Source organism: Harpegnathos saltator, unplaced genomic scaffold, assembly GCF_003227715.2.
Source record: "Harpegnathos saltator strain DR-91 unplaced genomic scaffold, Hsal_v8.6 scaffold168, whole genome shotgun sequence".
Classification (NCBI taxonomy): Eukaryota; Metazoa; Arthropoda; class Insecta; order Hymenoptera; family Formicidae; genus Harpegnathos; species Harpegnathos saltator.
The window spans coordinates 611,404-683,492 of record NW_020229948.1 but is presented as its reverse complement, the minus strand read 5'-3'; the positions used below and the strand labels follow the sequence as shown (position 1 = coordinate 683,492).

The 72,089-nt window shown below is 44.8% G+C and overlaps 1 protein-coding gene and 2 long non-coding RNA genes across 3 annotated transcripts; 1 reads left to right on the top strand and 2 right to left on the bottom strand.

The window, feature by feature from the left end:
* Positions 1–7,972: 7,972 nt before the first annotated feature.
* Positions 7,973–11,332, bottom strand: LOC112588183 (uncharacterized). Its single transcript, XM_025297067.1, has one exon. The coding sequence runs from the start codon at positions 11,330–11,332 to the stop codon at positions 7,973–7,975; it is 3,360 nt and encodes a 1,119-aa protein (XP_025152852.1).
* A 32,297-nt stretch (positions 11,333–43,629) lies between these two features.
* Positions 43,630–44,498, bottom strand: LOC112588182 (uncharacterized). Its single transcript, XR_003112614.1, has 2 exons — positions 43,940–44,498; positions 43,630–43,865 (listed from the first exon to the last, which is right to left on the bottom strand). It is a non-coding gene; the product is annotated as an uncharacterized LOC112588182 (long non-coding RNA).
* Positions 44,499–68,705: 24,207 nt separating this feature from the next.
* Positions 68,706–69,857, top strand: LOC112588180 (uncharacterized). Its single transcript, XR_003112612.1, has 2 exons — positions 68,706–69,501; positions 69,775–69,857. It is a non-coding gene; the product is annotated as an uncharacterized LOC112588180 (long non-coding RNA).
* Positions 69,858–72,089: the final 2,232 nt, after the last annotated feature.

Sequence of the window (72,089 nt, the reverse complement as noted above, 5' to 3'; positions counted from 1 at the left end):
GTGCGCGCGCGAACTCTCGTAGTCGAACGAATGACTAGAGCGTTTTCCGTCCGATTGTTCGAGTGGTTGTACAAGGAACGCTACGCCGACACGTACATCCGATCGATCTGGTCGCTCCTGTCAAAACTCAGCGAACCTGACGATATCGTACCATTGAGCGATTTGACGTCTGTACGAACGCGCGTCAACGCGCGACATGAGACAACGGCCGTTGCTTCCACGGCGAGTGGTAAATCGCGCAAAAGCGACGGTCGATTAACGTTCACTACGCACGAATACGAGCTTATGTTACGCCAGTGCGAAATTGAGATCAATTCACCGGGGTCGTTTGTCGATCACGCATCTATGATTCGTCGTAGCCTATTTCTCTATGTATTCTACATGCTGGCTCGTACGGGCAAACGCCTGTCCGACGTGGCCGCGATCGCGGTCGCGCAATTGCGACAATTGCGCGATCGCGATATTTGCGTTATAGCGATACGAAAGACCGGCAAGCTCGGTCGGATCGAGATACCGGAGTTGTTGTTGACGTCCGCTCGCGATCGAACGAGCGCCGAGTGCGATGCGCGCGGATGTTTGGGCACGTTCGTGCGATGGGCGGAGGATCGACGGATTGACGTGCCGTTCGATGTGCGCGCTAGACGTCGCGAGCTCGATCGCGAGCTCGATCGTATGTACGTCTCGGCTACTGGGCGTGCGAAACCACGCGGTTTGAGCTTTCACGCGTTACGTCGCATATACGCCGATTACCGATATCTGCACGGGGCGTCGATCGAGAAATTGCGCGAAAATCTCGATCATCGCGATCACCGACAAACAAATCGTTATGTAAACACTTGTCTCTACGAAATAGACAACACCGCGGTGGTTTAAGATACGTGCGGAGATTCGTTGTCGCCCGTGTCACATCTCGTTCGATCGTACGTCGAGGAAAGAACAAGAAGGGGATGACGGTGCCAAAAAAACGCGTCACTTGTCTCTCTCTCTCTCTCGCTCAATCGTTGTCGACCGTGTCTCGCGCTGGACGCAGCAGAGGAACTTTGTCTACAACGCGCAATGGCGGAAGCGCGAAATGTCCAGGACGATTCGTTTATACGCGAACTATTTGGTTTCGACGAACCAGCGATTGCGAATCACGTCATTGTACCGGTGGCGGCGGTGCAAAATGACCCAGTCGCGTCGGTAAATGCGAGTGACGTCGGTGCCAATAGTACGACGATACAAATTCCGAGCGAGTTTGCCGACGCGTCAATGTCGCCATAATCTCAAAAATCCCGACGAACGGACACCGCGACGTTGAAGCGCGGCGGTGGCAAACGACTCAGTTTACTGCGCGGTGTCGTAATAGCGAGAAGCGTTCGAAAAATCCGATCGCGATGGCGGCGACGATGACGACGACGACGACGATCATCTGTCATCCGAAGAGTCGAGCGGACACGATCGACCGTCGCGATTGACGCGCAGCACCGCTACGGTTCGACCGCGCAGGATGACCGCGCGATCGACCTACTTTGTGTCGCCGATCGCGTTGAAAAAACTAGGTGAAATCAGTGCATTTTGGAAGGAGCGACTCGCGGGACACAAATTGTCCGGCAATGTGCGCAAATTTATCGGTCAACGCGCGAAAAACGCATCGCGCGTCTTGCAAGAGGCGCGCACTTTAACAATCGTCGAGTTTAACAAACGCGACGCTCACGAGCCCACCAGCATGTGCGAGCACATTCAACTGATGCGACAGATGTATTATCGAAAGGTGCGACTCTTGACTCGAGCAATGGTCGCGCTTCGCACCAGTTCGATAACTCGCGAGAATTTGATTCAGTTGCTGGCTCCGAGTTTCACGGGTGATCGTTTCGGTGCGGAAGCCACTATTATGCAAAAGACCGCGATCAATCGAACGATTCGCTGCGCGCTAAACACGCTTCGCGTCAAGAACCAGAGTATCAATACCACGCACAATATGGCCGATCGTACGCGCATCTCCGCTACCGCCCGCTGGTACATGCGCGTGATATGCGACTTGCTGTTTGCTCGACTGATACGCGATACTCAGCTTCATCAATTGGGCAACGGTCAGATTCAGCGATTGTTACCGTCGCACTTCGCCACGAGTTCGCTGACGGAGTTACGCCCGTCGTTCGAGCCGATCGAGTCTGTGCAGTCGAACGCTGTCGCGCATGACTTTCCTCGAGAACTGCTCGGCCGACGATTCGTCGTCAAGACGACGCAAGGGTTCGCTCAGTCGAGGCGAAAAGATTTACGCCAACGGCGAGCTGCCGTACGGCCTGAACAATCTGCACCAGGCGGTGCGCATCAATTGCTTCATGTCACTGCAGAATCCGCGCGAGTGTCTCGTGTTATTGAACGCGAAGGTGTTTGAGGCGATTGTCAAGATACTGGCGTATTCCATGATATCGATAATACGCCGTACCGGAACACCCGTCACGGCGGGATTTATTCTGCAGGCGCGACATATCGTCACCTCGGTCGAGCAATTGTACAATGTGCGTATGCATCTGAACGACGAACGAGACAAGGATGACAAGAGCGTGGCTTCTCTGACCGTGCAAGAGGCCGATACGTGACGTTCACGAGATTACGTCACATGCACGATTTGGTGAATCGCCAGTTGAACGACAATCTGGTCAGTTTAACCGGTGCGCAGGAGGCGTTTGATCGCGCGACCGGTCAACGCGATTCCCGCACCTGTCGCGCGCGATAATTCATCCAATTGTGCAGCCGCCCCTCGCCGCCATACAACCGAAACGATGCACGGAGGAGCACTGTCGTCGACAAGCGTGGCGGAGGATCGCTTCTGCGTGTCGTCTGTGACGTCGTCAGCAGCGCCGGTGCTGAGCGACAATGCGACGAGTGCGCTGCGCTATTTGGTGACACGTAAGCGCAATCTCGCTCATCGCACCACCGAGTCGACGCGTTAACGACGCGTCGACAATCGTGGTTGTGTTACGTCCCGGTCGGCCGCGGCTGCGATGCTAGGCTGCAGGTGCTCGGGCCTGGACGCGGGGCTAGATCGCAGTTTTTGGGTCAAACGAATCGCGTGATTCTCCCCAGGGATACGCGCGATCTGGCGGGCACGACACGATGTTCCGCGGAGTATACAGCAATTGGCACTCACCAGTTCCTTTAATCCAATGTAATGATCTGGCACACCTGTATCATGGAGTTGCGCACGTGCCCACGAAGTTGTTCGAGGGTCGGAGTTTTCTCGTTACAGGTGCGGAGGGTGTGAGGCGGGGTAGATGCTCCGTAGTAGTAGTGGAGGATCTCTGCACGCAGTCGACGGTAGAAAGCAGGCCTCGGGTCTCGTGGCGAGAATCCGCGTCGAATGATCGGTAGTCGCGGATGGGTCACAATCGATCTTGCTAACACTATATGATTTGCGAGCGGTAGCTTTCGGGTGCTCTGGCACGGGCGACTGAGGAGATTCTGGAGAGCGAGGGGGTTCAGTGGAGCGCGGATGCCCCTTGTCGGGAGCGGAGTTGGTGGGTTCGACACCTAGATAAGGGTGGTACGCTTGTCCATGTTTTAGTTGGTATTCCAATTTTTTGATGAATTTTTTACGACCACCCCGGCGTACAGGGCGCATTTGGAATCATTCCTGTGACTCCGGCCAGCCGCATTCGTGTGGTTAATTCGGAGGTCCCTATTCTGTCAGGCGGTGCGATCGAGTCGCATCCTATGCGCCTTCGAGTAACTAGTAGACGGTGCGATCGAGCCGCAACCTGTGCGTCTACGGATGGGCGGTGCGATCGAGCCGCAGCCTATACGCCCCTATTCTAGTGATGCGAATACCTTGAAGAATCGGCGGCCAGTTATCAGCTAGGCGATTCCAATGCGTTAGCGGTCGGGGATGGGAGGAGATGGGAGAGTGAATCTAACCTTGAATCGGCTAACAAGAATATATTTTAACTAAAACGAATACACGAAAATATTCTAAGTTAGATTTAGTGAAAATATTCTAAGTTAGATTTAGTAAAAATATTCTAAGTTAAAACTCACGAAAATATTCTAAGTTAAAACTCACGAAAATGTTCTAAGTTAGATTTAGTACTTATATTAGACCCTAGGAGGAATGGAGGAAGCACTGCACCAGATCACTGCACGACTGAGACTGACTCTCGGGCGCTACGCGGTCCCTGAGCTGCGGCTTTCCCGAGCCGCCGAATTTTCCTCTGGAGTGGGAAGGTAGTGGGGTTTGGAAATTAGAACTTAGAAAATTTCGGTGCGGAGGGACTTAGAAAAATTCTCGGCCGAGGGACTTAGAAAAGTTTTGGGTTGAGGGACTTAGAAAAATTTAGGGTCGAAGGACTTAGAAAATTTTATGTTCGAGGGACTTAGAAAAATTTGTATTGGGTGAGTGCAAAAGTTCGTGCGGAGTTTCAATAGATGGAGTTATAAGCGTCGTAAAGTGTTGTCATTAATACTTCCATCTACATATTATATAACGTTGGAAAGGTGACGTCTTCAGCTGTTATTAAAAAAAAAATCATTTGTTTTCATACAAACTGCTTCGAGAAATATCACTTTAAAAATGACTATCGATAAGGTGCATTTACGGCATGTTATGCTTTACGAGTTTCGGAAGGGAATAAACGTTGCCGCAGCCGTAAAAAACATTCAGGATGTTTATCAGGATGAAGCACCAGCTAAACGAACTGTGGAAAAATGGTTTGCTAAATTTCGGCGCGGAGAATTTAACCTTGAAGACGAGCCACGCTCTGGTCAACCTTCTGACATTGATGACAATGTTTTGCGTATTTTAGTGCTCAATAATCCGCGAATTTCAACAGAAGAAGTTGCTACAGCACTAAACGTTGACCGATCAACCGCTTTTCGGCGTTTAAAACAGATGGGATTCGATTTGAAGCTCGATATATGAGTGCCCCATTTGCTGACCGAGAAGAACAAAATCAAGCGAATTTCTGCAGCCGTTTCTTTACTCGGGCGGCTCAATAACGAGTCGTTTTTGGATCGACTAGTGACGGGCGATGAGAAATGGGTCCTCTACAACAATGTTCAGCGCAAACGGACATGGAAACAATCAGGTGAGCATGGTGACGCAATGCCAAAGGCCAGTTTGCACCCGATGAAGGTGATGCTCTCTGTTTGGTGGGATTACAAGGGCATAATCTATTTCGAGCTTCTCCCCGCTGGCGAAACGATTGATTCGGACAAGTACTGTCGCCAATTAACCAATCTGAATCGAGAAATAAAAGAGAAACGTCCGATTTTGTCAAATCGCAAGGGAGTCGTCTTTCATCACAACACCAGACCACACGTTTCGAAAAAGACGCTGCGCAAACTGAAGAGCCTGAAATGGGATGTCTTAACGCATCCATCGTATTCTCCTGATATCGCACCATCTGACTATCACTTGTTCCGGTCATTGCAAAATTATTTAAATGGAAAAAACTTTGACTCTTTGGAGGCCTTAAAAAACGGCGTCTCTTCGTTCTTCGAATCTAAACCGCGCAGTTTTTATGATCGAGGCATCCGTATGCTGCCAGAACGTTGGGAAAAGATTATAGAAAACGATGGAAAATATATCATTGATTGAATAAAGATTTTTGTTTGCCTAATCACTGTGTGACTTTTACTCACAAACTCCGCACGAACTTTTGCACTCACCTAATAGTTAGGGGACTTAGAGAAATTTTAGGTTCGAAGGACTTAGAAAAATTTTAGGTGATTCCAGGGAGAGGAGAGAGAGAAAATAAAGAAGAGAGAAAAAAAAATTTTTGTGTGGTGCTTCCTCTTACAATTGGTAGTGCGGATGTGACACCTCCCCCCTTATCAGAAAATGTCGGTCGTCATTGAACCGACGTTTTCTGGAGATATGTATATATGTACTTATTCTAAATGTCGCTTTAGTGTCTGGTTTGGCGTATTTCGCTCAGATAGTTATTTAGTTCGCTGTAACTTTTTGTTGGGGCACTTGCAATTCGCGCTTCACTTTCACTGTTAGTGTCACGTGCGTTGTTGGCTGCCTCGGTTTTGGGATGTACTAATACTTCCAAGGCTGCTTCTTCTTCTCTGGGCTGTTCGTTCTGCTGGGTCTTCCCGCGTCCTCCAAGGTGGATCAGCAGGTGGGTGAGTGAGCTCCAGATTGCGCCTAATAGGTGGAGACTCCATCCGTATATCGAATGGAGTGCGTAGCCTCTTATAATGGAGTCGACTACCAATTTGGCTAGTCGGGTCAGGAGTATGATACTTAGGATGCCTGCGCTTGCTGAACCGAATGTGATGAAGCCTTTCCATAGGCGTGCTCCTGCGCTCTCGGCGATTTTTTCCAGAGATTCTTCGTCTAGCATATTATACAGGGAGATGGTTCCGGCTGGGACCTTTCTTCCCATGGCTCCTTGTGCTAAGGTGCTGATGATTGCAGGTTTCTCCACTGGGAACATTATGTGGTTCCTGAGTCGGTCTAGGTCGTCGGCGGAGTATATTCCGCTGGTCGCCAGGTTGGAAGGGTTTATGTACTTCCAGGTAGGCTTGGTAAGAGGTCGGATTACGGGAGGTGCGATTGATTCCACTGGTCGTGGCATCATTTTATACCAGGCCTCCTCGATATTGTACATCGGAGGTAACAACTCGTTGCATTCCCTCGGCGTGCCGGATTTGGTAAGGATGCGTGAGCGCGGTGTCAGGAAATATGAGGCGTTGTTGTAAGTTACTGGAAGTTCGTTGTAGCAACGTTCTGCTTGGCGGATTTTGCACGTGACTAGGATACATTTAATTATATATATGACTTCTCCGGAGGTCACTGCCGTGTATCCGTGGCTTTTCATTAGGCGGTGCGCCATTTCGTCCGGGGCGATGCTAGATAAGGATAGTGCGTTTTCTAGGATTTGCCTTTCCAGCACGCATTTCTGTATCATGATGTCCTTGTAGAGTTTCGTCAGTTGGTTTTTCATGTGACGTTCGATGTAGACAAATTTGGAGTTCACGTAGGCGAACATGTCTAGGTTGTCTATTGCGATGTTGGATTTTTCCTTGAAAGTCCGTCCTCTCGAGGTTTCGAGAATAAAGACTTTTGGGTGTTCTGTGTACATGATTTTGTACCCGCAGAGGTTTGATTCTGAGGTTTTGGCGAGGGCGAATGTTGCATCGTTTTTAGTAACTGTGTAGATGGTGGGTCCATCTCCTTGTCCGGGTGAAGGGGATAGTTTGTGCGCGAAGCCTTCGTAAAGTATATCGTATCTGTCGAAATTACAATTATCCTTGCGTGTGGATTTCCAGTATGTAGTGGTCCCGTCGGCGTCGAGGCATTCCCGGCTGGTGGCTTTGCAGCGGATTCCCGAAGGTAGTATGACTTCGTTGGCCATTATTTTGATGGGGACCAGGAAGTCTCGTAAGGTTATCCGGACGCTAGCTTGGACAATGGCGCTTTCCCACGTTCCGAATGGGTCAGTATAGGCGGCTCCTTGACAGGCGCCGTCGTTTTGTAATGATCCAGCGAGGGTCAGACTCCGTGACGTAGTTGAGTTCCTTTTTAAACCGTCAATTAGGATGTCGTTTCCCAAAATGATAGCTCCTGTTTCCTGGGACTTCCTGCAGGCTTCTTCGGAGATTTCTCTTATATAGCTCCGTTTTCCTCCGGGGACAGTGGATACATGGGACCACATTCCACAGCGGTAGATTATGCGGTCGACTTCTAGGCGGCATTGGATGGCCTCGGTGTGGGTGAAGTCGTTGAACTGCATTAGCTGTAGATAGACCTCTTCTTTCTTAGGTTCGACGTCGTCAACGTGGCATTCGGCAATGTCGGTTAATGAGAGCGATGTAATGTTTAATCCTTCTCCTCCACAGTCGTATCCCAGGAGGGAGGTTGCAGGCTCGGTTCCGAAGGCAGCGAAGAGGGCGAGGGCTGTCAGGAGGTGCATCCTGGTGCGAGGCTCGTGGTGTACTGATGTGTGCCCTTCGTCGCGTCGTTCTGCCTTGTGTCCTGCTGTTAGCAGTGGGGGTTGCTGGCCTGTGGTCGGAGAGGGGGGCCTTTGGCCTTATCTAGACGCAACTTATTACTATGGACGATTTTCGTCTGGTTTTCGCTTATACTAATGCGTATGTTATTATTTCGTAATACTTCTAGTACTCGGTATGGGCCCGAGTATTGGTCTCCTAGCTTACCCTTGCTGGGTTCTTTTAGTAAGTACACGCAGCTTCCTACTCTGAAATTCTGAGGGTTTAAGTTTCGATCATAGTAGCGTTTGCTACGGGCCTTGGCTCCGCAGAGATTCTCGCGAGCGAGTTCCTGTGTGGTTTTTAGGCGATTGAACAGCGTAGTTAAGTAATCCTTGTATGTTTCGCTTAAGTTATCCTCGATAGGTGGGTCGCTAGACGGTGTTCGCACGCTTTTCCCGAAGACTAGCTCGTGTGGCCTATAGGAGGTCCCTTCGTGCACGCTTGAGTTATACGAGAACATTGCGAGATTAAGGAATTCGTCCCATTCGTGTTGCGTATTGGTGTATTGCTTCAGATACTCCCACAAGACGTGGTGGCTGCGTTCTATGGACCCGTTTGATTGTGGGTGGTACGCGGTAGTCTTGCACTGGTTGATCTTAAATTTTCGGGCTACGGCCTTGATGAGGCTGTTAATGAAGTGAGAGCCTTGGTCGGTTAGAACTGCTTTTGGTGCGCCGTATAGGCAGATGAAATCGTTCATGAACGCGTCTGCTACGTCTAACGCGGAGGCTTGTCTCAGCGCGATGGCGGTGGAGTGTTTGGTTAGTAGGTCTTGTATTGTGAGGATGTAGGAATTGCCGGAGGAAGTAGTGGGGAGTGGGCCCATGATATCCATCGAGATTTTCTCGAACGCTTCCCTTGGAGTGTCCGTGATGACCATGGGCTGCTTTGTTTTTACTCTTACTAGTTTCTTTAATTGGCAACTTCTGCAGTTGCGGATGAATTCCTGTATTTCTTCCTTCAAATTGGGCCATTGATATTTTTCCTTGATGCGCAAGTACGTCTTTGTCACTCCTTTGTGTCCTCCGATCATGCTGGAATGGCATTCCTCTAGAATCCTTCTCCTGTCTCCCGGGGGTGGTACCTGAATTTGGTTGTTGCATAGGAGGATTTTGGTCGGGTCGCCCTCAAATGTTTGTTGCAGCAGGTTGCGGATGGTGTCGGAAGGTACGTTTTCTAAGTCGCCCTTGCATAGTGACACGGAGTTGAGTTGAAGCTCTTGACAGACATCTCGTAGGGATTGTATGGCCTCGCGAAGGATCTCTATGTCTAGTTGCGTGATTTTACGCTCTTTGATCACCAGGGATATGATTTTTGGTTCCTTCTCCGTCGTTACACTCGCTCTTCCCAGCGTTTGGCTGTGTAACGCAGGTAGCAAGTCATGTTCCTGGAGCAGTCTAGCTCCTTTATCGCAGGGGTCGCCCTTTTGGGTGACGAATACGGCCTTGTGGTCTTTTCGCAATAGGAAATTGTCTTTGATCTCGGTTATATTTTCGTTACGCAGTACGTATGGTTCATTTACTTGATCGAATATCTCGGTTTCTGGGCTGGGCGTGCTGTCTGTTGTACTGCTGTCATCGGTGTCGGTTTCTGAGTCGTCGGGGTGATCGTCGTGGTGATCGTCGGGGTCGTGTGCGTCTGGTGGTTGGTCTTGCGAATTCTCTTCTTGTCGTTGTGGGTCGGGTCGCGGGGAAAAGATAGATTCATCGGAACTGGAGACGTCAAGTTCAGGGGCGAGGGGGAATAGGCGTATTTCGGCGGGGTTCCTGGACAAGGCGTCTGCGTTAGCATTAACTTTACCTGCTTTGTATGTGAGTTCGTACTCGTATTCGAGAAGTTTTAATCGCCAACGGACTAATCTCGAGCTCGGATCTTTCACAGAATGCAGCCACACTAGTGGTCTGTGGTCCGTGACCAGGTTGAATTTGCGACCGTAGAGGTAGGGACGGAAATGTTGTACACAGTACACTATGGCTAAGAGTTCCTTCTCGATTGTCGAGTAATTTTGTTCCGCTGCGTTTAGGAGTCGAGAGGCGTACGCGATGGGGAGATCTTTGCCTATCTGTCCCTGACTGATTATACCGCCTATCGCATATCCGGATGCATCCGTGGTGACGACGAACGGTCTAGTAAAGTCCGGGTATTGTAAGATCGGCTCCGTGCATAACGAGTTGCGGAGCGAGACAAATGCGTGTTCTTGTAGCTCGTTCCACGTGAATTTGGCGTCTTTTTTTAACAGGGATGTTAGTGGTCTAGCTATTTTGGAGAAATTTTGTATGAAGCGCCGGTAGTAACCGGCTAGGCCTAAGAATTGTTTTATGTTTTTCGCGTTTCTTGGCCGTGGGAAGTCTTTAACCGCGATAATTTTCTTAGGGTCGGGCTTTACCCCGTTTTCCCCTATTACGTGTCCGAGATAGGATACCTCCTTTCGCAGGAACTCGCATTTGTCCGGTTGTAGATGAAGATTCGCGACGCGTAAGCGTTGTGCTAGCTTCGCAAATTTGGCTGAGTGCTCTTCAAGTGAGCTCGCGTATATAACAATGTCGTCGAGGTAGACGAACAGTTCGGTTCCTTGCAGGCCGGTCAGAACTTGATCCATGAGGCGTTGAAAGGTAGCTGGCACGTTTTTCAGACCGAATGGCATTCTATTGAATTGATAGTGCCCATGGGGCGTGGAAAAGGCTGTTTTTGGCGCATCGTCCTCATGCATCGCGATCTGATGGAAGCCTGAAGCGAGGTCAAATATACTGAAATATTTCGCGCTGCCGAGTTGGTCGAGTATTTCGGTTATGTTGGGGAGCGGATACGCGTCTCCCACGGTTTTTTCGTTTAGCGCTCTATAGTCTATTACCATTCGCCAACGCTTGTTACCTTGGGTGTCGGCCTTTTTGGGCACAATCCACAAGGGGGAGTTGTATGATGAGTTCGAAGGTTTGATAACCTTGTTTTTTAGCAAATCTTGAATTTGTTTATCAATTTCCTCCTTGTGTATTGGCGGATATCTATACTGTTTGGTGTTAATTGGAGTGTTGTCGGTGGTAGTTATTCGATGTTTGGTCGCTGAGGTACATTGTAGTTGTTCGTCGGGTAGGTGGAACAAGTCGCTGAATTCGTTCAGTAGTTCTTTGACGTTTTTTACTTCGGGCTCGTTCAAATGGTCGAGGCGCAGCAGGTTTAGGAGCCTCGAGCATCGAGTGTCTCTTTGTTTATACGTGTCTGTTGCATCATCGACCGCTGTGCTTGAGAGCATGTGTTGTGTGTCGCGAGGTTCGCCTGGAAGGCCTAGGCGTTCGGGCGTATTCGCTTGGGAGACAAAGGGCTGTTTTGTTTTGTGGCGACGCGCAGGCATGTCAGTCCCTAGGGTAGGCGTGCGTGCGCGTTGGATCCCTTTATCTCTGGCCGGGGAGCCCCCGAGTTCCGGTTGACGCGACATCGAGGAGTCTCCGGTTAATATCTCTACTTCCTCTAGTTCGACCGTAGGAATAGGGAGTTTGCATTCAGTTTCTCCGGCGTTTACGATTCCTACATACGCTAAACCGTTTCGATTTGACACGACGGCGTCTCCTAGGAACACGTCGTCGCGAATTGTAATTCGAGGGATATACCCTTCCCTAGGGCTTGGGTTTAGGATTTTAGCGGCAATACCCCGCGCGTTCTCGCCGGTACGGTAACCAACGTATTATTCGAAAGAGGAATGGGCACTCCTTGCCACGTGAGAATTTGGTTTTTGAAGTCGATGGACCCCGCGTCCTTTAGGAAGGCGGATCCTAGGATCATAGGAGAATTGCCTATTTTCGACCCCGGATTTGGAAAGAGCGGGAAATTTTAGAATAGGATATGGTATGATCGATAAGATCAAATGTCATGTTTTGAGGTCATTTCAAAGTCAAAAGGAACTTGTACGTGTATTCATGCGAAAATCGTATCTGTATACGGGGATTTCTAAATTATCTTCTACACTTAGCATTACCCAGAGACAACGACGTGGACGTGGTAGAATTCTGCCTCTTTCGGGGTGCTTGTTTAGAGTGAGTCCCCTTGCCTCTCACTATGCATACTTTGCTATTGTTAATCTAGCTATTCAAAAGGTTTTCGAAAGTTGCACCGTTAGCATTTATGCAATAATTGAGCCTTCTTTGGAAATGGGCCACTGTGCTGAGCAAGACATTTCGTGGAATTGCTTCACAAGCTCGTCTTATGCGATTTTCCATATCTTCTCTTGTTGTTGGTTCTTCTTTGAAAACAACTTCTTTCAAATAGCCCCAGAGATAAAAATCGAGTGACGTCAAATCAGGAGAACGAGGAGGCCATACAATCGGACCCTCTCGACCAATCCATCGGTTCGGGTACCTTTCATCTAAAAACCTCCTGACTATACGTGCAAAATGCGGTGGTGCACCATCCTATTGGAAGAACATCCTTCGCCTGGTTTCCAAGTCTACGTTCTCCAACAAATGAGGCAATTGGTCTGTGAGCAAATCGAGGTACGTATTTGCATTCACAGTACGTTCGAAAAAGAATGGACCGACCAAGTATCCATTAACAATCCCGCACCAGACATTGAGGCTCCAGCGGTGTTGATTGTCAATCGCTCTATGCCAGTGCGGATTGGTATCGGACCAATAATGGCAATTATGCCGGTTCAACTCCCCTGTGTTCTTGAACGTCGCTTCATCGGAAAACATCACAAATCTAAAAAAATTAGGGTCCCGATCGATCTGCTGTAAGGCCCACCGGCAGAACTCGAGGCGTCGATCAAAATCGGCAGGTAATAATGTTTGGGTCAAAGTGATATGATAAGTATGGTACTTCCGAGCCTTCAAAATCCGCAAGATTGTGGACTTCGGTATTCCTGTGGATACCTCCAGTCTACGGCTCGAAATATGAGGATCGAGATAGACCGATGCCAAAATAGTCAGCACTCGAACGTCATTCTCGTCATATTCGTGATGACGACGTTGACGTGTCATTTGCCCAGTACGTGCCCTCGTGGTCAAATTTCTAATCGTCACGTTACACGGATGTCGTCTCCTCGGAAAGCGCTTGATCTTATCGATCATACCATATCCTATTCTAAAATTTCCCGCTCTTTCCAAATCCGGGGTCGAAAATAGGCAATTCCATTTAAAAAATGTTATTTGACCTTCAAATAACCCCTAAGGTCAAAGTCAAGGTCAAATTCAAGGATATGGTCATACGTCCCCCTCCTTGTCCAACAACTTTTGTATGAAACTTTTTTCATTATTTCGCTCACCGGTCGAGTTATTCTCCATTAAAGGTTAAAATGGTCCACCCTGTATATATAGATACATACTCGATACCGATTATCCAGTGCATAAATAGAGAGCGAGAGGACAGACGCGCAAAAAAAAACATCGAGAAATTGCTCAACGTCGCAATGAACAACGACACCGCGATAGATGTGGACGATGGATCCGCGATCAACGGCGAGCACATCGAGCATCATCACGAGAGCGACGAAAAGGATGACGGTTTGATCGGTGTGTCGTTTGTCGATATCGTGCCGTGCAATCTGTACGACAGAAGCAACTTTTTGGATTCGCGCGTGGATGCCACCATATCGCGCGACAACCTGCGGCTGTTTCTACGCTGTTACGGATTCCTCATGTACGACAAGTCGCAGAAATTGGCGATATTTCGCTCGAATCGAGCGGATTCGCGAGTGCCACTGGTTGCCGACGAGTTGGACGAATGTCGCAGTCTGGCGCAATTCAAGGTTTCGGTGCACGAGCATTTGGCACGCGTCAGAAACATGCTGGCCGATCCGATGGTGATCGGCGCGATCGCACCAGACACCGAGGACTCAGTCAGACGCAACCAATTGTACATTCTGGATGTGGCGCGACAATCGCTCGAGTACGTCTTTGCGTTCATTCGTGATTCCGACCAGCTTCGTCGCAATCACAACGTCAACGAGTATTGTCGCGCCTCGGTCTTTGCGCCGAATCGTCGCGCAATCGAGGAGGCGCAAACAGCCTGGCACGATAGCGAGGAGTGCGATTTCGATCGCTGTCTGTCGATCGTGTTGCGCGAAGCCATCGTTACCACGGGTCTGGACACGCAGTCGGCTCTCTTGTTCGTGATGCGCGCCTCTCTGTTGCTCACGTATCTGGTGATGAACTTTATGATACGCAAGGACAGACAATCGGTGAGCATTCGTGTGAATATACCGGCGGACGCGCCAGACGCGAAAACGATGGACGACTTTTGGCGATGCTACCATCAGCTGACGGTGGACAAACTTGTGCCCACGATAATGGTGACTATCACGCGAATGTACGTGTCGTCGTGCGTCTCCTGGCCGATGCGCATTCGCGACGAAAGCGCGATCGCAGTGGCGGATGTCCGAGCGAGGCTCATTGTCAAATTACAGCGCGACTTTGCACATCGCGACACCGCGAGAATGCTCGGTTGGTTGCGCGTCATGGCTCATGGTCGTCGTCACTCAAACAACGCGGCCAAATGCTCAGTATCGCGCCGACGCGAGAACGACGATGACGCTACTGACGCTGATGTTGCCAAAGATGACGATAACTAACGACTGTACGTGCGATTCGACACGATAATGGATCTCTTTGATCCATTGAGCGCGTATGTGGAGTCGCCACCGCAGCAGCAGCAGCAGCAGCAGCAGCAGGGTCCTATCGCGGGAAGCGACAATGCGGCGACCGTCGCGCCGACAGTGCGCATTCGCGGTGTGAGTGAACAACTGAACAAGCAGTGGCTCGAATACGAACGCGAATCGACCATGTGCGTCGCCGCGATCGCGGAGAGCCTGTCTCGCCGTGGATCCGGTTCGAATAATAATAATGGTAGCGGCGGCATCGAGTATCCGGCAAACGATCGTTTCGTCACCGTGGAAGATTTTATGAGTGGACGCGGAACCGGATATCGCGATCGCGACGACGATCCCGAGACCGTCGTGAAATCGATCGAAGCGTCCAAGGATGAGATTGAGTTGCTGAATCTGGACATTGCTCGCGCCCTGATGTTCGCCGTGGTGTCTCTCGCGCGATATATTCCGCAGTGGCCACAACGTCAACATCCGTCAAGATCATCGCGCGTTTCATCGATCGACGACGCGACGACAAACGACGAGGAGGAGAAGGAGGATCTCGCGGTCGCGGAGGAAGAGGCGCAGAGAGCTCTGCTCGCGCAAGCGATGAGCTATCTGTTTCGAGCCAAACTTATGGGCAATCAGGTGCGCGAATTGTTCGCCTACTTGTTTGATCTGTGGCACACCCAGATCGGCATTGTCACGCTCGAGCGCCTGAGCGAAATGCTGTTTACGTTGTATCGCATGTTTAACGTGTCTTCAAATCAACCGAACTTTGACGAGACCACCGTCGTCGCGACGACTCACGATTCCAACGAGTCGAGTGCGAATAATGCATCGTCGTAAGAGTCTTCTTTTTTTTTGTTCATCCGATCAACGCCAACAACGATATCTCAAATATGGCCAGTCTGTGGCGACACAGTCTATGCGATGCTCGGTGGCTTCGCAAATCGCGACAACGCAGCGTCGGTCGCGACGCGAACCGATCGCTTGCGCGTCGTCGTGTTCGGCACGTCCGGCAGCGGCAGATCGAGCGTGGTCCGCGATCTGTTACTGCTGGCCGAATCGAGCGCGGGAACTGCGCGGAAAGCGCCACGACATTATCGCAACGCGCTGTCCGCGCTCGTTTCCGCAACGTCCGTTTCCTCGCTCGATTCGGTCGTTACCGTGGAATCGCGGTATTTGTCGTGTCGCACACGAAGTGTGCGTGGTGCATCAGTCGTCGGACTCTGTGAAGACGAACGACATTTGCGGCGACGAATCGTCACTCGCTCGACGACGGCGGCCGATCGATCGATCCACCGTGATCGAGGGATTCGCGTATGTCAACAATATGCTCGGTGCGGGCGAGTCGATCTGGTTGATGCAGAACGCACTGGCGAGAGACGCGCGCTTTGAGAACGCGATACGTCGTTGGCGCAGACAACGACAGTTTCGTCTCGACGAGGAGTGTTCCGCGTGCGTGCGCGCCCACGTAGGCTACGAGCTGTACGGCACCCCGGACGACCTGTGGTCACGCACCAGTCCCGATCGCGAACGACGCGCGAGAGCGCTCGCGGCAGTGTACGCTGTCGATGCCGATGTGATAATCGTATCGTACGATCCCTCGAGCGAGGAATCGTTGCGCTGCGCGCTACGCACGCTGAATGTCCTGACAAAGCTCGGCGATCCGAGTTGTCGCGGAAAACGCGAAAGGTCGAGTCGTCTACGATCCGTCGTGCTGATTGAGCACGATCATCGTGAACCCGCGACGAGACGATGTTATTACGTGCGAGACGCCAGCGACTCGTTGGACGATCGGGCAACCATCACGGCGAATGGTGTAGTATCGCTGTCGAATTCGAGCAGATCGTTGCGCCATTTTTACGAGTCGACGATAGATCTGACCGACGCTGCGTTCACGCGCAATGATTCGCCGGCGCTACGAGACACCGCGGCGGTGTCGTCATCGTCGTGCTTCTTCGTCCGTATCGATCCGAGCGCAAACAATCACGCGTTGCTACGAAGAGTTCTGTCCGTGGCGATGGAGCCGGTGCTTCAATCGCACTTTATCGCGCTTCGATCGCTAACACCGCCGAGACAACATCAGTCACGCGATGACACCGGTGAACCTCGCGACATGTACGACGTGTGCGCCGTCGCAGACAATTCGATCAACGATCTGATATCGCTCAAGCGCGGAACGATTGAGCGTCGGCAGCACGAGTGCGACGACGTCGAGATCAATAGACGCGGATTATTGGCTAGAATGTGGCGATATTTGCGAAAGCGTGACAGCGTGACAGCGTGACAGCGATCTGTATCTCTCTCTCTCTTTAATGTAACACAATTGTGACATTAAACACTCTGTAATAATTGTGTCTTTCTTTATTTGCTCGCGTATAAGCATTTACATTGTCATGTGGCGAATAATTTGGTTGTTTGTAGCGTCGCTGCTGTAGTGGTGCGTCTTATTTCGCTATCAAGCGTTTCGCAACAATTATCACAACGATGAAGACGCGTGGGATTCGCAGGGATTGCAATTGATTGCGCGTTTGCGCGAAACAACGCGTCGACACGGCACCACTGACGTGACATCGCGCGGCGAGCGATCCAAGCGCGACATTGATCGTCCGATCGACTGTTCGTCGGTGGTACGGTATTGCACGAGCGACGCCGATTGCGCGTTGCTCTGTCGTTCGTATCGCGGCGCGATTCTTCGTTGCGATTTGACAAATCACGTGTGCGAATCGGTGGTGGACGATTCGTCGCCACCGAGCAATCGCGACGAAAACGATCGATCCGACCGATGCGACCTCTCGCGCGGCGAATACTCGATGCTGATCGGCCACTCGAGTCTGGGCATCGCGACATGGCAATGCGTAAAATTGTACGCCGGTTTCGAGGACGGTAAATTTTGCGAAAACGGCAAATTTGAACGCAATGCTGCGCGAACCGTCGTATCGCGACTATTTGTGTCCGCACGGCACCACACTGATGATCAAAAGCACGGCAGATCCGTATGACGCACGATTACCGCACTGCATAACCGAAGGCACCGAACACTTTTACACGAACGACATGACAATTCCACCGACTAATGGTGGCGATACTCTGTGGTGGCGCAACGAATCGTCAGGATCGAGATAACATCATACACACGCCGCCGGCTCCTCAGCTCTTTATAATCGACCGACTCGATTCATTCGCCACGGTATCCGCTCGACACTGCGCCTCAGAATGTCGGAACTTGACACCATAGCGACCGATTGACACCTTGACACAGAATCGACCGACGACGTGGCGGTGTTTGTCGCCGCGACCGCATGGCTCATCGAAATGGCTGACGTGCTGGATGTGATCAATCAGGGTGAGTGATTAAGCGAGCGAGCTCGATTTACGACAATAAACGCGACAAATGAGAGAGCAAGAACAAACGAAATAACAAGTCGGTGGATTGATCCATAGATTTGGAAGCGACGTGTCTGCCGTGCCACGCCGTCACGAACGGCGCAGCATCGTCCTCGCGGCGTCAATGCGATGCCATTTACAACAACGGACGATTTGACCGCCAGCGTACCGTATCGGCCAGATGCTTGAGGCTTAATCGACAACTACAATAACGCGGTGATCTTCCGATCGAACAAAACGCAACCGGCAATTTTCCGATCGATCAAAGCGCGACCGGCAACAAGTCGATTGTTGCACCGTCTACGGAGGAAGCGAGCGTTCGCATACGAGCCATAAAAACCGATCTATCGATCGTGACGCACCCATGCGAATGTTGGATCTGTCGCGAACTGTTCTTCTTCACGGCGTCCGAAAGCGCGGCGATCGATAATCTTCAGCTCGAAATCGCTCCAAGCGTTCGTGGCAACGAGGATGCCACGACGACGTGGAAGGATCATGGCATAATCGCTCACAACAACGACGATCGACCGTTCGCTCCGACATCGAGGCAAATTCGCGCGCTTCGGCGCAGCTTCGCGCGACATACGCTGCCGTACCTCTGCGACATCGACAGATGATGAGTGTTGACGAATCTAATCGCATTATTCCCCCCAAAAAAACAAAAAGTTGAAATAAATGCAAACAAAATCAGCAAATACATGTACTGTTTTTTTCTATATTTATCATCCTTTCGCCATATACAATCGGACAAATTACGATATAAGTGAGAAATCGCACATCCGTCGACATGATCGTGTCAAACGGCGCTCTCGTGTGTCTCTTGGTAGCGATCTCGATCTGGTACCATGTTGCGCGAATCGCACTCTCGCGACTGATCGCGAAACGAGACTCTGCGCGCGGTGTATTCACGCCGAAAATGCTGGAAACGTACATACGTTCGTCGCTGTCACCGGACAACAGAGGCACCGCTGGCAATCGCGAGGTCGTCGTTGGTGCATCAAGTGTACGATTTTGCGCAACGACAAATCGCGCTGTTGCGCACCGACGGCAGCACGACAACGATCGAGTGACGATTTGCTATACCGGACACAGCGCATTATCACGTACGATTTGCAACGGCGAGCGCGATAAACGCCCGATATCGCGAATGGCTTCTTCGATCCTCGGATCGACCGCTCCAATTAACGGAGAATTGCGCATATCGAGGATCGATCGGATACCACGGCATCGATCGGCGCGTTGAATCGCGACTACGATCGGGTGCTATCGAACATTGTTCGCGCACGGGGAGGCGCTCGTATGCTCGTGTCTGTCGACGAATCGTCCAACGTCGCGACGTTGCGATTCTTCGACACGCCGCACAATGATTACATTCGTTTGCGACTTCCGGACCGATCGCGCTGTCGCATCGAAAGGTCCGATCGCGACGGTTCGGCGCGACTAACATTCGGACAAGTCGACGATGGCGCTTCGCCGTGCTCCGACGCCGCGACTGTACACTATGGCGATTACTTGACGCTGTACGCGCGAAGCAAGCACCCGCCGTTGCGCGATTCCGACGAGTACAAACGAGTGATACCGTTTATGCGCTGGGTGTGCGTCGATTCGAACGACCAGACACCGGCGATCGTGGTGACAAATTCCCGCGCGTAAACACGCTCGGCTCCAATTTCTCTTTCTCATATACATACATACATGCATACATACGCACACGCCCTACTGTCAGTTATTGTCGCTTGCTGCGCTTCGATTGCGAGTCGGCCGTTTGCTGCGGCGTATCGGTCGCATCCATCGTTTTTGGGCCCTGCAATTGTCGTTTACCTCGCAGCACCACCGAGGACTTTGTTATCGCGTCGGTCGCGATCGATCCGGTCCGCGCGGAATCGAGCGGCGACGACGCATCGTTCTCGCCGCAATCATCGTTTTCGCGCTTCGATCGCTGCGTCGTGGCGGCGCGCGCGGTTTCGACTCGCGCGGAAAGTCGCGCCGTCGAATCTTCGCGCCTATTGTCAGTATCGCCGCTGCTGTCGCAACTCGTCGCGTCGCTCATAATAGCTCGTTGCGAACGCTCGACCCCCTCGGCCACTTGCTCGGCCCCGAGCATCAGTGCGTTCGCGTGAGAACGCCCAATCTCACGAATGCTATCCGCGTCGATGAACATCAGAGTGGCCAGTGTAACGGCGCGCAGACTCTTGAGCGAATAAATTCAATCGCTCGCTCGTCGCAACGCTCTGATACGTATTGTACGCCACCGTCAGCGATTGACCCATCAACATTTCGTACACTCGGCGATCTAGCTCGTGTCATTGCGTGTACCGTATCATACCGAACATCGTGGAGACTACGCGTTGACGATCGTACGGCTCGATGGCGTCGCGCCATCGAGTCTGATCGAACAGCAATTCGTACAATCGCGTTACCTCGGGATTGCGTCCGATCTGTCGGATGAGCGTTTGCAGCTTGTCAAACACTATCGGCGACAAATTCCATATGTCTATCATAAGTTCGCGAGCGCAATCCAACATCGAGTGCAACCACGCGACCTCTTGCTTGAGCGTCATGTCATCTTACGACAACGACACGAACGTTAACTAGCGTGATGACCCATCCGCGACAGAGTCGCACAATTTTTCGCTCGACCGCGACGTTGATTCTTCGATCTCGTTAGACAGTCCGGTCGTCTCGTCGAACAACGCACCGTCCTCGTCATCGTCGTCGTGTCCACCCACGCCGAACAGCGAAGCTAGCAGATCCATCGTCACGGATAATGACGACGTAGAGAGAGGAAGAAGACACAGCGGCTCGAGTCAAATCGAGCGAAATTCGACGACGAGCGTTGAGTTGCCACAATCGCGCCACGGTTCGGTGCGCAAACGACGTCGTTACACACTGTTCAACGGTTCGATACGATGTCTGCGCTGTTGCCTGCCGATTAAAACGCGTCTGTCCTGCATGTATTATCGCGCAACGAGCACTCGAATCGTCTTGAGTCGCAACATACAGTGGGTCTCACTGCGCATCTCACCTCGCCCTCGAGTCGCGTCATCTGCCGCTCTGTCATCTTCGAGCAATGCCATTAACAACGCGTCGAATGACGATGTTCAACCGAGCGAAGAAACGAGAAGCGAGACTACGGAGGATTCCGTGCGAGACGACGATTCGATCGTGCGAGTATCGCTCAGTATAGGTCTGTGACGTGAGAAAAAAAATGAACGAGGCGGCACTCATCGACGCCGCAAACGCCAACACAGTCGTATTTCACTCGAGACGCATGCTGTGCCTGGATCGTCGTGTGAGCGAAGCTCTGATACGAGCGCACGAACGTATCGTCGCGCCCGTGGTCCCGGCCAACAACGGCATCTCGTGGATCGTCACTCGCGTCACTCACCATAAATCTGTATCGTTTCGAGACTGTAGTCAGTGATGATGGCGAGAACGAGAGAACGAAGAAGAGCATCGATTCGAGCGAGCGTAACGACGAGTATTCAAACACCGCGTTGTTGCTACGATTGATCTCGGTTATTATGCAAAATGTGCAGCAACGAAATCTCAATCAAAACACGTGAGCGGAAAATCACGCTCATCCGCAAACACCGGCGACCACGATGAGCACCGTGAGACTCAACAATTGTCGTACGTGTCGTTGAATTGCAGCTGCAATCAACGCAAAACGATCGAGGTGTGTTGCGTGTTGCTGATCGATCGCGACTGGCCGGTGTTTCAGCGGCTCTTTTCGAACGCCGTAATTCTTCACTCGTGGACAGCAACTCACAAAGCGCGCGACGAATCGATGGCCGAACGTGTCGACGATTCGCCGCCATTGACGAGTTCGGTCGTTGAAACGCATCGTATTCTGGTGCACGGTTACATCGAAAAGAGAACTCTAATGGCCGGTAAAGTACTGCATGATTTTGCGTGGTTGCCCAAACTCGTGTTTGCTAGTTGCAAGAGCACGCTCTACATCGGCTCCAACGGCACCAATATGACGCACGCGTCTCGCTTGCACCGAGAGGATTCGTGTTTGTTCAGACGCAAATTAGCATTTATTGCAAATTTTACGCTTTATCACGCGTATCATGAGAGCGATCGATTGTTCGACACTCGGCAGTTTGGCCCGCGACATCGACTCATGCGTGCACTATTGTTCGTGTTGGCTCTCGTGAATGTGGAAATGTTCACCGCGAACGGCGGAAACAATGTCAACTTGGCACTCAATATGCAAAGTTTGGGAAAGGCGTACAACGACGCCGGGTTACACGTATTCTCGGAGAACAGCATTCAACATGTCAAACGAATGCGATGTGACAATGGCGAGACTGCTCAATTTCGCACAAATGGCCACTTGGTGAATCGGTGCCTCGGTCGCGTTTCGGAACTAGGTGTGAACGCTGTACAACTCGCAAGATTGCTCTCGCCGTATCATCGATAGCGCTCGGCGTGATGCAACAATAAGCTCGCGCTCCATCGCGAGTCTACGCGCGCGACGGTGTTCGATTGAACGTCTGTGTGTGAGAAAAAAACCATTATCGGTGACAACGCAAAATTATGAATGTCGATCGAGATTCGCTCGGTCGATTCGTACGACGAGAAAAGCTCGACGGTCGATCAAGGAGCAAATCATCATCGAGACGACGACGACCCGTTGAAATATTGCGCTGTTCTCGCGTAGGTTACGACAAAGCGGCATCGTTGGACACGTTGGTACCAACGGTTCGATTCGAGGACGAAATTGATACTCGACAATGACGGAAACAAATGCGCAGCAGCAGTGGCCGTGGCAAAGATTTCAATAGCGACGATGCCGATTCGTCCGGTGGTAAAAAGCGAAAAAGCGCAAAATCACGCTCAAGATCGCGTACGCGCTCGAGATCACGATCAAAATCGCAACCGCTTACGCGGTCGAGATCACGATTGCGATCAAATTCGAGATTACCGAATAGCGATGGAGTGATTGATAAAAATCGCAAAAATGTAAAATACATGTTTTCCGATGTCACTGCGAAAACAAGCAGTACCGACACTACAGTAGCAGTCGGTAAAAATGATACGCCTATCCCAGCGTCACCAATAAGCAAAATTGTCAACCCAAAGACGCCACGAAAAATTGCCGATATATTGGAATATGCGATCGAAACAACCATTGATCGATAATAGTGAAATGTCACGATTGTTACGATAATGCGCACTAGGTTATTTTGCGTATTTGTTTCGATGTTGTCAAGAGAGAATGACGATAAATAAACAAAAAAAAGATAATGTTGATTCAAAGAACTATTATATTTTTATTGTGAAGACCATTCTTACATCGTCTCCATATAAATAATTCGCGCATTTGTGCGAGTAGAACGTGAATGTCAAGAGCTCGACGCTCGCACGATACTCGCACGTTCGCACGATGCTCAACGCTCGCACGATGTTCGGACGTTCGCAAGATGTTCGCACGTTGCTCGCGCGTTCGCACGATGTTCGCACGATGCTCGCACATTTGCACAATGTTCGCACGTTCGCACGATGCTCGCGCGTTCGACGCGGGGTTCGAGCAATTGTACAGTAGTAACGTCCCCCCCGTACGTAGTACGGAGCAGTAGCGTTCCTGGTCCTATTGTACCTCTGACTGCTCCGTACTACGTACTATACAATAGTACCGGCCGCGCGACGGAACACCTCGTTATATACATTTTACCCCTTCCACGTTGTACATTTTGCACAATAGTGGGAGCGTGCTAAACGTTATTTTATTAGTCAATTAATGATAGTCGTCGTTTTCATCTTCCAAGTCGAAAAAACGACAACGCCGTGTTGTGGCAGACATCGTCAATCGCTGAAGTAGTCGAGACGGATAACAGATGCAATTGTCCTGACTCACGTAGCAGGTGCGATCTTGCGCGTAATTTCGCAGCAGCAAATGATGATCCGTTGGCCCATTTGGCGCAAAAATATCAAGATAGATTGCCAGATCGAAGTTACTAGGTACTGTTTGTTTCGGAACGGTCAAATTCAGATATTTCGCCAAATTGGCCAAATCGGTGTGATTAGAGGACGTTAGACTGTCATGCGATACGGCCGTTAGCAGCACATTGGACAAGCGAGCGTGCGAGCGAGCATACTCGCGAGCGGTATTTAGCGTCAAACCACCGTCGATCAAACCTCCGCGAAAATACTTCATCGCCAGGGCGGCGTGATTCGCAGCGAATATCGGCCATGTTGCGGTTGAAACGTGCCACGGATTCTTCAGTCTCAAACCGCGCGCCAGCATCGAATAATACACGGCGTTGAGCGTCGTGATCGAGATCACGCAGCGATAAACGCGTCCATATTTGCAACGATTGGTCAGTAGTCGTCGCATTTGCAAATCGTTCATCGTCTGCACCGTGCTCAATGGCGCGAACAAACTCAACGGTGCCGCGAGCACCACTCGGCCGAGCAGCATAGTGTTCTCGTACGACTCGCGCAGCACGTCGTACAACGACGGTTCGTTGCTGTTGGTGATCGCTCGCATTTGACTCGCGGTCGCAACTTGTTGCACATAATGAGCCAACACGAGCCAAATTGTCCTGACGAAACGATCGACGGTATGTGACATTTCGTTCCACATCACCGAGTACACGCGATCGTTTTGCTCGTCGGCCGATTCGATCTCTACGTCGTCGTTATTGTTACTATTGTTGTAGTTGTTGCGTTCGATCCTTCGTCTATTGGTTGTCGAGCTGATAGACGATGACGTTGCACCGCTGTTGCTTCCTCGTAAACGATCGATACTGCTGCGCAATCGGACCGATGAAAACAATCGGCACGGTTCGTGAGGATCCACGCGGCGCGAGCTATTGAACTCTGATGCAGGGTGCATCGCGCGTTGCGGCACGTCTATGTAGTTGACAATTTCGTACATTCGCGGAAATACCAAAGTCCAGAACGAACGCCATGGAATGCCGAACCAGACGTTGCGCAGATACGTTTCATCGGTGAACAGCGGCAGAGTCTCCGATCGAACATTCGCAACGCGATTCTGATCCATCGCCAGAGAGAGCAGCAATTCGTTCAACCAGATTTCGTAATCGCGCAAATGATCGAGCATCAGGCGCAATCGAGTCGATGCGGTGTCGTCAGTGTTGTCTTCTCCTTGCGAATTGGTTCGTTGTTCGGTGCCGAGAAATCGGTCCGATCTTCGGTGCGATGCCGTCGTGATCGTTGTCGCGCGAGTTGCTCGATGACGACACTGATGCGTCCGCGTCCAAATTCGCCATTGTGGCGGAAATAGTGCGCTTTTGTGATCTCGAACAACGCGAAGAGTAGTTCGCGATGGAATTGTTATTACCGCCACTGGTGGACGGTTCGTTGTTATTGTCCATTCGTCGGATTCGCGACATAACGCCGTCGTCTAAACCTCACGAATGCGCGATCGAGTATCTAATATCCCATCGTCCAGCGCGCTCTAATATACCCCAGACATATAGAAATCTCGGGGGACCACGATCGTGCTTTTTTTCATCCGATCCGAACCGGTCGTATTGTGCGCGATGATACAAACGGCAAAGTGCGGGCGAAAAAAATATTCGTCTCCGGCGACGTACTAACGACCGATTGCGCACAATCGCAACCATTGTACGTTATCGCGCAAAACCTCGTGCAGATTGCTGCGCGTCACTGCATCGATTGTGTTTCCGTGTTCGTAATTGGCCACGAGTTCGGATACGATCAGCACCGTCAAATTCATAGCGATCGTCGTTACGTCGCGATCGCGACCACCCTCTTCACTGTGCGCCGCGGTAATTTCGAGCGTGCTGTACGATGAACCGATCGCCGCAAAGGTGCGATTGAGCGCGACCTCGCACGTACCTATATCGTGCAGATCGATGCCCCGAGGTCTCAACGCGTCGTCCCTTTGGCGATTCGACTTTTTCGTCATTCGCGCGATCACCGGGAGCGACTTTTCGCACAATGGCCATACGTACAATTTGTCGCGACCGAGCAGTAGTATCGCCACGCCCGTTTCTACGGATGACAGCGCGAGCGATCGATCGGCTCGATATCGATTCAATCGCACATTCGCCAAGTAAATGCCGCAACTGCTGACGGTGCGATCTCGCTCGCACCACAAATGTTCTCGCGCGTGGGCGCGCGTCGCCGCGGTACCGTACAGACGCACGATAGCGTCCAGTGACACAGTAATCGCGAATGTCCAGGCGTGCCACGGGCAGTTGGACGCTACGCAGCAACAGTTGTTTATCACGCAGTGCACGATGCGCGCTGCGAACGCATCTTCCGCGAGACGAGAGTCGAACTGCGCGAAACCAGTGTGAAATTGCACAAATCTCGGAGCCTCGAACAGTCGCATGCTCGTTTCCGGTGAATTGTGCTGTTCGAACGAATTAAGGGTGCGCTCGACCCACCATGTGTTGATCACTCCGAGCCGTCCGATCTCATAGAGCATCACCGTCGAGTGCCACTCGCAGCAAGAGTATCACCGGTGGTTCCCCGCGCGCGTTCGGACGGTTCCCCGAAATCGCCTTATCGAGTCGTCGGCCAGCTCGTACATACAGGACCACCCTGTATAAGAACGCAAGATTTTGGCCAAGCTGACGCTTTATCTCGCTTGGTGGAAAAATTTCGCAGGGATAATCTCAACAAACTTCAAGTAGCTAGTATTCGTGCAGTAGGAGATGAAGTTCGCCAAATATAAGCTACTCAATTGATTACTTCGGCAATGATCTCAGTCTGAAACTACAGTCGGTTACGAATTCTGACTCGGATCTACGAATTGTTTTACAAACCATCCAGAATAAATGGCCTTCGGCTCCCAGCTCAGCAATTGTGAACACTATAGGAACTACTGTGAAAATCTCACTATTGTAGATGATACACTTTTGATGGGTAACAGAGTGATTATCCCATTTAGCATGCAGTCGCAGATTTTAACATTTCCCCACAAGGATTATCCAGGAATCCGGAGAATAAGACAATTCACTCGAGAATATGTATACTGGCCGAAAATATCCTCCGAAAATTACCAGTCACGGTTCCTATCAACCCTTGGCCCGTCCTTTCTAAACCATTAGAATGTCTACATTTAGATTATGCATAACTAATCGACGAACAATATATCTCCTGATATTTGTAGACGCCTTCTAAATGTATCGACGTAGCGCAGGCATCCACCATCTCCGCTACTCGCACAATTGAACTATACCGCGAAATGTTTTCCAGATACGGTTCCCCTGGAGTTCATATGAGCGACCATGGTACACAATTCACTGCAACCATATTTACTAACTTTTGCAGGGAAATGCACATCTTGGATCCATTCTCCGCAATGAATTATCCCCAATTTAACGGCCAAGCAGAACGTATGGTGGTACAGTCAAAAGAGCTATCACTAAGAAACCACTGGATTGTAAAATGGAACTTCAAGATTTCTTATATAGTTATCGCTACACACATTCAACTTCAACTCTTGATGGGAAATCTGCAGCAAAATTATTCTTAGGAAGACGTACCAGCTCACCGTTCTCCAAATTATTTCCAACAATATCGAAATTTACTTCCGCCTCATCACCATTTCTCAACGAAAAGCGACTCAACATGCAGAAGTAATTTGCACAACACCATGGAGCCCAACCTAGAAGCCTACCCCGAGGAGATCGTGTAATCGTAGTGTTCCATAACAAACGTGAACAAGACTACATTACCAATGTCTTGTCTCGATTACGATATTCGATACAATTTGATAATGGTAATATCATCGTGCGCCATATCAATGACATTTGAAGGAGAAGAGGTACATCCAAAACTCCATTTCGAACGATTGAATATTTTTAAACCTAAAGATTCAACATCAATTTTGCTAACCAATGAACAACATATGGAAACTCTTTTGTCCTCCGATATTTGTAGAAATTTTCCAGAAGCTGTTATCGCTCAGACCTCGCCAAAAGCCTTCATAGGACACAGCCTCGAAGACTAATAATGGATCCCAAGACTAAATCTTATACCTAGCAAACATTCTCTTAGGGCAGGAGATGTTGGGGACGCATAAGACACGTTATGGAATGCGTATCCATGCAGTGGCCGAATGGTAGGGAGACATCAGTCCACCCACGAGCGAGCAACTGTGCCGAGCGTACGGTGCCGATATCAGTTATACGTATATATATATAGGATATTACGTTTATAAATACAAGAGTTTTATCCTTATCGAACTTCTCGTGCTCTTATTCAGACAACTTCTCCGCCATTGCAGCTAGGATCTAACAAACTGTTTCTCACCACTAAACATTACCGAAGCCGTCTAAAGTGTCGAAAATCAATGTCATAATGACGTAATTATGATTGACATATCGGCGCGGGATATCCCGTCGTTAATGTCGATATGAGAAGTCAATAAAGCTTCGGCGTAGAATCATTTATATTTTGATGAAATATACGAGTTTTCACTATTAGCCTTAATCTAGCAGGTACATCTCACGCCCAGCTCACCTTCAGCTCAGCAGAACTAGGGTTCGATCAGGTAGCTCCAAAAAACGTTTGCTAACAGCAAATACCACAACAAACTCTTGCAGTCTGTTTGGAAGCCTCTACAGTCTCAAATATTTTAATCTTCTCAGTTAACTAGTTACTAAGCAAACTCCTATAAAGATTTCGGTAACTTTTCTATTTCTTAAAATTCCTGCATTATTGGTCATTAAATATTACCAAAGGAGTCCGCGAATAAACGATATATTTTTGCTTACAAAGTCTGCGTAGTATATCTCGGCGCTAAGGCGTTGAGACAATGTGAAATTTGAACGAAATTCCACTATAGGGAGTTTATCTTTTATTCAAGTCTGCGAGATATTGCCATTGACCTCAATTTAGTAGGTATATCTGGTGCCGCTTTCAATTTAGCAGAGCATAGAGTAGGGATGGTTCGACTCGAAAACTTCAAAATATGGCGGCTAAGAGTGATTCCACATCACCTTGTAGCCTATTTGGAAACTTACATTCTCAAAAATATTAATCTTCTATAAAAAGTAATAAGTTGAGAAGATAAACAATTCCTATAAAATTTTCAGTATTCCACTGTTTCCGAAGATCGCAATATTTCTTGCCATCAAACATTACCGAAAGCGTCTAAAGTGTCGAAAATCAACGTCATAATGATATCTACTTCTTTACGATATCTACGTTGAATATCTTGGAGCACATGCGTTGAGTTGATGCAAGGGCTCAACGGAGCTGCGCCGTAGTCATTTATATTTTAATGTAGTCCAGGAATCTTCAACATTGGCCTTAAGCCAGAAGGTACATCTGACGTCACTTTCAGCTCGGCAGGACGGTGATTCAACTGGATAGCTCAAAAAAAGCGTTTACTTACAGCAAACACCCATAGACTTTGCAGCCTGTTTGGAAGCCTCTATAGTTTCAAAGATATTAATCTTCTCATGAAAGTAATTAAGATTACTCCTATAAAGATTTAGGTAACTCTCCTGTTTTTTAAGATTTCAATGTTATTGGTCACTAGCGAAAAGAAAAAATATAGAGAGACTCTTTCGAGTGTTTCAAAGTTTTCTTCTGAACGGGGTATATAGAAGTATCTACTGGAGTATAGCAGTGCTGCTGATAAGTGATAGGACGGTCTCCCCCCTGATGGGATCTTACTGTGGTGGCGGAGCACAGGCGATCCAATGATCCACACTGGACCTCCGGTCCAACCAGAGGGAGGACCGTGTATGGAGGGTCGCTTGCTAAGAGCATCCCAACGAGTAGATAAGACCGTTCCGGTCATTCTGAACGGATCGGCCATTTTTTATGTGTAGGTGGATGATCCCATCTCTGATGGCATTGCACGCCAGTGTTCCGGCAGCCAAAGAGGGTGGACCTCCTCCTCGTTTGTGGGCGGATTCCGTCCCCGATAGCATTGCACGCCGGTGCTCCGGCAGCCAAAGAGGACGGAGCCACACTCGGGTCTGCATACCGTGGGGAAACACCATGGTACCCGGGTGTGGCGGAGGTGTTCCGGGCCGCTCAGACGTATTCCGAGGTCGTGGCCGGAGCACCCCGGGAATAGTGCCCGGGGGACGGCGATCGCAACATCCCATTCTCAAAGCCGTGTCTCCGGGCGGCGTAATCTGTGCTGGCTGCCGTGGGGGAGTGGTCCTCGGTGGGTTGCGACCGTGGGCTTACCTCCTTCCATGGGGCCCCCCGCGTGACGGCGACCCTCACGGTGCCCGGGTGGTTGGAGGCCCGGGACCCCCGAAACCGGTCCGGCTCCCAGCAATGGGAGTCGGGGCGGGTGTAGAGGGCCGGAACTCAGTGCCGGGGGTGACCATCCGCCGGCCCGTAGTATATACTGACTCCCCGGGGGAACTCGAGGACACTACCCGATCATATTTCAAGTGGTGCGGCATGCCCGGTCGGCGGAGCCGTGAGAGGTTGTAGGTAAAAACCGAAAAATAGCCGACTCAAAAAAGGAAAAACAAAGGAGGGAGTGGGATGAATGCTCAGAGACCTTTTCGTGTGTCTCATGGGCCTCAAACAGCGCGAATGGCACACGCGAGTAGATGATGGTGAAGATGGTGCTGCAGGAGCCGCAAGACCCGGCGGATTTATTTGAGTCGGAAATCAAGTGGGAGGAATGATCTCAGTATCTGGACCAGCAAAAAGAGGAATGGGGTAAGAACTGGAGCCTTGGCGCTCGCCAAATTAAGAGGCTCCAGGAATTCCTAGACCGATGTAAGGAGTATATTGCGGAGCTGGTATGTAATACCAAGAAACTCCGCAAGGGTAGTGCCACACACATCAAAGAAGTTCATAGGAACCAAGGGGCCCTCCGCCGTATGGAGATGAGGACCCTGGCAGCCGAGGTGACTGTTCGGGAGATGGAGGTCACAGAGGAGAAGCTTCGATCCTCCCTGGAGGCCTCGGAACAGGAGCGAACCAGTTAGCCGAACGGCTAAAGGTCGCTCTTCCCGGGGCGACGGTAAGTCGCCCCGAAATGAAGGGGGAGTTTCGACTCGTCGGATTCGACGAGTCGGTCTCCTCCGACGAGGTTAGGACAGCCCGCGCGACATGCGCGGGGTGCGCGGCGGGGGCCGTCTAGTTAGGTCCTTTGAGATGGGGAACCAGGGGGAGGGGCGCAGCCTGAGTGCGCCTCCTGTTGACCACAGCGGTCGCGGCGGCCAGAAAAGGAGAAATAACACTGGAGTGATCGGCTATTCGCGTCGAAATGCTGGTGGCCCGGTCGCCCCAATGTTACAAATGCTGGAGTCTCGGCCACATCCGGGCAAGCTGCTCCACGTTGGTTGACCGGAGCGGCTTGTGTTTCCGGTGTGGCCGGAACGGACACACCGTGCAGCTGTGCAGAGAGCATCCTAGCTAAGCAGTAGCTAGAGCAAAGAGCCTGGGCGCGACGCCAGCCACAGAATGGCCGAATTGGCCTGTTGGCTGGCGTCGCGTAGCGTTGGGGGCGGCAACCGGCGCAGAGGACGCCGACGTAGGGGCCGTCCCCCCAACACTGGGATGGAGGTGGATGCTGCCGGGGAGGCGGCGGAAGCGGGCGCGGATGCGCGCCCGCAGGTAGGGTTGGCGGCGGCCGCCGGGGGAAGGGCTTCGGTTCCCCCATACACCTGGCGGCCACCCGATCAACTCGGCACTAAACCACCGTGATCAAACACGGGGGATCTGGTAGAGCAGGGTAGCTTGGTCAGGAACGGCTCCTGCTCCCCCAGCCCCCACCTCTAACATGGAGGTGGGGAAGGAGGGGGGCAGATGCCCTCTCCTCCCTCGCCGGCCTTGTTGACCGGCCGGCACAAGGCCGGGCTAATATCAGCCCGGACTGGCGCCGCGTACCGCAGTCTTGCGGTGCACGGTGCCAGGCGGTGGACCCAATGGGCCATGGGGTGGGACGGCCGGAGAATCGGCAGGATTTGAGTTAGTTCCTTCGGCCGTCCCAGCCAACCCCTAGGAAGGCATCCCGGTGGAGTTTTAGCCGGTAGAAGTCCGGCATAACCCTATCCCCCCCGAGGGGGTGAGGATACCCATGAGAGTTTCCTCGTCGATAAAAAAGTGGTAGGACGGTCAACCCGGATACCTACCCTCCAGTATCATCAGTAAAAGCTCTCGAAAAGAACTTCAAGAGAATCTTCTGCCCTCAAAAAAACCTAGGCCGCTTCTGTACCGTATCTCGGCATACTGAGCTTAGCGGAAATGGAAAAGCTGGATGAGTCATTGCTGGAAATGGCCACCCCCGTCCTCTAGCCTTGTAAATATCGTGGAAGTGACCATCCCACTATCGATGGGAGATGACAGCAATATTAGGGGCAAGGAACATCCCTCACCCTCAGCAAATTTGGAGGACGTCGGTACGCACAGCAGGCTAAGGAGGGAGGCCATCCTGGATGAAGTGATCAACGCGAAAAAGTGGTGGATGTTGTCAGCACATACAGGATCGTGATGTGCTCAGGCGGAAGCTCAGGCATCGGCGGGGGAACGAGTGACGACTCGGGCTCACTATGCGAACTGGCCCTTGGTCAAGTCGAGCCTCTGTGCAAGTCACCAGTCTCGCACCCAAATATCTCCACCAGCAGTGACCCAACTGGTGAAAGCGACAATGTCCGGCCTAGTAGCTAGGCATCGGATGACTACGGAGCTGTCCTGGTCACGCTGTACGGTAACATCGCTGATGGCGTGGAAGCCCTGTAGGATATGGCCATGAACGAAGGCACAACGATAGGGCTTTGCTCCTTTAGAGGTCCAGTTCTGTAGGATGCCATGTTAACACTTGAATTCCCATTCCATCGCAGGGGAACAAGAATATCCAGTCACGTTTCGTTCAGCATAAGAAGAGCAAAATCCACGAAGTTCGACAAAGACCATTCGCGGATAATAGATACCCGCCGAACTACGTCACCCGGACCAAGTCACCTATGAACATAAAATGTACCGTAGTTCTAAACGCTAACGGTGAAGGTTAATCAAATGGCCTTCAGGATTAAGAATAATATTCCGCGCCTCGCAGAGCTGCTTAAGTGCTCACACTAATCGCAAGTGGATATAGGTAGTAGAATACACGGCAACCGAGGGTGGTGTCTGGCCCGACACTCGCTAGGCATGGGCCAGCATCTTCGAAGATCCGAGGCTAACTACACGGGACGAGGACATCCGGTCCATTGTGGTAGGGTTGGTACGCACCATCCAGATGTCGGTAGGGCTAGAAGACTCCATTGTTGAAAGCAGTGGAGACCAGACGTTCCCCGCCGGAATATTGGACGAAGAACGTGAAGTCATGGACGATGCAGCGAGAGAGGGTGCGTTCGTTAGTACAGTGGCCACCTCAGACGGTTGCTCGACCCTCTCTTCTTGCAAAGTCTATGTCACCTGCGCCTACTGCCATCTGATCAGACAGGGGGCAGGGACTCCACATAGGCATCGGCCTCGCGTAACATTGGAATTAGATAGTACCAGGATGTTCTGGCCCGATACTAGACCGGAATAATCAGCCATGGCAGTGACGGCTGGTTGCATACATGCGCACGCATCCATAACAAAGAATAGCGCACCCTGAATGGAAACATAAACAGATTTGAGTGACTTGCGAGTACTCGAGTGGCTCAAATGGCCTATTTGCGCAGTATGTTGTGCGACTCTCCGATCACCGACAGTCACGTGATCCTGGGCATAAGCACTCTTGACCAGGGCTATGAGAGGTATCTATCCGTCGTGCACTACGACAATCAGGAATACGGCCCCGACACTTATTATGTAAACTATGGAACCCACCAACAGCTCCTCGGGGACGAGAGACGAGTAGAGAATTTCCTAGCTTGAGAAGACATGGACATGGAAGGAGCATATATATACCTCCCACATGCTTGGCGCCCACCATTAGAAGGCGATCTTGTTGCCGACAACCTAGCAGCCGAGTTCATCCGCCTTAGCGGGAACATACGGTGAGTGAGTCCAGGCTACACACTAGGAAAGAACCACGGATCCATCATCACAACGGATATTGAGAGAAAGATGGTGGATGCGGTGTCACATTCGAACCTGACACGGACGAACTCTTGGGGTGTTGAACCTGCAAAGTCAATGTCATCAGCGAGGCCTGGTCACCGCGGAGGCCCCGGTCTTTGGACTGATGCCCTAACAGGCCGAGGCGTTGCGCGCGAACTGGCTTGATCTTAACTAAAGGTGACCTTGTATGATATTTCAGACATCGTGAAGCGATATAGCCCACAGAAGTAGATTGGGCTTGGATGGAGCGGGAACCAAGCCCAGCCCAGCTACATATTCCCTTTCGACAGAGTGAGTGTATAGTACCTATGAAGCGACTTTTGTCAGTGTCCTAACTCTGGTGTCGTTCATCGAGAACGTCGGCAGCCTTGCTGTCAATATTGAACCTGATCGAGAGGTTTAGAAGCTGAATAACGGCTCGTTCAGGGTGGTGTCTCTCTCCCTCAGTCCAACCGCCTCGGAGATGTCAGTACTGCGATTTGGGTGTTAAATCCCCTGATGAATCTTCTGATGGGGATAGTGGACACCTCTGGTATGGATAGTTATAGTCCAAAAGGAGAAAGATATGCGAAACGAAGCTGTCGTGCACACCACCAGCTGATGAGACTTAGATGATCCGTGCAGGATGGTCTTCGCCTATCCGACACAGGACCAGACTTGACGGCCAGACCTACACCATCGAGGTAACCGATCGACATGGCAACTTTGATCCTTACCGTTAGCGTATAACGTGAAATTGACCCTAGAGAATTTACTCTACGAGGTCCTCTCACACCCGAAATCCCTGCAAGAATCGTTGTCGTTATGTGGAGAAGACTTTCGACAGGGATCTAAATTGGCTGGAGGTGGATATCCTGGTCACAGGTCTAACCGTAAGGTGGCAACCCACTATGTCGTGGTACATAGTAGGTGGAGGCCTACTGTTCGGAACGAGACCGAACATAGAATAGCTCCGGAGAGCTGGCTGGTAATTTTGGATCGCAGAGCGATGTCCGCCTGCGTCTTTGTCGCTCAAATAAATTCGACGACCGACCGATCGTCTTGGGTGACGTCTGAGGGGTCTCATAAAGCTGCCACAGGCCTTGCAGAAGCAAGCAACACCGTGCGCCGACTGAACCGTGCCCAGGGACGGCGGCGAGAGCAAGATAGAGGAAGGACACGCACGTGCCGATGCCAAGAGGCACATGATGCAGAAACGCAACGGACGCAATAGAACGCAGTAGAAATGCAGAATAGAATAAGCGCAGCTATTTACAAGGCGAAAAACATTCGCCAACGCAAAGTGTCCCGCAGGACACATATCAGTGACGTCAACGGTGCACGGCACCCGGAGCACGTCCAAGTACGTGTAAACGAAACGACCTCCGTCATTTCGGAAGGCCTGCCCTTCCGGACGTAACGGCCTACAGCCAGCCACGGTCCTGAGGACGCGTAGAAAGTGAGCTCTGAGCCCAAGGAAGCGAGAAGCGACGAATTCACTCCGGCGAGAAGTCCAAGGTCCCCTACGGACGCTTGGGAAACAAGGGAGCTCGAAGCTCCGAGGAAACGGTCGAGTCGCTCCTAAATCACGGCAACGCCGTGAGCACGAGATCACAAGGCGAGATTCGAACCATTAACCTCAACCCAGCAGGGTGTATCGACGCCGCCTTCAACTCAGCAGAGTGAGTAGAGCGGTGGTTCGAATCCGAAACGTGAGAACAGACCGCTCTAGGAAATCCTAGAGCGTCAAAAATTGTTTTGTTAAAACTTGATAGAAAACCGTCGGTAACCAGCAGTACGACAATCGCACTAATAAGCAGCACAGGTTTGCTACTGAGAATGGCCAAGCTGAAATAATGCAGCAGGCAAGGCCAAGCAAAGCACGGCGCCGGTTATATAGCCGGGCGGCCGAATCTTGCCTGCGGGCAGTGGAATCGCGGGCCGCGCCGCATAGCGGCCACGGTCGGAACTACCAATCAGGCGCGGGGCGCCGGCGGGAGTCCCGCGCGCTCACTCGCGAGAAACCGGTGTTCCTCGCCGCTTGCGAGAATACCCCGGGAGCTAGGCCGCCCGCCCTGCAGCGCCGATCCGCGAAACGACTTTCCGCATGGTAGCCCATGCCGTACGGAACACCTACTATGTCGAGGATGGGACAAAAAGCAGTTGCGGTGCTCTCGAGTGAGTACTGGACGCCACATGTAGCCTAGAAATTGACGCCGGCGGAGCGTGCCTCACAGCATCGCAGATTATGGGGCTAGAATGGCCGTCACCATCCTATATGCGCTACCCACTACGCCACGCCCGGCAGAAACTCATATATTAGTGCGGAGGTGGACCAATCTTGCCAAATTAGTAGTATTACTGGCAACTAAATATTATCGAAGTCTGAGAATAAATGTCATAATGATCTGTTTCTATTTAGGTCTACTTTGGATATCTTGGTGTTAAGGCGATGAGACAATGTGAAATGTGAACAAAATCCCACTGATTTATCTTTTATTGAAATTTGCAAGTCCTCACCATTAACCTCAACCCAGCAGATATATCTGGCGCCACTTTCAGCTCAACGAAGCATATAGAGCGATAGTTCGAACCAAAAATTTCAAAAGTAGCTGCTAGGAGCAAACCCACATCACCCTGTAGCATGTTTGAAAACCTCTACATTGTCAAAGATTTTAATCTTGTCATGAAAGTGATGAAGACTCCTATAAAGATTTCGGTATTTCCTGTTTTCGAAGATCGCACTTTCTCATCATCAAACATTATCGAAGGCGTCTTAAGTGTCAAAAATCAATATCATAATGACGTAATTATGATTGACATAACGGCGCAGGATATCCCGTCGTTAATGTCGATATGAGAAATCAATAAAGCTTTGGCGTGAAGTTTATATTTTGATGAAGTCTATGAGTTTTCGCCATTAGCCTTAACCCAGCAGGCACATCTCATGCCACCTTCAGCTCGGCAGAGCGGTGGTACGACCGAATAACTCCAAAAAGCGTTTGCTAACAGCAAATACTCACAACAAACTCTTGCAACCTGTTTGGAAGTCTCTACAATATGCTATATTTCTGCTTAGATCTGCATTAGATATCTCGATGTTAAGGCGATGAGACAATGCCAAGTGTGAACTAAATTCCATTGTGATTTACTTTTATTGAAATTTGCGGGATATCACCATTAGCTTCAACCCAGAAGATATTTCTGACGCCACTTTCAACTCAGCAGAGCATATAAAGCAGTGGTTCGCCCCGAAAATTTCAAAAAATAGCTGCTAAGAAGAAACCCATATCACCTTCCAGCCTGTTTGGAAAGCTCTACATTCTCAAAAATATCAATCTTCTTATGAAAATAGTTAAGGAAACTCCTATAAAGATCTCGGTATTTATATATGTACTGTTACCGAAAATCGCACTGTTTACCGCCATCAAACATTACCAAAAGCGTGTAAGGTGTCAAAAATCAACGTCATAATGACGTAATTTTGCATGATATATCAACATGAGATATCCCGTTGTCAATTCATAAAGTCAGTATGACGGATTAATGAAGCTCTGCCGTGGTCATTTATCCTTTGATGAAGTCTACGAGGCCATTGGCCTCGATTCAGCAGATGTATTTGGCGTCATTTTTATCTCAGTAGAGCATATAAATTGAGCCGAAAATTTCAAAAAACGACTGCTGGAAGACCCACATCACTTTGTAGCATGTTTAAAAGCCTCTACATTCTTTCTTTCTTCTTATCGAAGACATTAATGTCCGTGACTACTGAAGCACCTTCACTCCCGGGAAATAGCTTAATAACTATCTCTCCATCTCTTATGAGGTCTCCTTACAAGTCTTTAACTGTGTGCGATATTGTTCCTCACAATGCGGGCAAGCCTGTCCTTCTCCGTCCTAGTGACATGTGTTCGTTTCAGTGTTTCTTGCATGCCCTTATCTACCTGACAATGTCACTGATGTTGGTCTGCCGACACAGGACGTTGTTTTTTTTCCTATCTAGGAACGTGCAAGCCGAGATCATCCTGACCGTTCTCATTTCTGATGTTCGCATCAGCTTTTTAGACTCCGTATCTGCTCTGGTTTCAGCGGCATAGGTCATGATAGGCCTGACATTGGTCTTATACAGTTTGTAAAATAAGAGCGTGCACGGGTTAATGTGTAGAAAAACTTATTTTTAGTGATTTTTAAGTACATGGATTTGTTGTACTCTATGAGAAGAAAAATGCTATACCATTAATAATGAGTCCAGTCATCACCGACATTGATAATTGCCTAGCATCTCCGAGGCATACTTTCCACTAAGTTAACTGCGTGTTCGGTAAAGACCTCCAAATGAGACGAATTTATCGCGTCAGCTGCTTCAAAGTGCACACTCTTTTTCCTCGAAGCTTGTGCTTGAGATATGCCTCACAATACGGCTAAAAAAAAGCTAGGACGATATTTGAAGCCAACTGCCATTTATGCCGTACACACTCTTACTTTACAGGCTGCATATCCGCGCTTTGCATTCTACGCTGATGCCATTATTCCTCTAGATGTTCTTGCGGTGACCAGATATAACCGCGGTTGTATAGATATTCCTCTTAGCGTCTTTGAGATTTCTATGGCTCGTGATCTTGTATCCTAGGTAATCAAACTCCATGATCTGTTCAATCAGTGAATTGTCTGACTAGTTTACATCGAACTGGTTCTCTTATTACCATACTTTTGATCTTAGTTTTGAAGAGCAGCATATTATATTCTTGAGCTTTCGTATTGAAGGCCTGTAAAAACCTTAGCAGATCATCTTCGGTTTCAGCTATGAGTATAACATCGTCCGCGTAGCACAAAATTTTGATGTCATAAATCCCCCCATCCTGTATCCATTTGCTGTTTTTTACTGCATCCGTGATTCTGTCCATGATCGTGTTCAAAAACAGGGAACTGAAGTTGTCTCCTTGTCGAATATCCAGTGCAGTCGAATATCAAGTTGCATTTTTCCCTTATGAATTTTCTATTCACCCTAGTTTTTATGGTATTGCTGCTGTTGAGATTTTCAATAACTTTGATAAAGTTACGAGGGATGTTCTTTTTTCTCAATATATTGATGACATCTGTTGGTCTGATGGACATGCTGTTGGTCTGATTCTGCCAAACGCTTTTGTGAGGTCAATGTAGCAAATATAAACTGGTACGTTATATTCCAAAGATTTTTCTACTATTTGCCGTAAGATGAAAATTCCATCGGTTGTAGACCTGTTTTTTCGGAATCCTTGTTGTGCTTCATATAAGAGGATGTTAAGGCTGATCTCCGTAGCAAGGATACTTGATAGCTTAATTGTGAAGCTTAAGCGCGTTATTCCTCTATAGTTAGAGGAATCCTTTCGGTTTCCTTTTTTGAAAATCGATATGTTTGACGCCCTCTTCCATTATGATAATCCGGCAATTGATAATGTGTTAATGAGTGCTTGGAGTTCTTCATAAAATCCTATTGCTTGTGTTTCAGGTTTGCCGCTATCTAGGATATAGACTGACAAAATGTGTGCGGTTTCCCTTACATGTTCAGTCACTGTGAGTATCCCATCACTATTATATTCTATGTTTATGTTTGCTTCATATCTACCGTAAAAGAGAACACTAACCCCTGATGTTGCTGCCCCATTCTTGTCCTTCCTGTTATAGACTAGGATGTAATTGTCGCATAATTCCTCTGCCCCTTTTCTTGGTTTCGGATAAAGAGCATATATTGATGTAGATGTCTTCCATTTCCTGGATGATTTCTTGCTCTTTGTTGTTAAGTATGTGAACGTTCCGCAGGCTATACATAGTTGGTTCCTCCAGTTCCTTTTCCTTTTTCTTACCATGGTCGTTGTCCGTGTGATTCATCCATGTTCTGAGGCTTTAATTCCAGTGTTGTAAGCATTGTTCGGGAATATTTCAAGTAGGTTGCTAACCTCACCGGATGGATTTTATTATAGACCTTCTCTGGTCTAGATCTGATGTGTTCTACGAAAACAATGGCACCTCTGGTAGGATGTGGCTCTTCACCACGCACATCAGTCTTAAGTAGGCAGAAGCTTCGAACCCATAGGCATTGAGTTTTGCTATACCTACTCCTGGGGGCATGCCTCTTACCACTCCAATTTTCTCTACATTCTCTCTACATTTTCAAGGATATTAATCTTCTCATATAATAATTAAGAAAAAAAGTAATTAAGACTACTATAAAGATTTCGGTATTTCCATTGTTTCCAAAGATCGCACTGTTACTCGCCACCAAACATTACCGAAGGCCGCAAAAATATCGGAAGTCGTCATAAAGATGTAATTCAATGTAATATCAGCGCAGGATATCCCGTTAATGCATCAAGTTGGTATGAGGGATCAATAAAGCTTCGCCGTGGAGTCATTTATCCTTTGATGAAGTCTACGAATCTTCACCATTAGCCTCAACTTAGTATGTACATCTGACGCCACCTTCAACTCAGCAGAGAATATAGAGCAGAGCTTCGACGCGATAACTGCAAGAAGCAGCTGTTAAGGATAAATATCCATACTCCTTGTAATTTGTTTGAAATGTAATGTGAAAGTCTGCACATGTATTTCAAAAGTCTTGTCGTGCAAGTGAATGAATAATCAAGTTCTAGAATAGTCTAACAAATAATTGGTTTCTTCAAGTTCACAAAGAAGTTTTCTTCAAGATATAGGTTGAGGAGGGTTACATATCATGGGATGTGAGCACCACCTTATCCACTCATAATATATTGTCATAATATTTATAAACAATTCCCCATTGTCCCACGTTTTTCTCTGCTTTCCGACAAACTTCTGTTAACTACTGAGCTTGAGATTTTTATCTCCGTAATATATAATCGCAAAGACAAGTAAGTACTACTTGTCTTCGTGAATATTTACCAAGTTTAATAATTCATCAAGTCGAGCCATTCTTTCCTTGTTAGTAGCTCCGTCACATCCTATGGACGTTTTTTTCCGTGATTGTTTCTAAACATTGCCTCCGCAAATGTATCAGTGAGGATACGCATCAAAGTCTCGGTAAGACTATGTTATGTCCTGTGGACTCCGCGTATTCTAAATTCTTTTATAAATAGAGCGAATTGATTTCATGTTGCTCACTATAGTTCAAATGTTATATTCAACGAACATGTTCCGCGACCCTTCGAGCACGATGACGTCACATACTGATTTCTCTTTTTTACTTCCCCCTAGACCGAAGATCTTTAGTTGTTTGTCAGAAAAATCCGCTGAGTCACTTTCCGGACTGACCAGTCGATATCTGATTTTGTTTATCTTCAAAAACTCATAGCTTTCCCACGTCCCTTCACAAAGTATATTACCCAACAACTCTCACTAAACCTAACCTAACGAAACGATACAATCTCTTATTGCTATAGATACCCCATCCTTTACAATAATTATCTTAGAGATACTGCAACGCAACTCTAAAACCCCACCTCCGAAAATGTTATCAACAAAGTCCTATGCCCATATTTGGACATAAACCTTAGAACCCTGACGCAACTTCCAAAACCCTACCCTCTCAACCGAGGTGACGTTTTGAATTAAACGAAAAGGTGAACTCATTCTTCGCCTGATCAGCACCCAAATCCCCAGAGCTACAAGTTCAGTATTCAGTGCGCACACCTTGCATTTTCGCTCGGCTCATTTAATCGCGCTTGCGTCCACCGGACACACCAACTTTACAAGTTCAGACGCCATCCTGAAGCAAAGATTGTCATCCTGACAATCTGAATCAGAAGTCAAGGCCCACTCCAGTTAACTCTTCTTCCGATTCAAGAGTAAATTGCCCCTTTTTGGTTTTCTCGTCCATTGCTTCTTTTCCACTATCTACTACCTTCACTTTTTTCCTCTCTCTCTCTCTCTCTCTCTCTCTCTCTCTCTCTCTCTCTCTCTCTCTCTCTCTCTCTCTCTCTCTCATTTCCTTTTTCTTTCTTTTTTTTCCTCTCGGCTTCTCTCCTTAATTGTAAAACCCGGTTTCAGTGGCTCAACATTTTAAATCTCAGTCTGACATTACCACCGCGGAAATTTGCGCTGATTACGAGGATTTCGAGGTCGTTTCAATAGAATTTGAAAACCAAGACCGCCCAGATTATGTAGGCCGTCATAGCGAACCACTTTCTCGTTCTCCTCTCTTGTTCCTCTCTAAATCTCCCCTTGGAACTCCTCCGATCTCTTACTCTCCGACATCCCTGAGTCCTATAAACAACCGATCCCCTGTAGGCTCTTCTCTCCCTTGGAGTCTTTCTCCAATAGCTTCCCCTGTGAGCTCACCTCTACAAGACGGTACGCGTGGTTTCCACGCAGCCTTACTCCGTGGTCTTATACCCATCTATTCTTCCTCTTCTTCAGAAGCGTCAACACCGTGATCTTCCCCTTCGCCTCGCGCTTCCCTGTTACCGAATCTTCCAGTATCTGAATATCCTTCGGGATAACCGAGAACCGTCGTCCAGACCGCTATCGATATACAGGGTGTCTTAGAACTTTGGGACACGGGCTCCGTAGGGATATAGAGCTAAGTGAGAGGAACAAAAAAGTCCTCTACCATAATATAAAAATCGTAATAGTTTTTTAGTAATAACCACGTAAAGTTTAGCGTTTTCCACGCCCATTGCGGCCTATAGACGCTTCGCGACAAGCTGTATGCGTAGGGGCTGAGCGACGTGGCTCGCGCTGATCATCGCGCGGCGTGAAAGCGCCACGGCGCCATCGCGACAGTCAGCGCGAGACGCGTTATCGCTCAGTTAAAGTTCTGAGTCACCCTGTATATATATATATATTAAAATAACTCACAAATTTCAACGGACAAACTCTTTTGTGAACTTTGGCTTAGATACCAATAAATGACCAATTTGTAGTTATAACGAAATCACAAGTTTCAAATAATTATTTAAAATAAAAAAATCCTTTTCCTCAACTGTCGCTCACGGTCCTATCCCAGGTAAAGAGATTCAGTTCCTTGACCTTAATAAAGGACCATCGACATACGTCCGCGGCAAATAAAGGGGTCATTCCGATTCTTGATTTTGACCAAAAACAAATACGCAAATACGTCGAAGTTTGTGAAAGCAAGCGTCAAGTTACGTTCCTCCTCCAGGCCGTAACAACTATCTACATCCTATTTGAATATCAGGTCTTCCAACTTCAGTTAGCATAGATAGTCAAAACTAGGAGCCGCCTCCAATCCCTCGGGGGCCGCTCCGACCGCCACAGGCTCGGGTCTGGGGAAGGGGGGTACAGGCGTAAGGTTTGCCCCTCACGCGACGGTAAGGGAGGGGAAGGGAAGTAGGTGTCCCGGTTGGGAACAGGCCCCACTCCCCGCCCCCCTCGACATCGAGGGGGGCTAGGAGAGAGGGCGGGTGTCCCCTCTCTCCTGTTAGAAGATCAGGTTGGATAACCTGACCGGGCAACTTGCCCGGTCGGGGCGCCGCGTCCCTTGCTGCATGGAAAAGCATGGCACTTGGGCGAAGGGCTCGATCAGAGCCCCAGGGTCGGGGTGTCAGGGAGGGAATGTCGGCACATGGTTCCCCCGACTCCTTCACTCTAGCCCGCCTGGTAAGCATCCCGGGGGGTTTTAGCCGATATAAGAGTCCGGCATAACCCAAAGGGGCGGGGTAATCCATGAGGATTTCTTCCCTATTAACAAAATAAAAAGATAGTCAAAACTCTTGGTATATCTTTCCCAAGTAGCCCAATTATTATCAAACTGAACAACTGCATTTTGTCGATCCTCGCCTCTCGCTTTCGTCATCTTCAACCTGATGTTGACAAAGTTGTGTTCACTTAATCTAGTTGTGCGAACCTTCCTATTCGATGAACTGGCTCATGATTGAAGAGATAAAGTCTACGTCAATATTTAATAATCCCTATGTCCAATGGATGGATGACTAATCGGCACCGGTAAAGATTTTGCTTCCGCATCTGCAGAGTTCTGAAACATAGCTTTTTATTATTTAATTCGTAGCTTTTTCAGACAAGCGACCATGCATTATCATCCATATTTACAATAAATATCTGCTCTCTCTTCTTTCTCAACGAAACATTTCTCTTTTTATATATGTCTAAGGAATCTCTCCATCTCGTCGCTACATTGGAAGTAATACGATTCGATATAGAAAGAGAAGCCACGTTTACTACAGATATGTCGTACTGAACTGTGAGATCTTATCTGAAAATTAGAATTGTAGACAGTCATTGCTGTCTACAGACAACCGTTCTGATTATAGGTTCTAAATCAATATAAGCATAATTCTCACTGTGTGTGTTTATGAATGATTAATTTTTATAATGATAGAATGTCCAGTTACTTTTAGCTGACGATTTTCATCTATAACTACAGCCAAACGTCGTATATTCGAACACAAATATTCTAACTTTTGTACCGATGCAAATATGAAGCTATCTGCAGTCGATACCGAAGACAGCTTAGAAATATCGGCATCTGATTAAAATGATTGAAGATTTAAAGAGAATTGCAATCATATCTAAATCGGTCTTATCAATCACGAAACTATGTTATTTATTAATTCGTCTTAACCAAAGATTCTCGGCATATACAGGGTGCACGATTTATCTGAAGACATTGAAATATCTCGAGAACTATGCATTGGATAAAAAAAAGTGGTTAATGAAAGTTGTTAGTCTCGAAGGGGGACATCCAATGATATCAAACTCGACCTCCCACCCCACCCCCTGGGGGTCGGGGTTGGGAGCAACTTTGAAATCTTAAATGGAAACTCCCATTTTTTATTGCAGATACGGATTCTACGCCACAAAATACGTAAATTTTGTCCGAAACTTTTTTTTTAATTCGTGATAGATGGCGCTGTAATCGCAAAAAATTATATTTTCCGCTATTCTCCAGAAATGATCATTGGATTGAGAAATAAAAAATACCTGTTCAATATTTTTAAAGAACATAATAAAAGTTATTCCCCCCTCATCCTCTCGGGGTAGGGTGGGTGATAACGTTCAAATCTCAAATGGGGACCCACATTTGGGGACCGCATTGGGACCACATTGCACTGCCTTTTATAATAAGCCGTAGTTCGCCATACACCCACAGTGGCGCGTCGAGCAGTTCCCTTTTCGATTCGGGTTCCCATTTGAGATTTGAACGTTATCACCCACCCTACCCCGAGAGGATGGGGGGGGAATAACTTTTATTATGTTCTTTAAAAATATTGAACAGGTATTTTTTATTTCTCAATCCAATGATCATTTCTGGAGAATAGCGGAAAATATAATTTTTTGCGATTACAGCGCCATCTATCACAAATAAAAAAAAAAGTTTCGGACAAAATTTACGTATTTTGTGGCGTAGAATCCGCATCTGCAATAAAAAATGGGGGTTTCCATTTAAGATTTCAAAGTTGCCCCCAACCCCCACCCGCAGGGGGTGGGGTGGAAGGTCGAGTTTGGTATCATTGGATGTCCCCCTTCGAGACTAACAACTTTCATTAACCACTTTTTTTTATCCAATGCATAGTTCTCGAGATATTTCAATGTCTTCAGATAAATCGTGCACCCTGTATAAGTATTTTATTATATCTAAAACAACGTGGATAGTTTGAAAGTTGGTGATTTGAGATTATGCTGCGACATGTTGTTCGCTACGGACATATCTAGATATAACGTTCGATGGAGCACTTTTGAAAAAGTCACATGAGTCTGTAATCATGCAACAAAACACTGAAAGGTCGCTCAGCTTCCTCATTCGTTGTACATTCTAGCCAGAAGCGTTCAGACGAACACTCTTCTTCTTTACTAAATTGATTAAGAGCTTCATTTGAGTCCTATAAGTATGGTAAAAAGGAAATATAACGACACAGAGTCACTTTTATATTGCAATGTCTAGCGATCCCAAGGAGAGAGCAGAGAAAATCGTTCGCAACTATGCATCTTTAAAATTCTCGCAACCACTCAAACTTAGACACAATATAACTCAACTTAGTTTAAGATTTTGCAATGCCCGCACTGAAAATAGAAAATATATATTAGTAAATCTTCCGTTGCCACTGCTACTGAAGTCGCAAAAATATCGAATCTGATGGGTTTATTAAGAATAATTCTTGTTCTATTTGCATATATCATGGTGTATTATGCAATCATAAAATGAGAAGCGAGCGAACAGGAGATAAAGTGCTTTGTTAAAATATGAAATGTCTTTGAAAAGAAAAATCAATAGGATTGACAGATAAGAATTCTGTCAAGGTTTAGCAAAACTTTTGAATGAATTAAAGATATATTGCCCGCGATCTCCTAAGTACATTTAACCAATATTATGTAGTGTCACTTATGAGTCACTATTATGTCCGTAATAATATTATATGAAATAGGATAAATAAAAGGCAAAGTGGAAGAAAGTAAAAATAAGTAACGCAGCCAGTAGGCACTTTTCACATTCCGACATGTCTTGCCAACTCTCAGCAACTTTTCACATCGTACAAATATACCTTCCGCGCATAATAATTGTTAATATGCCTTCTATGTCCTGACATCAGAATGTCAATTGTTCTGTTTCTCCTAACAATAGATAAAGCTGCCTCTTTTGGTTCTACACTCAACCGCAGATTAAATACATGAGCAGTTTTCCATTTTTTTGGAGCCAGAATCCCATTGGCTTCTGAGAGGATCGTGTGAATTACTAATTTTAATCTTCTTGACGTTGATTAAATCTCATCACAAGACGGCGCATGAAAACCTGTAAAGTACAAAACAAAAGTTCTCTTTAAAAATCTCCCTTAAGACCATTGATGTAAAACTCGAACTGCCTCCTCCCCTAAGCAGCCGCTTTACTACCCTATTGAGTATACGCCACCACAACTTTCGTCTAGTACGAACTAAGCTCTCACTAACATGAGGGAATAATGGGAAAGTTCAGCAGCGCTTGCGGGATGGGCGAAACTACGTAGAACGAGCAGCTTAGCTTAGCAGCGACTTATGTACAAGGAGGCAGAGGCTTCTTTTCCTGCATTTCTATCTCAGAAAAATTCAATTTAACTTAACTTAACCTATACCATTGTATTAGTATACATTGATAAAAAATATATAATGTATACATACGACAATATAAGTTCATATATTGAAGATGTTTTGTCAATGTTGTAACGAGGAGCAAGTATTCCCTTGTCCCAGTTACGACAACAATGTGTCGGCAACAATGACCGGTCGCCGCACGGCCAAAGCTCGCCGCAACCTTCCCTGTACCGCACCGTCCATCAGTGCCGCGGCACTAACAAGGGCTATATAAACCCATGGGGAAACGGATTTCGCCGTACTTGCGCAGGTAAGTAGTACTCATGGAACAATGAAAAACGCTAAATGGATAGAGTACGCTTCTCAAGCGTTTTCGAGAAAAAACGCTTCAAAGTTTTGCGCGGTACATAAGTGCCGCTATAGTAGCGGGGCGACCAAGCAGCGGCGGTGGCAGAACATACTAGGCGAAGCGCTACGGAGCTGCAGGTCGCCTGTTCGTGTCCAGCCTGATTTCCAATTTTTTTTTACTTTTTTTTACAGTAATAAAGTATTGCAGTTAAATATGTAATAATGCGCACGAAATAGGTGGCTTTGTCGGACATTCTGCTTGCAGTATGTTAATAAAAAAAAATATATTTTCGCATGCATATAGGCGGCGCAATTAATTTATACGATATGTACGTAATGTACTAATGTTTCTTTATTTTAAGAGTAAAAAAATACATATAAACTTTAAAGAAATCCATCAATGCAACTAGTTCACGTGTACATTTTAACGTTTTATACCTGCGCCGACCGCAACGGTCGACCCTTGGACAAAATTTGCCATAGGATCAAAGAAACTCTTTGTTCGCTTCGCCTATCCACATGCTTACAATAAGGGAACCGGCTTTTAAGGGTCGGCCGGCGCAGGTATAAAACGTTAAAATGTACACGTGAACTAGTTGCATTGACTGATTTCTTTAAAGTTTGTATATATTTTTTTACTTTTAAAATAAAGAAACATTAGTACATTACGTACATATCGTATAAATTAATTGCGCCGCCTATATGCATGCAAAAATATATTTTTTTTATATTAACATACTGCAAGCAAAATGTCCGACGAAACCACCTATTTCGTGCGCATTATTACATATTTAACTGCAATACTCTATTAGTGCAAAAAAAAGTAAAAAAAATTGGAAATCAGGCGGGACACGAACAGGCGACCCGCAGCTCCGTAGCGCTTCGCCTAGTACGCTCCGCCGCTGCTTGATCGCCCTGCTACTATAGCGGCACTTATGTAGCGCGCAAAACTTTGAAGCGTTTTTTCTCGAAAACGCTTGAGAAGCGCACTCTATCCATTTAGCGTTTTTCATTGTTCCATGAGTACTACTTACCTGCGCAAGTACGGCGAAATCCGTTTCCCCATGGGTTTATATAGCCCTTGTAAGGCGTTAGACGCCGAAATAATACGAGCAATCATCCGCTCGGGAGAAGTCGTGAACGGGGTACGTAAAAGGGGTAATCCTAAATTTCGCATGCGCCGATTTCGCAGAATTCGAAGATAACCCCCCTTATCATTAGAACGTACCCCCGTTCACGCAAATAAAGAGTATACAACCCGCTCTCTCGACGAGATCGGGATACAGTCATCTCGGAGCAAGACAGTATTCGGAACAGAGCTCCTCGAATAGCAGAAGTACCAGCTTAGAAAACCGAGTAGGACCGAAAAGACCAGAGAAACGAGAAGCCAGTTCCGAAAGTACGGCCGGTGAGTAAATTTCCAAATACCGTACCGCATCATCGGGAGAATTTTACAAGACCCGGCGACACGCACTAGACGGACGACTGGCGTCTCACTGATACGATCCGCGTGGATCAGAAATAGTATAAGTTTCTGTTGCGAGAGTCGGCAGCAGTTAGCCACTGTCTCCGCAGATTTCTAAATGCTCGTCCGTCTGCGTCGGCAGCAGTTAGCCGCCACGCAGAATAGAATAAATTTCTGTTGCAAGAGTCGGCAGCAGTTAGCCACCATCTCCGCAAATTTTTAAGTGCTCGTCCGTCTGCGTCGGCAGCAGTTAGCCGCCATGCAGAATAGAATAAGTTTCTGTTGCGAGAGTCGGCAGCAGTTAGCCGCCACGCAGAATAGAATAAGTTTCTGTTGCAAGAGGTCGGCAGCAGTTAGCCACCGTCTCCGCAGATTTCTAAGTGCTCGTCCTTCTGCGTCGGCAGCACTTAGCCGCCACGCAGAAATAGTATAAGTTCTGTTGCAATAGTCAGCAGCAATTAGTTACCGTTCTGCGGGATTGCTAAATATCGTCTCGGCGTTCATTAGTATTGTTGTATCCGACCCACAAGGTTTGTGGCAGCGTCCGTTGTCCGCGAGCCTTAGGCATCTGATGCTGATTTTGGCATCTGAGCGAGGATTGTCCTGACGACGGAAAATCGATAAGAAGTAAACAACAAGAACAGCTGACAGAGAGTCTCTGGCAAGCTGTCATCGAAGATAGACGCGAGAATTCAGAATTATTAAAATAGAGAATTATTCTTGTTTAAAGCGTGAGCGAGTTGTGCTGTAAATATTAAAGCTTCTTAGTCGTTACGCGGGTGTTTTCATTTACCCGAGTGCAAGCGCGAGTGCGAGAATGAGCGCAACAATATTATAATATGCTACTATTCCTCACGACCGGATTGCGACGTTTATAATATTTACTTTCTGATACCGCCAGTCGCGAATCATTGACGAAGTTTATAATATTTACCCGTACCGTAAGGATATCACCGGTTGCGAGTCGTGTGCGACATTTATAATACTCAATTGGTTTTTGTTAAGAGTGCCGGTCGCGAGTTATTGGCGACGTTTATCATATTTACCTGTACCTTATTGATATCATCGGTCGCGAATCTTGTGCGATATTTTGCGACGCGATTTTCGCTCGCCGTCGGCAAACGGCCGTCGGTCCACGCGCCTCGGTCGTTCGCGCTTGCACCAAAGGGGTTGGGCGCCAGGTGCAGCGGCTGCACCGTTCACCAACACGAGACGGTACACTACCCAAGACCGAGACACGCGAATTCGGCGGGACCGGTAGCTCCGCGGTATTTTACAGTCGGTAGACGGGAGGGTTCGATCGGGAGTCCGGGATTTAGTCGGGAAGACACAAGAATCGAGACGCGCTTCGCTTATCTCAGTCTTTATTCTTTCCGGGGACCGGCACGATCCGACCTCTCGAAACGGTACACTCCGCGAGACGCTCTCGCGAATTCGAAATTTGCTCTACGCCGCTAATTACTACGAGACACGGTACGCCCGGGATACCGAAATAGTGAAGCAGGTGGACGGTTTTACAGAGTCGGGAACCTCCCGGCGGCGTGGTCCTTCGCTTTCCTCGTTCCTCTGTTCGCTCCTCCGCAACTCCGCCACCAACGGCAACCCCCTGGGCGCGTGGAACTCCACCAAACTTCTCCTCTCACTCCCGGTAAACGGTATCCTTTTTGGTTCGTTATCGGCACGACACTCCTTTTCGTAGCGATCCAGGCGATACTCCAAGCGATACTTTTTTCGTATTAGCCGATAGCAGACTAACGATCCCCGAGATTCGAGATAGGAGAGAAGAGTGAGCGAAGACGGGAGTTCGCTCTTTTATTCTCCCCAAAAACAGTGTCGCTCCTTTCTTCATTGTTGTGTCTCGCTACGTTTCTCTCCCCGTTCCTCGTTTCATCTCCCAATACGGGAATCCTTCCGCGGATCTTTGTTGTTGATCCGCGGAACGGGTCTCGGTCTCACTCTCGCGCGTTCTCTCTTTCGCTCGCACTCCCGCTGTCGTGTCGCCTAGGCCGGCTTTGTCTAGCCGGCGTTCACGTTTCGAGCACGGGAACGCCGACCGTTTGGTGCGATATCCCTGCAGGCCTGTGGACAACGAAATCGGCAGCGAGAATCTTTCACTACGATACGGAATCGATAATAATATTCGTAAAGAAACGCATTCACCTGGGGTGGCGGTCTGGCTGAAGGGTGTCGTCCTCTTCCCTCCTCCACTGGTCCCTCCGGTCTTAATGGGCGGCGCAGGAGGTCCAGGGGCACAGAGCTCGGGGACGCGGGACCGTTCCACCTGCGCGCTCCTATTACTAACACTAATTAATGCGGGGGAGGGCAAGGCGGCGCTCCCTCCTCCGTAATACTCGCGCGATGCACTGTTCGCCCCCCCCCGCACCCCTGTGTAAGGGCCGAAGGTTCGGCCTGGGACGGGCGCTTTTCCGGCTGCCACGTCACAATTTATAATAGTCACCTGGTTTTTGTTCAAATTACCAGACGCGAGTCGTGTACGACGTGATAATATCTACCTTTATTGAGGTCACCGGACGCGAATCATTACGGAATTTTAAAAGTATGCCGGTCTATTATCGATACTACCAATTGCGGGCGCGATCTGTGCGGCATTCATCCGCTTATATGTTTGTAATTGACCTATCTGCGACATTTATGATAATTATCTCTGAGTAGCAGTATTTCCGTCTACCAGTCATTTGCGGCGCTCATCGTCTGTCTCTTTTATTCCGATATTTCTAGTTACCAGGAACTGCGTGCATCTTATTGTTCCCGCCGGCCAGCGCGGACGACCCTCGTCATTCATGACAGATCTCGAGCACGCTGTCGGTCGCAATTCGTGGCCCGCAAGTGTAAACATTTATCGGTACGAATTCGTATCCTATTCCTGAGCAAGGCCGCTAGCGTAAGCCGTATAAGACAACCGTTTATCTCCGCGAACAATTGTATAGCGAATATCAATGTAAGAAATAAAACAAATAAATCGGCGGTGAAGCCGAGTGATTAAACAGAATAACTTCTCGTCCGGAGAAGTGAAAGAATTGAAAACCCCTCTTCCAACCTCCCTCAGCGAACACCCATTCGTCGGTCCGCAGCGGAAGAGCGCGGAAGATAGCGGGGGCCGATCAGACGAACCGAAACGCGACTGATCCGCGACTCGTCGCCCCCGCGAGGATGGAGCGAGGCGAGGCGAGACGAGCCGAGCGGAGCGTTATAATGTCTGCATTTTTTAATAACATACACATCTCCATGATATAGATTGATGATAGAGTTTTTTAAATGTATATTTAACCCCTCCCTTACCTATATGCATAGATTATTTCAATTTTTGTAAAATTTTAATATTTTTACTCAATATTATATAGGGTGAGGCAATAACTACTATCTTAAATATCTTAAAATATAAAAATAAGAGAAAAGAAATGGATGTCAATTAGGCCGTTTTTTGGATCCTCTTCGATTGGCTTGATACTGTGAGAAATTATTACTGTTGACGTATCTCACAACCCCCTGAAACCCGTTTTTCGATCAATTAGAATCGAAAATAGAGCAGTTTGAAAATTCTCGATTTGCTACACTTTAATTCAGAACTCGTCATATTTCTCTTTATTAATCAATTAAGTTATTAATCATTTTCGGCCATCAAACTTTTTCAAAAATTATGCATACGTATGATGTTGAATATACCAGGTGTGTCGGTAATTCCTTTCCGGTTTTTTCGCTAAAGAAAACACGTTATTTACAATGGATAGTTAAAATATATTTATTCAAAGTATTGGCCATTTGATTCTATACATTTTGCCCATCTCTCAGGCAATTTATGGATGCCATTCCAAAAGAACTGTTTCTACTTTGAGCTAAACCATTCATCGAGCCATTTTTTAACTTCTTCGAAATCGGCGAAGTACTGTTCTGCAAGAGCGTGCCCCATCGATGCGAAAAGGTGGTAGTCGGATGGGGCCAGGTCTGGAGAGTACGACGGATGCAATAAAACTTCCCATCCAAGTGATTTCAACACTTCTTTGACTAGTTTTGCTGTATGAGACGGCGCGTTGTCATGCTGCAAAATCACCTTATCATGTCTTTGAGCGTATTGTGGACGTTTTTTCGATCAATGCACAGTTTTTTTCGATCAATGCACAGTTCAAATTGATCATTTGTTGCTGGTAGCGATCAGTATTAACTGTTTCTCCAGGTTTCAACAGTTCATAATATACGATACCAACCTGGTCCCACCAGACACAGAGCATGGTCTTGCGACCAAAGCGATTTGGCCTTGCAGTCGATGGGCCGCCTTCGCCAGGTGATAACCATGATTTTTTTTGCTTGGAATTTTCGAAATAAATTCATTTTTCATCACCCGTTACTATTCGATGCAGAAATGACTTCCTTTCATACCTTTGAAGCAGCATTTCACTGACGATTTTTCGATTTTCCAATTGCCTGTCATTCAATTCATGTGGCACCCATCTTCCCATCTTTTGGATCTTTCCCATCGCTTGTAATCGTTCACAAATTGCTACTCGGCTCACATTCAACTTTTCTGCCAATTGTTTTTGAGTTTGTGTTGGGTCTTCATCCAATAACTCCTGCAATTCCGCATCTTCAAACGTTTTCGGCCTACCAGGACGTTTTTTGTCTTGAACGTTGAAATCACCACATTTGAATTGTCGAAACCACGTTTCACATGTTCTTATGGTTGGAGTATGCTCACCGTAAATCTCTACCAGCAAACGATGACTTTCAGCGGCTTTTTTCTTTTGATTAAACAAGAAAAGTAATGCGTGCCGCAAATGCACGTTTTCAGGCACAAAACTCGACATTTTCAAAAAATTATTAATCTATAACGCTGTTATTTTGGCGGAACGTAACTTGTGTAGTTTTGAGGTTAATGTCAGTAGAATAAAATGACATATGTATCAAATCATAACATTGCATACTTATGGCTAGTAACATCTGTTACAAAAACCGCAAAGTAATTACCGACATACCTGGTATGTAAAAGTTGACTTAGCCCCTTAAACCTTGAAAATGTCGTTTGAATAAGACCAGTAACATAGTTTTCGCATACATTTTTTATTTATAGTAATAATTTCTCGTAGTATCAAGCCAATCGAAGAAAGTCCAAAAAACGACCTGCTCAATGTACTAGTCAGTTTGAAAGAGTTCGACTCTCGAAATAACGGAGATCATTCCCTCACATCTATCTAAGCACTTTTTTCGAAGCTTGTCGTCCCCCGCCAACGTTGCTAGTGCGTCTGTCCGTCCATTATGTTCCTGCGAGTGTGCTCACATTATATGTATTAGATTACAAATAAGTTTTAAAGCGTTTTTTGTGTGACGTATATTACTGGTTTACAAATCAGAAATTTTCCCACGATTTTGTCATGTGACTGCAACCGGTTCAGAGTAATAAAAACGCAGAAGTTGGCTCAGCATTCAAACGTTCTTAAATGTTGGTAGGTAAAAGATGGCATGCGACAAATCAATCGTTACTGCAATTGTACGCAATATGTCACGCTTATGACTATCGATGATGAAATGTGATATATCTATTTGGATCGCTGCAGATTGGTCAAATTTCCCTTATGAAGATTTATATAACCTACAGATGTTTTTTCCAATTAATTTTATATCAAATGTTGTATTTGGATTTGTAATGGTTTGCGATAATAATACAGAAATTAATGATTTAAATAAAACGATTGCGGGAAACGGGTCTGTGATCTGTATTTACGTTTCCCGATAAATATGTTTATGTTTCTTTTGGTTAACATCAAGTATGTACTCTAAGATCTTTTTTGTTTTTGTTGTATCGTGGACGCAACTTTGTGTCAATGGAGTTCAATCATGAATGAAATCGCTAAAGGTTTAAATGCTTATAATTTTTGATAGAAGCATTTTCCAAACAAATGTTTCAGATAAAATTACTTGTTTCTTTTTCCATAGAATCTAAATATGCAACATTTTATAGAGGGTTCCATTTAAAATTATGAAGTTACCCCCGTTCCCTCTTAAAGGGGAAGCGGGAGCGACTTTACGTTTATGTAGTTAGAGAGGCCTTTCGAATACATGAAACTTCCTTATGAACAATTTTTTGATTTGATAAATATTTTTAAAGTTATGGACTTGTATCACTTTACGTGGGCCACCCTGTATATACAGGGTATTTCAGCTCACCAAGGCCACCTGATTTTTTTGTAAACAAAACATTTCAGACAAAAGTTGTAGAGTTTTAAGTGATGCATCAGATAGTGGTATTAGTGTAACCTTGAATAGCGTTTTCAAATACATGTGAAGGTCACTTTCAATTTTTTGAAATAAAACCACCCATTTTTCATTGCATATTCTTGTAGCTTATCTCGAGCGCTTTGCAAAACACTATAATGAAATATTTTTTCATCAGGTACTTTTCGAGTTATGAGGCCTAAAAGTTAGAGCACCGCCGACATTAGCATTACCCAAGCAATTGTAGAAGAATATTTTCAAGCAAAAGCGGATTTCAATGAAATTGGCGTACCGAACACCGTTTAGATTCTCTTCAAAGAAAAACGGCCCAACGACGTTTTTCAACAATTCCATACTAAATATTAACTTTCCAAATATGTTAGTGGTCAATTTCTCGGAACCAATAAGGATTTTCTTGTGCCCAATAACGACAGTTCTAAGTATTTACAGAAGCGTCACTTGTAAATGTGCAATCATCAGAAAATAAAATTTTGTTATGAAAGTCTCGCGATTATTAACAAGCCCAATTGCAAAATTCGAGTCTGTCTAAAATCGGCATTCATCAATACTTGATGAAGAATAATTCTTTACGGATACAGCTTATTTTCGTGAAGAATCCGGTAGATCATGCTGAGACTAATATCGGAATCTCTTTCTGTACATCTTGATGAATGGCAGGAATGTAATTAAGCGGATGCAAAAATCTCTAGCGTCCTTTCGTTCTTAACTTGACGTCGAATTCGTCTACCTTTATCGTGATCAGGTTGACATCTTCATTGGTAATTCACTTAATTAAGCGAGCAAAAACTTGATATGAGTGAGGAGCGCGATCTGAATATCGTTCTCGCCACAATCTTGCAGCTGCTCTAAATTGATTACCATATTCACCTAAAATTAACATCATATCCAAAACTTCAGCGTTTGAATACGGCATAGCTGGTAAATGAGAATTTTGTTACACTTTACGTAACAGTATTTACTTACTATTAGTTACTTTACGTAACAGTAACGTGAAAAAAGTATGTGACAAGACAAGACAATTTTAATCAATTCAGGGCTGACTTTATTTCGAAAGAATTTTTGCAGTTGTTAGTACGTAAGAAATGTGCGTGTAGAGTTTTTTTGTCACTACTGACGAAATGACTGAACTCAAAGAACCGAAAGGAAGAGAATGCGCGTGTGTACATGTGTTAGACTAAACTGAACAGGAGTCAAATATTCGGCTTTATTAATGCAGCGCGTAAAATCAGACATTTCGAACGAAATCTACTTTCTTTCCTTTACTATTCTTGGGGAAGACTAAAAGTACTGATATACCGTGAATGCTCTACGACAAGAGAAGATATACTACATGGGCTAAAAAGTCTTTGGCCTGACATATAGATGGCGCCACAAACTAAAAATCCTTATATTTCCTATAGAGTACCAACCTTAACTTAGATGCTGTAAAAATTTCATGATATTTCGTTGACTCGTGTACAAGTTATAGCTTTCGAAGTGACGTTACCTCTGAATTTATCTTTACTATGGAAAAAAGTGAAATTCGTATTTTGATTAAACATTGCTTCCTGATGGGAAAAAACACTGTTGAAGCAAAGGCATGGCTTGATAAATGTTACGGCACATCTGCCCCACCGAATTCAACCATCAAATATTGGTTTGCTGAGTTTCGTCGTAACCGTACGAGCACAAATGATGCACCACGTTCAGGAAAGTCAAATGAGGCAGTTACTCCAGAAAACATCCAGAAAATCAGTGAAATCGTGTTGAATGACCGCAAAATGAAATTGAGTGAGCTAGCTAACATCATAGGCATCTCAAAGGAACGCGTTGGTCATATCATTCATGAATTTTTACACATGAAAAAGCTTTGCGCGCGTTGGGTGCCGCGTTTTTTGACAATTGAGCAAAAAGCGGAACGTGTTCGACTTTCAAAGCAAAATCTGGCCCTGTTTAACCGCAATAAGAAGGAGTTTTTGCGTCGATTTGTCACAATGGATGAAACATGGATCCATCACTACACACCGGAGTCCAATCGGCAGTCAGCGGAGTGGTTATTGCCTGGTGAAAGCCGTCCGAAGCGCCCGAAGACACAACAATCAGCCGGCAAGGTTTTGGCCAGTATTTTTTGGGATGCGCATAACATAATATTCATTGATTATCTTGAACATGGTAAAACTATCAATAAAGAATATTACTGTACATTACTGGATCGATTGGACGACGAGGTCAAGGTCAAACGGCCACATTTGGCAAAGAAAAAATTTTGTTTCACCAAGACAATGCTCCAGCTCACTCGGCTCGCGATACGACCGATAAATTAAAGAAATTGCGCTATGAATTGGTCCCGCATCCCCCGTATTCTCCAGACCTGGCCCCCAGCGACTATTTCCTTTTTCCCCGACTGAAGCAGTGGCTCGCTGGTAAAAGATTTTACTCGAATGAGGAGGTCAAGTTGGAAACAAATGCCTATTTTGAGGGACTTGACACCGAGCACTATAAGACCGGCATCGAAATGTTAGCGGACCGTTACATTAAGTGCATTACTCTAAATGGAGATTATGTCGAGGAATAAAACACTTTTTTCATTAAAAAAATCGTCTTTTCATTGTTAAGCCAAAAACTTTTCAGCCCATGTAGTAATTCGTAGAATGCGCGACACTATTCGTTCTCTATATGCTGATAAAATTCTTCGTGCAACAAATAATTTCGAGATAAGAATACTTGTTTATATTGGGTATGTGAATATGACTCCGTCCTTTCCCAACAAATGTTGGTTTTAGTATTGTGAACGTATACTAATAACTGGCAACACTTGTATTCGATAGTACTTCATGTCAACTTTCAAACGCACTACGTGAAATTTGGTTTAAGTGTAAGCAACAAGTGTTTAACCCTACTTGAAAATGTCGGTTTTCGTTCCAAACAATCATTTGCGGGAAGTATTATTACACTATTTTATTGCAAAGAAAAGTGCAGCAGAAACTTATCGTTTGCTTGTGGAGATTTACGGTGATCATGCTCCATCTAATACAACTTGTAACGGATGGTTTCGACGATTTCAAAATAATGATTTTGGAACTGAGGACAGAGAACATGGGAAACCACCAAAAAAATTTGAAGATGCTGAATTGGAAGCATTATTGACAGAGGATTGTTGCCAAACTCAATCCGAATGCGTTTGAAGCGAGCCATAGAAAAAGAACGGCCAGAATGGGTGAATAGGCACAGCAAATTAATTCTTCAGCATGATAATGCCAAACCGCATACCGCAGAAGTCGTGAAAAGATATTTAGATGGACAGGACTGGGAAGTGCTACTCCACCCGCCATATTCGCCAGACATAGCTCCTTCAGATTACTACTTATTCCGGACGATGCAGTCAGATCTTACGGGAGAACGGTTCACTTCATACGAAAGTATCAAAATTTGGCTTGATAATTGGATCAGCTCAAAAGACCAGGACTTCTTCAAGCAAGGAATACATAAATTACCTGAAAGATGGGCGAAGGTTGTAGCTGCAGATGGAGCATACTTTCAATAAACTTTTCTTTAATTTTCTAAACAAGCAAATGTGTTTTATTTTAACAAAAAAGGGCGGAGTCATATTCACACACCCAATATTATATTGAAGCAAATGGTGAACATTTCGAAAATTATAAGGCTTAATCACATCAGCTATACACATACACATAAACAGCAGAGACGGTTTAGAGTCGATAAATACTACGGAAATGACGAACCGTAGGGTCCTTATCTCTACTGTGACACACACACACACACACACACACACATGCACGCACGCACACACATAACAGAGATGTAAATTCGACCATGTAACCGCCACGCTGTACACCTTGGATAATACTAATACCGACGGTACTCTAACTTTCAGGCCTTGTTCCGTACAGCATCACGTGCTGTACGGATAATCGGTGCGAGTCAACGCTGCAGGGCGGGCGGCCTGGTGCCCGGGGCGTTCTCGCTGGCGGCGGGGGACTCGGGTTCTCGCGAGCGAGCGCGCGGGACCCCCACTAGGTCCAACCGCGGCCGCTACACGGCGCGGCTCGCGATTCCGCTGCCCGCGGGCAAGATTCGACCGCCCGGATATATAACCAGGCGCGCGATGCCTGGTCCTTGCCTTGTCTTGTCTTCTGCCTGGCCAGTTTAGATAGCAAGTAGTGCTACACGTTAGTGCATCGTATTACTGGTGATTACCGACGCGCTTTCTAGGCTTCCTAGGGCGATCGGGTATTTCGTTTCAGATTCGAACCACTGCTCTATAGACTCTGCTGAGTTGAAGGTGGCGCCGACACACCCTGCTGGGTTGAGGCAAATGGTTCGAATCTCGTTTTGTGATCTCGGGCTCACGGCGTTGCCGTGATCTTAGGAGCGACTCGACCGTCTCCTCGGAGCTTCGAGCTCCCTTATTGCCCAAGTGTCCGTAGGGGGCCTTTGGCGGTTTTGGAGCGGCTCGGTCGCAGTCCTAGAGCGTTCGCGCTCCTTCGTCCAAGTGTCCATTGGGAACTTGGCTTTCTCGCAGGAGCGACTTGGTCGTCCTGCGAGCCGGAGCTCTCGGAGCTCCGTTTCCACGCGTCCTCGGGACCGTGGCTGGCTATTGGCCATTACGCCCGGAAGGGCAGGCCATCCGAAACGACGGAGGTCGTTTCGTTGCACGTCCTTGGCGTGCTTCGGGTGCCGCGCACCGTTGACGTCACGGACGTGTGTCCTGCGGGACTTGCGTAGGCGACGTTGTTTCGCTTGTATATAGCTACGTTTAGGTTCTTCTGCGTCGTTCTTCTGCGTTATTCTCTTCTGCGTTACTACTGCGTTTATTGCGTCCATTGCGTTTACACTGCGTGTCACCTTACGTCGGCACGTGCGCGTGCTTCTTCTCCCTTTTTCTCGCCGCCGTCCCTGGGCATGGCCCAGTCGGCGCGCGACGCGGCCTGATCAGCAGGGTCTGTGGTCGCCTTGCGAGGCCCCGGCCTTTGATCAGGACGACCGGACGGTCACCGAGCGGACTCGAGCGAGCCTAGACGCAGGCGGACGTCGCTCTGCGATCCCGTACTTCCAGCCAGCTCTCCGGAGCTATCCTATGTTCGGGCTAGTTCCGAACAGGCCTCATAACTCAAAAAGTACCTAATGGAAAAATACTTTATCATAGTGTTTTGCAAAGCTTTCGAGATAAGCTATAAAAATATGCAATGAAAAATGGGAGGTTCTATTTAAAAAATTGAATTTTCTAATTTTTAACAATGTCATTTAGAAATTTTATTCGAACAAAATTACTATGTAATGACGAATCATCTTATCGTAATTATAGCGAAATTCTTTAATTTTTTATGTTGTTTATTGTTTCTGATGTTATTATTCTATAATTTTTCAATAACTATGCTACTGGGAAAATAAAATTTTAAAATTTGAACAAAAAGAATGACTTAAAAATATTAAAAGTATAAGTTATCTTTAACTTTATTTAAACATAAAACAAGATTAAAGAACAAATATTGGAAATAATCATTTGCATTTTACATAAGCTAAAATTATAATTAAAGTTATTGGATAAACAGAGATTTGATACGACTGGGTAATATTTCGAATATATTAACATATAAAAAATTAATAGATTGCAAAAATACTGAAAAATGTCAAATATTACTGATATTTATATTTATTTAAATTTCTAGCATAACATACCACAAACTATGTGAAGAAATTTATTGTACAGTAATTATATTATTAAACATTGATAACTAGCCTCTCGAAAAAAGTTTGAAAGGTAAGTAATAATAAGATTTAAGATAATAATATTTTCAGGAATGCGCTCGAGCCCAAAGATTCTGACGCTGTCCCTTACAATAAGCGTAGCATGATAAATATTCAAAAAAGATTCAGCTAAAAAAGTAGAAGAAAATGAAAATTAATGTTAATGATGAAGAAGAAAATTTTAAAAGCATCTTGCATATTTCGAAAAAAATTTGTTGACATTAACATTCTCTCCTCTCTCAAAAATATAAAAAATTAATATTACAAAGCCTCTTTAATGACCTCCTTAACAACGGCTTATATAAATATTGACCTAAAATTAAACAGTTAACCAGCAATTTTATTTAAGTAAATCTTAAAAAATGTTCTTATTCACAAAAAATTGTTTCTATTATTTTGATATTTTTACATATTCTTTATATTTTATTATTTAAGGAGCAAAATGGAAGTTTGTGATATTTCAACAATAAAACTACAGATATTTCAGGAATTTACACAACTGAATCGGTTTTGTTCGATATTATTTTATTTTTAAATCAAGATGAAACAATTTTTTTTTAGTAACTATTAATTTATTCGAAAATTTTGAGATCATAGAAATTCTTCATTCTTCTGGTATAGTCTTTCCTAATTCATTAATTGAAGATATATTAATTGAAAAGCTTAACATTCAAATATCCTCTGAATCGACGTCACAAAATATACATAACGATAGAAGCTCTACTAATACTCCTAACGATAACTTAACAGTTTAATATTTCTTACATATTGTTCGAAATTAGAATTTGAATAACATTCTTTTCTTTAATGTTTAAAAGAAAATTTATAATAGACATTTCACTAAAAAAATGTGTAATAAAAAAATGAAGAATATTTCAAAATCTTTATATAGCTTACAGAACCGAGAATTTGACAAATATGCACATTAGGTCAACCGTCTCAAAAGTTCATGACCTTGATATACAGGATGTCCCATTTTAAAGGACTCACTCAAATATTTCAAAAACACTGCGTTAAATCGAAAAACGTTTCAGACAAAAGTTGTTTTGTTTGAAGGGAGACATAAGACAGCGACAGCATTTTGTTGTAGATGGCATCACTTTCGAGATATCCACTGATCATCAATTTTCTTAAATAGAAATCCCAATCTTTTATTATATCATCTTTTTCTACCAACTAATTTGAATAACTTTTGTCTGAAACATTTTTTTATTTGCCTAATATTTTTTGAGATATTTAAGGAAAACTTGATAACATTTTCAACATTTAACTTACGATATCTCGCTAACTATTCGTCGAAAGAAAAAATAGTATTAGACTTTTTTATTTTATTTACTATCAAGAACATATTACTATAATAGTGCCCTAACTTTTGTTAACTTATCAACCTTTGGAAATTTCAAAATTATTAAATTAACAAAAGTTATATGATTTGCACCGGATAAGAAGGGGCAACGGTGGAGGCCGGCATACATGGACAGTAGGTCTTAAAGGATAGCAACCTTTGACTTTGAGAGACCATCAGCTTGTACCACTAGGCAAGTAACAATGCCTCTCTCTGTAGTCGCCGTGCGCTCGGGATAGCACTAGAAATGTCGCTTCTGAACGACATCTCTTAATGTTATCTGGGGAGGGGAGAGTGTCGTGAGCGTGGAGCGTCAGATAGCTCAGTGGTCTAGAGCAGTCGCCCGGCAAGCGAAAGACCCGGGTTCGATTCCCGGTCTAGCGACTACCGCGCTCTCGATATTTTTCTCTCCTCGGAACGAAAAATGAGATGCAGGTCCCGAACGCACGGTGTCCCGTCGCCATCTAGTACGCCCTCCTTCTTTCACGGCTAACGCAAGTTAGGGTACTATTATAATAATATATTTTTGATAGTAAATAAAGTAAAAAAGTCTAATACTATTTTTTCTTTCGACGAATAGTTAGCGAGATATCGTAAGTTAAATGTTGAAAAAGTTACCAAGTTTTCCTTAAATATTTCAAAAATATTAAGCAAATAAAAAAATGTTTCAGACAAAAGTTGCTCAAATTAGTTGGTAGAAAAAGATGATATAATAAAAGATTGGGATTTCTATTTAAGAAAATTGATAATCAGCGAATATTTCGAAAGTGGCGCCATCTATAAACAAAATGCTATCGCTGTCTTATGTCCCCCTTCAAGCCAAACACAGAAATGGAAATGCAACCAGCAATATATACTAAAATGGTTGTTGATATGGAATAGAAAAAATGAATAAGAAGGGAGAATGTCTATTAGAGTTTGTTACGCAAAATAAACTATCATGAATACAATTATTTCCATCATATGCGGAGACTTGACTATACATTTGAATAAGCTCTGGCAACAGAACGTGTAACTGATTATATTTTCACAAATTCTCGGTGGAAATCTTTTCTCAAAACAGTAAGAACTTATCCTAGCGCAGTCTGCGGATCAGATTATAAGTTGCTCAAAGTGAAAGTATGACTGAAATTAAGGCATATATCAATACAAAAGTCTTCAAAACACATGGAAATCTTCGACATACAGAAGTTTTAATAGCAAATAAGAAAAGCTTTGCCTAATATTCAATGCAATGTATGACTCTAACAAATCTGATCAAACATCAAGCACTGCCTAAATAATGAAGAGCAAATACAATCATTTTTCGAGTTGAAAGTACAGCAGCGTATATCCAGCACTATACAAAGCTGAGTTTTTAAACACTTCGGTCATATCATGAGAAAAGGGGCCTCCATGGAAACATCTTCCGAGACAAAAAGTTCGAAGCAAGCAATCAAGAAAACGTTCTTCATCTCGTTGAGCGGACCAAGTGGTTTAAGTCAGAGCTCGGCAAACTTTACAACTTTCGGCCGATTTTCGGAAGCTACGCCTTCTATCTCCCCTTACCGCGCGGCGGATCCAGCAACTGACGGTCGCGGCTCGCGACCTCAAGACCATTGAGATCATAAGGCGCATCTATGCAGTTTAAAAAAAAAACGCGTCAGCAATAGTACCTCATGGGTGACGAAGAAACCTATTATGTTACCTTCTAATTATAAAAATTAATTATAAAAATATAAGAAAAAAAAATATATATACTTATACAAGTATATATTTGTACATGTTTGTGCGAAATATTACATACATATAGTTGTATCGATACATTTATTTTTCAGCCTTTGAGGTACGTTAAAGGAACGCGTTGTCAACGTTAACACGTTATTCTATCTTTATCGCTCATTGCATGTACAAGGATTGAATGACGCGTTAGCGCTGATCGACGCACTCCCCGAACGTATATTTAGTAGGCACCACATAGATACGCCTTATGATCTCAACGGTCCTGAGGTCGCGAGCCACAACCGTCAGTTTCTGGATCCGCCGCGCGATAAGGGGAGATAGAAGGCGTAGCTTCTGAAAATCGGCTGAAAGTTGTAAACTTTGCCAAACTCTGCTTTAAGTAATCAAGAGGTTATTCCAGACTTTAGTACGTGAAGCATAAGACAAATAATTATAAAAGAATTTCTCCGCGATGCAATACATTGGCTACCATATTCCCCTGAGGAGAATAAAGACTAGAGAAAGAGAAAGAGAGAAAGAGGGATAGAAAGAGAGAGAGGAAGAGAGTGAGAAAGAGTGAGAATGAGAGTGAGAGAGAGAGAGAGAGAAAGAGAAGAAGGGAAAGAGAGAACAACGCACTTAGTGTAACAAAATTTAGTTGTTTTGTCAAAGATTAAATATTTTAAAAATATAATAGTTAATAATATAAGTGAATAAATAAAATATTTAAAAATAAAAAATCTTACATAGATCTGATTTTTATTTATTTACAATATTTTAAGTAGAATTTTTTAACTTATTACATTAATCCATTAACGCCTGAATAACACAAAATTTTTCTCCAACTTAGAGCTAACAGATTTTAATGAAATCGCCAATAATTCTTTTTGGGGATAATTTTTCTAAGGGTTTCCGGGTCCGTTCTTTACGATCTGACCATTTAGAAAACCCAAAAATATCAATTTTTATTGTTTTTTGACAAATTTAGACAAAACATCGCGTTTTTTTAGCCTCTTTTTTACGAAAATCACTGATTTCTTATAGAAAAAATTTTTGTTTTACACCGGAAATTGCACAGATTGTGTTATTAACATTTGTACTTTAAAAATATGTAGTTTTCTTTCCCAATTTTTCTTTTCAATATGGCAGACTCAAAATTGCAGCCGAAATTGCGAATTTTCTTTTATATTGAGGTTTTTTCACTTTATAATGCTGATTTATTCAATCTACATACTAAGTAAGGCTTCTACAGGTTTCTTTCGATGTTGTTAGAAGATTTTTGAACGTACAGGCAAGATTGAAGAGACGAAGTGGCGGCTGTCGGGTCATGGTGAATAATACTTTCGTGAAAGGAAAGAACCGGACAGATCGCACATAAAAACAATATGTATTTTGTAGGGCTTTTAGGGTCACTGAATTCAATACCAGTGTCAGATTTTTAAAATTCAAAATAGCGGATCCAATATGGCGGACCAAACATCGAAAAATTCTAAATCTCGAATAAAAAAAATTGTGTCATATTCTATGTAAAATCTAGAGTAACAGTTGTCTCTTGACGTTTTTCAATTTAATGCAAAGTTTCCGAAAAAAAATTCATGAATGTTTCAAATTTTTAGGGTCGCACGAAAGAGCTTAATCCTTGTATGCGTGTGTGTGTGTGTGAAGGAATCCAGCAGCATGTCTTACTTTACCATTTTATGTTCTATGCAGCATTGACACAAAAAACTATAAAAAAATGTTATCGTATTCTATGTAAAATTTGCAGTAAAAGATATTTCTCAAAAAATAATGACTATAGACCAAAATTTTTTTTCTTTCAAAATTTTGATTTCCTCGATTTTCGATCTGCGATATTAGATCAGCCGTTTTCAGTTTTGAAAATCTGATATCAAATTAGAGTTTAGCGACCCCGAAAATCTTTCAGAATATGTTTTCAGAGTATTCAGAGTATTCATTGTTGGATTCCTTCACACACATACGCACACAAGGATCAAGCTCTTTCGTGCGACCCTAAAAATCTAAAACATTCATGAATTTTTTATGCGGAGACTTTGCGTTAAATTGAAAAATGTCTAGAGACAACTGTTACTCTAGATTTTATATAGAATATGACACAACTTTTTTACTCGAAATTTAGAATTTTTCGATGTTTGGTTCCCCATATTGGATCCGCTATTTTGAATTTTAAAAATCTGACACCGGTATTGAATTCAGTGACCCTAAAAACCCTACAAAATACATATTGTGATCTGTTCGGTTCCTTCTATTCACGAAAGTATTATTCACCATGACCCGACAGCCGCCACTTCGTCTCTTCAATCTTGCCTGTACGTTCAAAAATCTTCTAACAACATCGAAAGAAACCTGTAGAAGCCTAACTTAGTATGTAGATTGAATAAATCAGCATTATAAAGTGAAAAAACCTCAATATAAAAGAAAATTCGCGATTTCGGCTGTAACTTTGAGTCTGCCATATTGAAAAAAAAAATTGGGAAAGGAAACTACTCACATATTTTTAAAGTACAGATGTTAATAACACAATCTGTGCAGTTTCCGGTATAAAACAAAAATTTTTTTATAAGAAATCAGTGATTTTCGTAAAAAGAGGCTGAGAAAAACACGACTTTTGTCTAAATTTGTCAAAAAACAATAAAAACAATAAAAATTGATATTTGTAAGTTTTCTAAATGGTCAGATCGTAAAGAGCGGACCCGGAAATCCTTAGAAAAATTATCCCCAAAAAGAATTATTGGCGATTTCATTAAAATCTGTTAGCTCCAAGTTGGCGAAAAATGTTGTTTTCGAGCGTTAATGAGTTAATGTTTGCTGATTACAATTTAATGTTTGTTGATTTATTTTAATTTGCTCAGACGCTTTTATTAATTTATATTACTTATTAATTTATTATATTAATTTATTTTACAGGTTCAATACTCAATTCAATATTTTTATCAATTATATTACAATATTATATTATACAGGAACGTCCTTGATCTTATACTCTACTTGTTGTATATCCGAGATATTCCAAATGATAGTTATGCTTTGATCGCTACATTTACTAATGACAGTGCAATTTTAACAGTTGAAAATATTGATAATGCCACAAGCAAATTACAGAATACATTAGATAAAGTACAGAGTACATTAAATAAAGAGCCTAGACCAAACGCTGATGCATTAAATGAGATAAAATCCACTCATATTAATTTTACTTGCAGAAAAATAAACTATTCCTATTTTAATCCATGAAAAAATTATACTGTACGAGAATATAGTCAAGTACCTAAAAATGACTATGAATATTAACAAGTAAGTTGTAAGTTAAAATGGAAGAAAACGTCAAAGAGAAAAAAGGACTCAATGTAAAAAAAGAAAAATTATACTGGCTCCTCGGACGTAATTCTGAATTATTGATATAAAATAAATTATTAATTTATAAACAGATATTCAAACTTATATGGATATACGGTATCCAATTACGAAATTACACAAAGATAACTAACATAAATATAATTCAAACTTTTCAGAATAGAGTACTACGTGGAATAGTTAATGCTCCATAGTACATACATAATATTGACATACATCGGGATATACATATCAATATGGTGACTAATCAAATCAATCAAACATAAATTCTTCAAGACCATAAAAACCCCAAAATGGAAACTGTGTTAGATAATTTACGAATATAATACATGCTGGCTTAAAAAGACTAAACTTTATGAAAATTCTTTGGTCGAGTTAACATAAATGCCGTAAAATTGTTAAGGGATTTTATTTACTAATAATTTTTATACATGTATAATAATTAGACAGACAAATCATTAAACAATCATGTTTATAGATGTTCATAGATTAAGTATGATTTCTTGATAAAAAAGTTAAATTAAAAATTGAAATTTTAAAGAATTCCATGTAATATATGTTAATAAAACGCAATCTATATGTATTAATATTATGAGAATAATATTAGAAAATCGTCAAACATTTCATTTCACGAAAAATAGAAAATGAAAAATGTGTGGAACACACACTCTCATTAAAGTTAATTGACAAAAAAATTTCATTATCCTATTATTCAAGTTTTAAAACCATGATATAAAAATATATAGTCATTAAGCATTGAAAATTGTATTTCACGATTGTTTCATCTGTTCTCAACAATAATCGTTTTATTAATTCTTCATTCCTATCCTATCACAATGTAATAAATTTATTTTTGTTTGATTGATTTTATCTTCAGTTATATTATTAGAATTCTATTTATCATCTTCTTTATATCAAATATCTCAATTGATTATTTAACGTTTTAAGATTCGTCCGTTTAATAATTCAATGTAATTTCAAATATTCTGTATAAACCAAAGATTCTCCAAATATATAATTATAATCAAAACAAATGTAAAAAAATAAGAATTAGCACTGTTATTCGAATATTTATTCCAAAAAGTAAAGTCTGCTTTTTGCATACAAAATTTAAAATCTCTTTGAATCTTAATTTTTAAGCCCACTCTTTCCATTCTTCAGTAGGAATTACAAAATAATTAAAAGAGCTGAAAGTTATTTGCCTGTTATGGAATCTATTTACGAAAACTTAGAAATAAATTTATGATAGACATGATACCAACTTGAAGACCAAATCAAGTATAACCAATTTCTAAAATATTATTTTGTAAAATAAATCATAATTCTCACTAAAATATTTGTCAGTACGCTATTGAAAGATAAATGGAATACCAAAACGATCAAGTATGTCAAGTAAGGATAAAAGAACATTTAAATAATATATCATAGAACAGCTGCTAGACTAATTTACTACAAATAACTACAAATGACAATTTTAATAATTTTTAAATTAAATCCTCAATTGTGTACTGACAAATATTTTATTTTTAGTTATATTTATTTAAAAAATGTTTTGTTTTTATACTGTAATTTCCACTGATAAGTTAAAATGATAGAACTAAAACATTTGAGTGCAAAAAGTAATATTTTAGTATCAAACATTTGCTTGAACATTACATCACACATTACTTGTTCTTATTTGCATTTGTTTATCTAATAATATTTATTATCTATTGTTATTGAGCAGTTATTGCTTGAATAGTAGAATCACAGCAGTCACACATATGTTATTTTATGTAACTTGTCTAACAAATTTTTGTTTTCTACTTTTTCCTTCCTCTTAATTTTTGTAAGATTACTCCTCTTCCAATATTGTTTATTCTTATCGAGTCTAACTAATTTTATGATACCTACATAATTGCTCTTTTTTGTATTCCCATATCAAATATTAATATTGCATAACTATGACTATAAATTAAAAAGTTATACATAATAAAATAGTGCTAGGGGATAAGTGCTCTCTTCGGCCAAATTTCGAAGACGACGCCTGCTTTCCTCCTACTATTACTCTCGACTTGACGGTCGAGCCGCCGATTGCACGCAACAGCTTCCAGGAGAGTTCGCATATGAAAAATACGCTGAGGTCGTACTTTCCGCCAAATCGTCATTAGAACAAAGCCGTTATTAGAACATATGGGGCATTCCATATGAAGTGATACACCCAAATTTTCAAAGTTGTACGATTATGCTGAAATTTGCACAAATTGTAGTCCTATCACAACTAAGATTTTTGGCCAAATTGTTTGACTCACGACCAACGGGTTGTCTAGTAACAGAGGCTTGAAGTTTTAGCATTTGGGCCGTTGTGTCCAACTTCAAACGCCGGTAAGTTCCAGTAGACTATTCCGATTTTCAAAAACAAGGAGTGATTTCTAAAGGTCTTTTTGCGCCCTTTAATCCTATGAAATCAGTTTTGTTTTTAAGTCAAAATTTATTTAAAATTTTTGAAGGATAAGAAAGAAATTGTTTTTTTTCAAATTCAGACATCTTTGATTTTCTTCGAAAATATCTTTAAAAAAAGTAGAATTCTTGCCCTTTAAAATGATTCCAAGATCAAAGTGGGCAGACTTTTAGTTTTCAAAATACAGCTTGTTTTAGGACCGAGCGCGTCACGCACGGTGCAGCTCGGCCGCTGTTGCAAGTGCCACGGATGATCCGATCAGTTCTATTGCTTGTGGCCAGACGTAATGTGATCTGTGTCGTATATCATATATATATATATATATATATACATATATATACATATATATGATCAAGCCATTTACTATAATATACTACATGGGCTGAAAAGTCTTTGGCCTGACATATAGATGGCGCCACAAACTAAAAATCCTTATATTTTCTATACCAACCTTAACTTAGATGCTGTAAAAATTTCATGATATTTCGTTGACTTGTGTACAAGTTATAACTTTCGAAGTGACGTTACCTCTGAATTTATCTTTACTATGGAAAAAAGTGAATTTCGTGTTTTGATTAAACATTGCTTTCTGATGGGAAAAAACACTGTTGAAGCAAAGGCATGGCTTGATAAATGTTACGACACATCTACCCCACCGAATTTAACCATCAAATATTGGTATGCTGAGTTTCGTCGTAACCGTACAAGCACAAATGATGCACCACGCTCAGGAAGGCCAAATGAGGCAGTTACTCCAGAAAACATCCAGAAAATCAGTGAAATCGTGTTGAATGACCGCAAAATGAAATTGAGTGAGCTAGCTAACATCATAGGCATCTCAAAGGAACGCGTTGGTCATATCATTCATGAATATTTACACATGAAAAAGCTTTGCGCGCGTTGGGTGCCGCGTTTTTTGATAATTGAGCAAAAAGCGGAACGTGTTCGACTTTCAAAGCAAAATCTGGCCCTGTTTAATCGCAATAAGGAGTTTTTGCGGTGATTTGTCACAATGGATGAAACATGGATCCATCACTACACACCGGAGTCCAATCGGCAGTCAGCGGAGTGGTTATTGCCTGGTGAAAACCGTCCGAAGCGCCCGAAGACACAACAATCAGCCGGCAAGGTTTTGGCCAGTATTTTTTGGGATGCGCATAACATAATATTCATTGATTATCTTGAACATGGTAAAACTATCAATAAAGAATATTACTGTACATTACTGGATCGATTGGACGACGAAGTCAAGGTCAAACGGCTACATTTGGCAAAGAAAAAAATTTTGTTTCACCAAGACAATGCTCCAGCTCACTCGGCTCGCGATACGACCGATAAATTAAAGAAATTGCGCTATGAATTGGTCCCGTATCCCCCGTATTCTCCAGACCTGGCCCCCAGCGACTATTTCCTTTTTCCCCGACTGAAGCAGTGGCTCGCTGGTAAAAGATTTTACTCGAATGAGGAGGTCAAGTTGGACAAATGCCTATTTTGAGGGACGACACCGAGCACTATAAGACCGGCATCGAAATATTAGCGGACCGTTACACTAAGTGCATTATTCTAAATGGAGATTATGTCGAGGAATAAAACACTTTTTTCATTAAAAAAATCGTTTTTTCATTGTTAAGCCAAAGACTTTTCAGCCCATGTAGTACCATGGTATAAACACCAGCAGCTTCTCTTTTCTAGGCCTATTATCACATCTTGCTTAAGGATCACTTTTATTTTGATATCCTTATAACCACTGCGATCTTGCCTCCATTTCCTGGATCAACCACCAATCTTGCTTTCGTTTGTCGGATTACCCGCCGATCTTACCTTAGTTGGTTAGACATCTTATCATAAAAACCTCGATAACCTTGAAACGGCTGACCCAAAGTGAATATTATTATAGTATTTTGAAAGGGTCTGAACAAGAGGACTATAAGAATATGCAATAAAAGATGTAGGATTACATTTAAAAAATTCGAGGTAATTTTCACCTGACCTTGGCGACGCAACCCAAGGTCAAACTGATAAAGCTAATAAATAGTTTTAAGTCTTACAACTTTTATCTAAAACATTTTTCTTGTAAAACTTATATTTATTATTTATTATTTTTTTTTTATTTCTTTCCATTTTCTTTATTTTTTTTTATTTTTTTTATTTCTTATTTATTTTTTAAAATTTTTTTTTAATTTTCAAATTTATTTTTTTTATTTTTTTTATATTTTTTATATATGACACAGATCACATCACGTCTGGCCACAAGCAATAAAACTGATCGGATCATCCATGGCACTTGCAACAGCGGCCGAGCTGCACCGTGCGTGACGCGCTCGGTCCTAAAACAAGCTGAATTTTGAAAACTAAGTCTGCCCACTTTGATCTTGAAATCATTTTAAAGGGCAAGAATTCTACTTTTTTTAAAGATATTTTCGAAGAAAATCAAAGATGTCTGAATTTGAGAAAAAACAATTTCTTTCTTATCCTTCAAAAATTTTAAATAAATTTTGACTTAAAAACAAAA

Excerpts from the sequence above, each read along its gene's own strand:
- LOC112588183 (XM_025297067.1), bottom strand. The coding sequence starts at position 11,332 with ATGCCTGCGCGTCGCCACAAAACAAAACAGCCCTTTGTCTCCCAAGCG.